Source organism: Miscanthus floridulus, chromosome 19 (assembly GCF_019320115.1).
Source record: "Miscanthus floridulus cultivar M001 chromosome 19, ASM1932011v1, whole genome shotgun sequence".
NCBI lineage: Eukaryota > Viridiplantae > Streptophyta > Magnoliopsida > Poales > Poaceae > Miscanthus > Miscanthus floridulus.
Window position 1 is genome coordinate 71074460 of NC_089598.1, and position 72089 is coordinate 71146548.

Genomic DNA, 72089 nt, shown 5'->3' on the forward strand with positions numbered 1-72089 from the left:
TCCGAGATCGATGCGGGGAACATTATCGCGGTATCAGAAGAAGATCTTAAGGAAGAGCAGAGGCAGGCTATGGAAAAGGCCGTAGAAGAATACAGGCAGCTTTGTCTGAAATCGTTTAGCCTGAACAAGAGTGGACAAGTCATCCAGAAGCAAGATTTGCCGTTGCCTCGGCAGGTTACCTTTGACTCCAATCCTGGTAAACTTCAAGAGATGGTTAATTCTGCAGTAAATCATGCTTTGATTAATCATTCCAATGTGTTGTCCAATACTGTTCATAATGCTGTGGTTCGAACTCTCAAAGAAGGACAAGCGTCACCGCATTATGTTGGGCCTGCCTATCACCAACCAGAGCCGGCATCTGTCAATACTCCATCGGCTCCCTCGGCCGTTGTGGGTACAGAAGTTACTTCTTCTCCAGTATCGGCAGGCTTACCTAATATTCAATCTACACCGATACGATCAGATCCGGTACTACCAGGAGGACGAATTCAGCTTAGTACAGATCTATCGGCATCAGCTATGTCAGGCCCTGTGTCTCAGAATAGCCAGATTCCTACTAATTGGTGGGGATATGGTATGCCTCCGGAGTCATCTGCTTTCAATCCTGGATTACCTCAAGTGTTTGACGCAGTAGGAAAAGCTCCTATACCATCGGCTGTTTCGCCGATGGCCCAAGTGCCTCAATATGCCACAGCAACTACTGTGCAACCAACTCCAGGGGGTTTCCAGATGCCTTTGGTTCAAACGCCCAGTTCAAATCCATCGGCAAGCTTACTGCCGATGCAGCAGAAAGCCCCTGTTATGAGTCAAACTGGGGTTCAGTTTATGCCTCAAGCTGGTTATAATTATCCAACAATGTCAGCAAATTACCAGCCATCGGTAAGTTTTGTACCGATGGGTTCTAATAATGGTTGGTCAGGACAGTTACCTGTTCAACATACAGTTCAGCAAAATCAACAGATTGCAGGGATTCAACAGGGTTATATGCAAGCTGGTGTCCAGAATCAAGCATCGGTAGCACAGCCGATGAATCCTTTCCAACAGGTTAATGGACCACAAGTAACGGCGAATATGCCGATTGCTGGAGATCGTGGGCCACAAAGATATGTGGAGGGATATCAGCAGGCACTTCCTGTAGAAATTCAGCCAGTTCGTCATCAGGAGGCTGATGCTTTTTGGACCGATAGGATAGCAGAAATTATGAAGGATCAGTTTGGGATAAAGCCCAAGGTCAATACTTATTCTTATCGGACTCCATATCCTCCTGCATATGATTTAATTCCTCTCCCAAATCGGTACAAGGTACCAGATTTCACTAAATTCTCCGGGCAAGATGACACATCAACAATGGAACACGTCAATCGCTTCATTATTCAATGTGGAGAGGCAGCTAGCAGAGATGAATTAAGAGTTCGATTATTTTCATCATCTTTGTCTGGATCGGCATTTACGTGGTTCATTTCATTACCACCAAATTCTATTATTACCTGGGCTGATCTAGAAAAACAATTTCATAAGTATTTCTTTGCTGGAATCCATGAAAAGAAGCTTACCGATTTAGTAAAATTGAGACAGCGCAATGATGAATCGGTAGAGAGCTTTGTGCAAAGACTACGAGATGTAAAAAATAAGTGCTACAGTCTGGTGCTGGATGATCGGCAGCTTGCCGATCTGGCTTTCCAAGGGTTATTGCCACATCTTAAAGACAGATATGCTTCTCAGGAGTTTGAAAGCCTCAGTCATCTTGTGCAAAGGATCTCTGATCAAGATACTAGGGTTTTTGAACCTAAAAAGAATTGGAGTAAAAAGGTATCATTTGTTGAAGAAGTAGGAGATTCTGATTCTGATGAAGAACCAGTTATCGGCTTAGCTGAGTGGGTTAAGAATAAAAAGCCGATATCTTGTCCCTTTGGTCAAAAAGAGCCAGAAAAGTTTACCTTTGATATCACCAAGGCCGACAAAATATTTGATCTTCTGCTTCAAGAGGGCCAAATTAAGCTGTCACCTAATCATGTGATCCCATCAGCAGAAGAGTTGAAGAAGATCTTGTACTGCAAATGGCACAATGCAACTTCACACAGTACAAATGAGTGCAAGGTGTTCAGGCAACAGTTACAATCGGCTATTGAATCTGGGAGAATTAAGTTTGGTACTTCCAATGCCCAAAGGCCGATGAAAATTGATCAACACCCTTTTCCAGCAAATACGTTGGAGGCCAAAGGGAAGACCAAGGTATTGACGTCCGAGGCTGCTGAGAAAAACGCATCAGTGGATCCCCAACATCGGATAACTACCGATGATGCAAAAAGTAAGGGTTTGCTGGGAGAAAGCAGTAGTTCCAAAAAACCTCCTCGACCTGGCATTGTGATTACTCATCGAAGGCAGCAGGAGGGTTGGCGTCAGCGTAATGATCGATATCAACAACAGCAAGAAGAAAGACGTCGGGAAGAATGGCATCGGCATAAAGATCATTGGAGGTGCCCGTTTTTTATCCATTGCTGGGAAGAAGGTATTAAATTGCCAACTGTTGAAAATTGCCCTGAGTGCAATGGTTATTATGGGGTCAATCGGTCAGAAAGAAGATTTCAACCTGGCAATCAGGGTTTATTTATCAATGAGCCGATCAGAAGCAGAGCATCAGTGCATGATCGGCTGGGGGGCAGACTTAGTGTACATGAAAGGCTTGGTAAACGCGCTGGATATTTTCCAAGGAATCAAGAGGAGCTTGAGGAAATGGCAAATGCAAGAGTTCCCGATGAGGAAATATTCTACAGGGACCCTAATATACGCCGTGTAGAATCGACTAGGACCTGTTATCAGCCGGTTTGGAAAACCAAGTTTCCTCGATGGTGCCCGGAGGGTCTAACAAAGACACAGAGAAGGAGGATGCAACGTGAGCGTCAGGAGGATTTATACCAAGAGGAAAATTCCTCCAATGAGAGGTCCGGTCATCAGCAGTGGCAGGTAAAACACAAAAATAAGGGTCCATCGGCAGATGTTAATATGGTATTCATGTTGCCGATGGAATTTTTGGCACTATCTGATAATGAGGAAGAAGTTGTTCTCTCTGATCAAGTAGCTCAGTTGACACTAGATCCAATGATGGCTGTTTTTGAGAAACCTACCGATGACGAGAGACAGCATCTTAAGGCTTTGTTTGTGAAGGGCAGAGTTGATGGGCAGCCTGTGTCTAAGGTACTTATTGATGGAGGGGCTGCGATTAATATTATGCCTTATGTGATGTATCGGAAACTTGGTAAGGGAGATCAAGACTTGACCAAAACCGATATGATGCTGAAAGATTTTGAAGGCAATGTGTCACCGGCTAAAGGGGCAGTATGCGTTGAATTGACCATCGGCAGCAAAACCTTGCCGACGACGTTCTTTGTTATTAACGGCAAGGGTGCATATAATCTGCTTCTAGGGAGGGATTGGATTCATGCTAATTGTTGTGTTCCTTCTACAATGCATCAATGCCTCGTACAGTGGATTGGGGATAAGATTGAGGTTGTCCCTGGTGATTCTTCTTATATCATCGCATCGGCAGAGTCAGATACTTATGAGCGAACTAAATGCATATCAGGAGAAGCTTGGGAAAAAGAGTTCCTTAGAGTTGCTGATTATGAAATTCCACCGATCCAAGCAGTCGGTTCTGAAGAAGAGTTTTAATGGATAGGTTTGCCGATGATGGAAAATTAGGTCAAGGGTTCACATCGGCAGATGATTTAGTAGAAGTAGATATCGGTGATGGCGATAGGCCAAGACCTACTTTTATTAGTGCTAAGTTAGATTCCAAGTGTAAGCAGCAAATAATTGATGTGTTAAAAGAGTATAAAGATTGTTTTGCTTGGGATTATACTGAGATGCCTGGGTTAGACCGATCGGTAGTTGAACATCGGTTACCTATCAAATCTGGATTTCGGCCACATCAGCAGCCAGCGCGCCGATGCAACCCTAATATACTTCCTGATATTAAGGCCGAAATAACTAAATTAATTGAGGCAAAGTTTATTCGGCAGTGTCGATATGCAGAGTGGATCTCTAATGTGGTTCCTGTTTATAAGAAGAATGGAAAGCTTCGTGTTTGTATTGATTTCAGGAATCTCAATAAAGCCACACCGATGGATGGCTATCCAATGCCGATTGCTGATTTGTTGATTGATGCTGCAGCCGGACATCAAATTATCAGCTTCATGGATGGTAATGCAGGCTACAATCAAATATTCATGGCTGAAGAAGATATTCCCAAGACTGCTTTCAGATGTCCAGGTCATGTGGGGTTGTTTGAGTGGATAGTTATGACGTTTGGTTTGAAAAATGCCGGCGCTACTTATCAGAGAGCTATGAACTTTATTTTTCATGAATACATCGGCACATTAGTAGAGATCTACATTGATGATGTGGTGATTAAGTCTGGAGATATCACAAAACATCTAGCCGATCTACGAAAGATACTGGAGTGTACAAGGAAGCATGGATTGAAGATGAATCCTAATAAATGTGCATTTGGTGTATCGGCAGGTCAATTCTTGGGTTTTATGGTGCATCAGCGGGGCATCGAAATCAGTAGGAAGTCTATTGATGCAATTAACAAGGTGGTTGCTCCTGCCAATAAGACTGAATTGCAATCTTTGATCGGTAAGATTAATTTCATTAGAAGATTCATATCTAATCTGTCGGGTAAGATCAAGGCTTTCAGTCCATTACTTAAATTGAAGGCCGATCAGGAATTTGTATGGGGAGCTGAGCAGCAGTTAGCCCTCGATGAAATTAAGAAATATTTAACAAATCCTCCAGTGCTAGTTCCACCTCAACACGGGAAGCCTTTCAGGTTGTATTTGTCAGCTGATGATACTGTTATTGGTTCAGCTCTTATTCAAGAATTTGAAGGGAAAGAACGTGTTATTTATTATCTGAGCAGAAGATTAGTGGATGCTGAGACAAGGTATTCGGCCGTCGAAAAATTATGTCTATGTTTATACTTTTCTTGTGTCAAATTGAGACATTATTTGTTATCTGCCGAATGTACGGTCATATGCAAAGACGACGTAGTCAAGTACATGCTGTCAATGCCGATATTAAGTGGTAGAATCGGCAAGTGGATTTTAGCATTATCAGAATTTGAACTACGTTACGAATCGACCAAGGCAGTTAAGGGGCAAGTTATGGCTGATTTCGTTACTCAGCATTGTAATACAGTGGACTCTCTGGAGATTGCCCCTTGGACACTTTTCTTCGATGGTTCCACATGCGGTGAAGGAGCAGGTATCGGCATTGTGTTGATTTCACCTCAAGGAAGGAAGTATGAGTTTTCATTGCCGATTGTTGCTACATCGACAAACAATCAGGCTGAATACCAAGCCTTGATAAAAGGGTTAGAATTACTGAAGGAGATACGTGCCGATGCTGTTGAAATCTTTGGTGATTCTATGCTAGTTATAAATCAATTGACTGGAATTTATGAATGCCGAAGTGAAGCTTTGATTTCGTATTATGAAAGATGTTTGCAATTGTTGAAAGGATTTAGAGATTTTCGTCTTGAACATATCTCTCGGTTGCATAATGAGGAAGCTAATCGACTAGCTCAGCATGCTTCAGGGTATCAGCCTATTCAGGAAGTGCTAACATCGGCAGTTGATACCGATGACTGGAGGAAGGAGGTTGTCGATTATTTAAAGGATCCATATAGAAAGGTTGAGAGACGTATAAGGTTCCAAGCTACTAAGTATGTGCTCCTCGATGATGAATTATATTATCGAACTATAGATGGAGTTTTACTTAGATGTGTTAGCAGTGATGAATCGAAAAGCTTGATGGGTGAAATTCATGAAGGAGTGTGTGGGGCGCATCAATCGGCTTTCAAGATGAAGTGGATGATCAGAAGGAATGGGTACTATTGGCCGACTATTCTTGAAGATTGTTTTAAATATTTTAAAGGATGTCAGGGGTGTCAAAAGTTTGGTAATATTCAAAGAGCGCCTGCATCGGCTATGAACCCTATAATCAAACCGTGGCCGTTCCGGGGATGGGCTATTGATCTCATTGGTCAGATTTATCCGCCATCGAGTAAAGGACATAAATTTATTCTGGTTGCTACCGATTATTTCACAAAATGGGTTGAGGCAATTCCTTTAAAAAAGGTGACATCGGTTAATATGATTGATTTTGTGAAAGAGCATATTGTCTACCGATTTGGTATTCCTCAGACTATCACTACCGATCAGGGCACTATGTTTATATCAGGAGAATTTGATGAGTTTGCTGTAGGTATGGGAATTAAAGTTTTAAATTCTTCTCCATATTATGCTCAAGCTAATGGTCAAGCTGAGGCTTCTAACAAAGGGATCATCAAACTCATTAAGCGCAAAATTGAAGAAAATCCTAGGAGGTGGCATACAGTATTAAATGAAGCCTTGTGGTCATATCGGATGTCATGTCATGGTGCAACCAAAGTAACGCCTTATCAGTTAGTATATGGACACGATGCAGTATTGCCTTGGGAAATTAAAATTGGCTCTAGGCGAATACGTTCTCAAAATCAGCTGACAGCCGATGATTATAATACCCTTATGAAGGATGAGTTGGAAGATGTGGCGGGTCATCGGTTAAGGGCTTTAGTTAGCATCGAAGAAAATAAGAAAAGAGTAGCCAGATGGTATGACAAGAAGGTGAAGATAAAGGAGTTTGCCGATGGAGATCTGGTCTGGAAATTGGTTTTACCGATTGGGACTAAAAGTTCAAAGTTTGGAAAGTGGTCTCCTAATTGGGAAGGTCCATATCGGATAAATCAGTCTGTTCCTGGTAACGCATATATTCTAGAAACCCTCGAAGGGGTTGTGTTTCCTAGAGCATTAAATGGAAAATATTTAAAGAAATATTACCCTAGTATCTGGATGGATGCATAAAAGTATAAGTGCCGATAACAGTCCTATCGGCTAGAATTATGCAAGGATGTCAATGTCTCATAAAGTGCCGATACAATAAACAAGATTACAAGTTCAACAAGGATTGGATAGCTAATATCGCACGCAGGCGAATCTGCTCGGCTTCCTCCATTTCTTTGATATCGTCATCGGCAGTACCCTCCACAGGCTTGAGTTTTTTCTTCATGGCCAAAGCTTTGCGAGCCTGGATATCTCTTTCTTGCTGAAGGGCTTTGATGGCATTGGGTAGCTGGCTTTCTTTTTGTTGAGCATGAGTTAAGGCTGCATCGACTTCCTTCAATTCAGCCAATAGAGCCATCTTCCTTGCTGATAAATCCAAGATTTTCTGCTTAAGTTCAGCACCCGAAGTCTGCAAGTTGCCGATGCCCTTGTGCTTCTCATCGGCAATTTGTTTCAGTTGTAGCATCTCTTCTTTGAGTTGAGCCTGAGCTGCTCTATCGGCAATACGTTGAGCAGCCCGTTGATATTGTAGTTGGCGACTCTCTAAATGGGCTGCTGGGAAGAGTACTTCTTCAACATCGGCAGGGACCTGGCCACGGATTGTTTTGAAAATTGCCTTTGCGGGGTCCGAGTCATCTACCAGTTGGGCGGTATCCTGCTGTAGCAAGTTCAGGAGAGCTTCCAACCTGGACTTAGTTTCTGCCGATATTGTTCCCAGTGCAAGGGAAGAACTTGTTTCCTCTCCATCATCGTCAGAGACGTCAATAGCGAAGGAGAATAGGCTGTTTGGGGAGTCTTGTTCCTGAGGAAAAGGAAAGGAGGTCAGTTAAGGATAAGTATGAGTATTGTAAATCAGCTAGGTTAATCGGTTTACCTGTTTCAAGGCGATTTCCTGTGCTTGACTAGAGGAAGCAACCTGGAGTATGTCGTGTGGGGGATCGGTTGAGCTTGCCGATGGGATATACTCTGTGACTTCATCGGTGGTTGGCTCTTGAGGTATGATGACCGATGACATTGGGGCAGATGTAGGGATCGGCATGGACCTTTGTCGTTTTGGCTGTGCTTCAGCATCTGTTAAAGCTTTGCGCTTTGCTTGGGCATCGGCAACGATTGGCTGGAGGGCATCGGCACTTGTTGATTGTGAAGCTTGGACATCTGGTACGCTTGCCGATGTACCCAATTGTTGCTGCAAAACAAGTGTAAGGTATGATATTTAACAGATAAAATGTAAAGTTAAGAAGATACCTCTGAAGGTTCGTCAAAAGAAGTGGTGCTTGATATCGGAGGAATTGCCGATGACGATCCAGCAGCAGCTCTTACCCCCTGGTGATTAATGTTAATATAGTTTGTGATCGGCATGAGTAGAAATAAACAAGGTTGTTACCTTGAATGCCTTGACCAAGGTTGTAGCAGCAGCCGATGGAGTGGCCCTGGCTGTAGCCAATTTGGACTTGGAGGTGATGGTCTTGGTACGGATCTTCTGGTGAGTCAAAGCGGCTAAGGTGGGAGCGTTGTAGCCGATCGGTGATATCGGGGAAACAGGCCGAAGATCGAAGGGTTTCCCACTTTTGCTCATAGTTGGTGCTGGGTTGTTAACCTGTCACGAGAGAGTTAGTTACCGATATATGAAAGGAAAAAGCGGAAGGGAGCTAAAAGGAACTTACTGCGTCATCGGGAATGGCGTATTCAGGGTCGATCATGTGCCGATATGTGTGAACAGATGTTGCAAACAGTTGTTCCTTCCACTCTCGCCACCATTGCTTATATGACTCGGTGATGAAAGATACTGGCGTCCAGGTGGATATATCAACATCTGTAGTATCGGCATCGGGGGAGAGTTGTACTACCTTGTTCCAATCTGTTCCGCAGGTAATTGTTTCCCTGGGTTTGATCACATCGGCAAAGCAAAGTTTGATTGGCAGTTGCCCAAAAGCCAATTGACGGGATACTGCCGATGGGTTGTAAAATTCATACGTAATGCTGGTGTTTTTCCCGCTACCAAATGTATTTACTGGGATTACCCTGGGAGTAATGATGGCCATCATGAGTTCCTTATCCTGATTCAGAGTGTCATCGGCAAAGTTGAAAAGAAGGGGGAATCTGTTTTCTTCGTCAATATAAGGTACCCAGGCCCTATGATCACGAGAAAGACCATTGTAGAGGCTCTGGAAGAATCTGCCGATCTGGTCTTCATTGGCCTCTGTTCCAGGAAGGACAATTATGGCTTCACCAAAATTGAGGGGTGAGCGTGTTGCTGATTCATCATCCCCAAGCACATGGTCTTCAGCAATTTCTCATGGGAATTGTTGGGCAAAAAAGTCCCATTGCAGACGTTTGTGCATATGGGCATTCAGCCACATGTTGATAAACCACCACGGGCCTCCTAGGTTGCCGATGGGTTCGCCAAGCAAAAGTTTCTGAGACACTTGATGAAGAAGATGATAAGTGGAGCTCAGAAGGTATCGGCCAAGAGGAAACCTTACACCATTAGCCAAAAGTTCAGCTGCGGGGAGGAAGGCGTTGGTTGGTCCTACTGATCGACCACAGAAGATAAATTTTTCTAACCACATATTCAAGAATGTGGCATGTTCCCTCTGGTTAAGTGTCCCAGTCTTCTGGTATTCTTGAATGTATCCCGTCCAACCGCCGATGTTGCGGGTATTCACCCTATATTCAGATTTTCTACCATAAATGGAGCCTTCATCGGCAGTTGAAATATCCAAGCCAGTGAGCATGTGGACATCGGCAAGTGTAGGAGTAGCTGGGCCATGTCCAAACATAAAAGTGTTTGTTGTGTCTGACCAGAAGTAAGCAGCTGCAATCATCATCGATTCATTCTTCTGCATATCGGCAATAGATAACCTAATGCATTGGTCTAACTTCCGTTCTGCCCAGTATACTTGCATCGATCTATTAACCCTCAAGTACCAATCTTTCCACCCTTTGGTGGTTTTGGGCCAAGATCGAAATGTGTCTTTCCATAAATTCAGAGAGAAATTTTGGGCTCTAAAGGGGATTCTGTTAACCTCTGCATTAATCAGATCGGTTGGATCTGGGTTGCCCATTGGTCCTAGGCATTGGACATGCGGCTGATCGGTTGGAATAACTAATTTGTTGCGCAGTTCCTAAGTTTGAAGGATCCGGAGAACAAAAGAAAGAAATCACCAACTGTATGGATTTGCAAAAACTAGGGGAATCAAAGTAAAGGTAATGGAAGTGGAGCGAACCGCGGGGACGTCGAAGTTGATTGCCATTATCTTGAGGAAGATGAGGGCACGAGCCGGAGACTTGAGGTAACGCTGGAGAAGGGTTCTTGTTGGTTGAGGTCGTGCAGTGGTTCGTCGGAGTCGCCGCCGGAAAGAGAAAATGTCAAAGATTGGAGTCTGAGGGTAGAAGACGAGTGTTCCGGAGGAATCTATTTATAAGCCGCTTGGAGTAGGGGTATTTTGGACTTATCTCTATGCCGCGCGCATGTAGGTCGAAGTGGTTCAGATGGATATGGTAACTGTTCGCACGATAATCAGGGGATTGTACAGATGGGTTGATGGCAAGTAATCATGACTTGGAAGAGATATCGGTACAGGATATTTTAATTCTGAAAATGACAGCATTATCATGTTAAGATCTTGCCGATGGGTTATTGTTTCGGTATCTTAACCATAATCAAGGCAAGAGTGGTTGGCGATTGTGCGATATTTACTGAAGTGCGTGAATCAGGATTAGATTTGATTGGATTTGATAACTAGATCAGGTTTTGGCTTGGAGAATGAGTTACGGTAATCTGGAGTAAATTTCGGAGCATTAATGGTTTTATACTCCGAAATTGGGGGGCATGTGTTGACACCGTTTTTTGCACGTGTCAAAATGATCGGAGTGGACTAATCGGCAAGGGGAAAGTTACTGTATACTTGATAGCCGATGAAAGCCAGCTTGTAAAGATGGTTGCCGATAGCTGGTGATGGTCGATGGAGAGGTTGATTTAGACTCGGGCGTTGCCGATGAGGTTGAAGGTGTCATTGTCGATGCCGATGAAGGGAGGCTTGAAGACTACTGCCGATGAAACAGGGAGTATGCCGATGAAGGAAGACTTGAGGACTACTACCGATGAAACAAGGAGTATGCTGATGAAGGAAGACTTGAGGACTACTGCCGATGAAACAGGGGGTATGCCGATGGGAAGGAGGACGGTGAGATTTCCATCGTAATTGAGGCGGACAGGGAAATAGATAGGAGTTGATTTCCTTTTCTATATTTGTTAGAGTATGATTCATGTAAGAGTCACAGTGTTTCCTTAGATATGGGCTTGGTGTCCTAGTTGTGTTTGGTTGTGTCTCTTTAGATCAGGGTATAAATATGGAGTGAGAGGCAATGTAATTAGATATATCAATCAATATCAAAACCAATTTTTACTCCCATTTGCATCTACTTACTTTTCGGCGACTTCGTCAATTTGCATTATTTTCTCTTTACGAGTTCTCATTGATTCGGCGAGCTGCATCGCTTCAGTGCGACCTTCGGCGATCCTCGAGTTCCTGCGTGAGTACCTCTTGGCCGTGACTTCCGGGCGTATCGCTGTTGTCAGGACCAAAGTGCTCGTATCTTCATCCTTGTCGATTAACAGGTCAAATCGACTGGCACGCCTTGGATATCGATTCGGGTATTAGCCCTTTGTGTTTGCAGATCCACTTTTGCATCAACACTTATATATGTTTTATAATTAAAATAAATGGAGTTTATAGTTTTTCTTATTCTTGAATAAAAGCAAATCTATCGGTAGTTGTACCTTGTTCACCGTAGCTCCGATTAGCGTGCTTCTCGTGACTCTGTGTTCGTAGCAATGCGTAGATTAGCTTTCAAACCTTTTTACTTGCTATTTCCTATGTTTGGTGTACTGTTCTAATTTAGATCTATTGTTTGCTTCGTGTATGATTGCATGGATGCTTGTGTGGTGCTTTATGATCATGTCCAGTCGGTGAGAAGTACGTTGATAAAATAGAAAAAGTTGGCAATCCAGAAGAAGTCTTTTGGAGGTTACAATTTAGTAGAAGAAAGATCTGAGTTTTAAGGCAAGTATAGCATGTGATCTTCCTTGTTGTCCTATACATCTTTAATCATGTAATTCATGCTGCATGTGTCTACCTTGACTACCACTAAGGATTTCCTAGTACTTTGTAACTTGTGCCTTGTTACCTATGGGTTGTTGCATTGGGTAGATGATGCTAGTGCTCAACTACAACCATGATCTTGTAACTTGACTAATGTAATATGCAATAAATATTAAAAGATGCTTTTTAGCAATATAGAATCAGGGGGCTAGAGCATTGGGCTAACTTTATGGTGCTTTAGATTCCTCTTCCTAAGGACTTACCTGTAAGTGATCATTCAGGACTTATAGTACAGCTGTAAGGGCTACATGGCTCTGGCTTTAGCTCAGTATGAGGGTCTGTTCTAGCTTGTTAGAGGTTACCTTTATGGCGTAAGAATGGCTTGATGAATCGGGTATAGGACATCCTCTACTCTTATGTGTATAGCTTGCGTGTCATTGTGCCATTCGACAGGGGGTTCCTATATCTGTTTGCCGAGTGAATCTAATTGCCCTAACTTGTTAGACGAATCTTTGAAAGGCTTTATAGTGAACCCTGCCGATCTTCCTTGGAAGTGGGTCAAGAGATTAGCTACCTCGGGCGAAAGGGTAAATCACGACTCATAGTGAAAGTGTACAACCTCTGCAGAGTGTAAAACTGGTATATCAGCCGTGGTCACGGTCACGAGCGGCCTTGGAACATTTACGGAATAGATGATGAACACTGGTGATAAAGATGCTCAGTAATGAATATTGTTTATGCTATTCATTATTCATGTTTACGTGATCATGTGTTTATATGGGCTTGTGAATAAACTTGTTGCCACCCAATTGCTAAAAGATGACTCATTAAAAGGTAATCGCAGTTAAACCAGTGTCAGCCTTTTGAGCCTCATGAACCCTATGATATATTTGTTGAGTGCGACATGTACTTACGCTTGCTTTACTTTTTAAATCTTTGGAAAAATCCCGGATGGGTACCAGATTGCTAGAGTTTGGAGGAATTAGACTTTTGATCAACCAGTTAGTTGTCCCTATGGAATGTAGAGTCTTCACCTGAAGATCGGAGTTGTCTTTCCGCTGTCTATACTCTGAGGTTGTATTCTTTATACTAATATGCTATGTAATAAGCATTGTCTTATGATATTACTCTTATTTGTAGCTATATGTGAGATTTGACTCCCTGAACTCATATATGGTGTGTATCTGGTTTTGCTCTTCAAACCGGGTGCTAAAACACCTAGGGTTTGTCTTTGGTGAGCATCTTGGACTTGATATCCCCTACCTCACACCCCGACTCCATATAAGGCAGCCATACATCATTTTCCCTTGTACCATCACCTTCCTCTTGTTTTTCTTGCCCGTCTCCATACTCATCAGTTGCTTTTGAGGAGCTGAGCTACAGTCAGGCAAAGGATATTTCCAAGGTTTGGTCTTTTCCTTTTGGTCTGTTAGCTTTATGCTGGAGCAGTAAAGTATATAAGAATGTTGCAATTTGAAGCATCTAATTTTGTTTCCCATTTGCTCCATGCATGGCGTTCTTCTTAGATCTTAGCTAGGTTTTGCAAGGAAGAATATGCATCCAGGAGGTGGACCACTGTCGGTGCCACCAGGCTTCCGCTTCCATCCGACCGACGAGGAGCTCCTCTACTACTACCTGAGGAAGAAGGTTGCTTATGAGCCCATAGATCTTGATGTCATAAGGGAGATTGATCTCAATAAGCTCGAGCCCTGGGATCTCAAAGGTAAATAAATACATGTATATATAGATGCCAGTTTAATTTGTGTGCAAACTGCAAACATATTTACCTGTAGCATGCTAGATCTGATATGGCTAGACCTAAATTTTGCAAATATATAGCCAACCCACACAAATCTACATTTGTGGAACATGGCAGAAAGGTGCAGAATAGGCACTAGGCCTCAGAACGAGTGGTACTTCTTCAGCCACAAGGACAAGAAGTACCCAACGGGGATGAGGATGAACCGCGCCACGACGGCGGGGTTCTGGAAGGCGACTGGGAGAGACAAGGCCATCTTCCTTGGCAACGCCAGGAGGATCGGCTTGAGGAAGACCCTAGTGTTCTACATCGGCAGGGCGCCACACGGCAAGAAGACTGACTGGATCATGCACGAGTACCGCCTTGATGAAGAGAACGTTGAGATTCAGGTAATAAGGTGCCTTGTTTTGTACTGTTCAGATAATTTGTTTCGTGCTAGCGAGTTGCAAAGTGACTCAAATACACTGATATGATCTTCAGGAAGATGGATGGGTGGTGTGTAGAGTTTTCAAGAAGAAGAGCTATCACCAGAGAGGCCTCAATCCGGCTGAAATGGTCGCACTGGACGACGATGAGCTCCAGCCTTTCCCTGTTCCTATCCCCGGCAGCTCCCATCCAACAGAGCACAAGAACAACCCTCACCTCATGCAATATGACTTCCCTTCCTTCGACCCTTCCATGCAGCTCCCACAGCTGATGAGCGCGGACCAGCCCGTGCCAACCCTCCTCCCCAGCCATCCCGGTGTCGCCATGGCCATGAGCTCACTCGATGACGTCGAATGCTCGCAGAACCTGACGAAGCTCACGTCCAACAACGGCAGCGACGGGATGCTCCACGTCCACGGTGCTGGTGCTGGAGGTGGTGTCGACCGCTTCGCTGGCACGACAGACTGGTCGATCCTAGACAAGCTCCTCGCCTCGCACCAGAACCTCGACCAGCTCTTCCACGGCAAGGTCACCGCGGCATCTGCTGCCTCCCCAATGGCGGCATACCATCAGCAGCTCATGGAACTCAGTGGCTCGTCGTCATCGTCGTCTTTGCAGAGGCTTCCACTGCAGTACCTCGGCGGCGAGACGGCCCATCTCCTCAGGTTCCCCAAGTAGTTGGATCGACCTCAAGTTTAGCTACCTTGTTAAGCAGTGACCAGAGCAGGTTTTTGGTTGACTACTAGACTGCTTAATTCGGTCTATACGTATGGAGTTTAATTAGTGCTTCTAAATGTATATATGGTATGCTACTGTTTGCATTGGGGGCATGCATGCATGGAATGCCATCTACTGTGGTTGCTTGGTTGGTCAAGAGGATCTTTTATTTGATGTTTCCATTTTGGCTTAGGGTTGCACGTTAGATGCTTTTGGAGAAAAAATGTGAAGAGATGGCCCGGTCAATCAAGAACTTCTATTTGTTTTCGTGAAGATATTACTTCTGTTTCAAACTCTAATTCCCATATATTGATTGGTCTTTTTTTGTTCATGAACTAATAATATATAGGATCGCAGCGTATATATCTGTTCATGCCTTCATGATCACCAATTAAAGCACTACACATGGTCATTTTTTTTCCTAATTTTCTTCTCATGTGTGATTTGATGTCTATATATCTTCCATCATTCATTTGGGTCTACCATCAAACGGTTTAATTATAATTACCTTACAAATTGAGAAACAATAACATAGGAGCCTCTGGTGCTTATTTTGCAATATTAGTTCTACCTTATGTCAGCCTTGAATAGTCTAGGATGAGCTATTGAGCAACAAGAAACCAAGGCCAACCACTATTGAGTTTTGATCTCATGGTGCTTTGAGGTAGGCAGCTTGTAAAAAGAGCGCAACCCGTTCCACTCAATTATTTATTAGGTATTCCAAGAAAGCTCAAATTCAATTTATATTCATGTAAACATTGCATAAACCCAAATTCAACACTTTGATATATATTCTTCCAACCTGAAATATATGGAATTTTCAGTTGTCCTAAGTCAGCCCGTACTATTTTTGACTATGTTTATAGAAAAGAGAATTAACATCTACCATATCAAAGAGATAATTAATTAAAATAGTTTCAGGATGTATCTAATAAGTTCATTTAATATTGTCAATATTATTCCTCTTTTCTCTAAATTTGGTAAAATTTTGATAACTGACGACAACTAAAATGTCTTATACTCCCTTGTTCCAATTTATAAGGCATTTTTGGTTTTTTAGATATATTACTTTTATTATATATCTAAATATAATGTATATGTTAGTGCTTAGCAAAAATTATGTATCTAGAAAAAAATCAAAGCATCTTATAATTTAGAATGGTGGGAGCATAGTAGAAGACCACACATCGACACGTAGTGATCAACCACTCCACCTGTAGGCTGTGTATATGGAAGAACACAAAAGGTTTCCTCTTGAGTATTAATTCAAGAACATGAAATTTCCTTTATACGACTGAAATAAACAGTTCCATCTTCCTCCTTGGGAGGCTTTCATCCAGGCCCTTTGTTTACTGGCACCAATGAACTATTTATTCCACGGAAAGAAGGCAACGCCGGAAGCGTTACGGTTCTTCCAGCATGCCATCACATCTCAATCCCGAGCTTGCAGCAGCAGTGCAAAGCCATGGCTAGTTAACTTGCTTCAGGCACGCGAATCAAAGTTCGTGCGTGCACGGAGAAGATAAAACTAGTCCTATATGCCAACCTGTGTGTACCACCAGCCACCAGCCAGATTTTGTATACAGTTTCTTGGACAGGAAATGCGTGAAATAAGCAGGACTAGGCGACTAGCTGTTCCCTGCTGCAATGTTCGACGTAAACATCAGTGTCACAAAACAAGGGGCACAAAGGTCATCATCTCATGACAGATCATTCAGTCCTATTGAAAAACAAAAAAGAACTCCGATATTCGGTTACAGAATAATGTGAAACGAGCATAGGCATCTCTGATTGAATGGTGGGAATAATCAATCGCTTGTGTTATTTTTGTGTAAAAGTGTAAACGTGTAACTAATGAAGAACGTACTATATTTAAAAATTTGTGTTACAGTACCGCGTATACCGCTAAGCTTACAGCAAAACCTAACAAGGCGCCGACTGTGACCTCAAGCTCTGTGTGGCCAACAGATTCACTCAACCGGTAATCCTCCTCTATGTAAGCCTGCTTCAGCTCTGTCAACTCGGTTACCTCAGGTTCTGAACTATGGAGCCTCTTCACCCTTGGTGATTCGGTACTAGAACTGCACTTCGAGGGGCTTGCATTTGAAATTGCCTCCTCGGTAACTGAAACAAACTCAGAAGCCATGTCCACTTCAGAATACTCCAGAGGTACCTTCTCTTTGAGGATCCAAAACTTGTTCAAAACCTTTGCGTGGTTGCCCACTTCTCTTCTAACTCCCTATTGGAAAAACAAATGAATATTATGAGCATTGATCCTTGAAGAAAGACATGCCAAGTACCCTAGTTTATAACCCAAAATACAGTATCACATATTCTAATTTATCTTGTTAGCTTTACTTTCATAATACACAACTGAACAGCTACTAGCAATATTTGGCTATTCTTTCCACACACAAAAAAATTTGGATTTCCCCTCATCATGAAAGAGATGAAATCACTGATCAGGATACAGACAAAATTTTAGTACCCACCTAGTGATCTCATAAACTAATGTATCCAGGGCTCACTCACAAGTCACACCAGATTAATAGAAATATATTTACCAAGTATAAGGCAAAGGTACTAACAAGCACTGGTCTTAGATGTCAACATACAGACAAAGAATGCAACAAGTGAACAAGGAAAAGACCAAACCCCAGACATGTATCCCTGAAATTCATACTTCTCGTAAAGGCACGACATTGTGCTCCACAGTGCAGACTACAGTACAAACTGACTCACTTTTTGGTAAGAATACATTATTTGCTAATGCTCAGGGCATTAATGTATTCGCTAATGCTCAGGTCATTATGCTTCTTCCTGCACATGTGCATCATCTATTACTCTATTCCACTCCAACAGAGTTTTATACTCCCACTCACAAATAAGAATTAACTTTGATTTTACTATTCAAACTTTGAATATTTTTTTCACAAGTGTATGTACAAATACTACAAGCTATGTTTCTATTATACTTCTGATGGTAATCCATTTTTTCCATTTTCTTATTTAACTAAACATTTTAAGATTTGTTGTCAGACACAGCTCAAATAGCAAATGTCAAAATTGAGAGTTATCCGTAAACTTAAGGCATGTAAAATCCAGCTAATCTTTTTTCCTAAGTACTGAGATTGCACAGATGAAGGGCGGGCCTGGTGCAAGCGGTAGAGTCTTACCGCCTGTGACCGAAAGGTCCCGGGTTCGAGTCGCGGTCACCTCGCATTGCACAAGCGAGGGTAAGACATGCCACTGACACCCTTCCCCAGACCCCGCACAGAGCGGGAGCTCTCTGCACTGGGTACGCCCCTTTTTTTTGAGATTGCACAGATCCTACAATACCAGAGGGTAGAGGGCAGAAGCTAAGCAAAAAAATCCTGCACCGAAATCATTATCCTCTAAAAATTTCTTGTAATTTCTTGTTCAAGATGTTTTTATTTCTTTATATATGACATGCGCATGAAGTTTTTTTTTTGTTGCATAGATAGTTACTGTGATTTTCATGATTACTATATATATGTGTGTACATATTGCTAGTAAATTCAAAAGGCATCTTCTGTTTATATTATGTAGCAAATAATCATATGACTAGTAATGCATTCTTCGTTTTGACTTTAAGCATTACATATATTTGTTTTTTTTCTCGAACACGCATGAGAGCTGCGTATCATTGTATTAAATGAAGGAGAAAAGAGCCATACATAGACCCAAACACACACACACTAGCTATCGAGCTAAGACTGAATCATCTTTTACAGATTAGTTACATATATTTGTTATTTACTACCATAGGTTGAAAACGATAGATTACTTCCTGATGTTCTTTTGAAGGTCTGGTAGGTATCTATTCCTATAGTTAAGTTTAAGATCAGTTGCCACGCAAAGTTAGTAATTTTAGATTCGCCTATAGCTAGGTTATTGGAGCCAAAGGTCCCTAATTGTGACTAGTATAGTAATGTATCAGCAGTACCGGTACGTCAAACAGTAAAAGATTGTTTAATCTGAAGGGTGTACCCAGTGCAGAGAGCTCCCGCTCTGTGCGGGGTCTGAGGAAGGGTGTTAGTGGCAAGCCTTACCCTCACCTGTGCAATGCGAGGAGACCGCGACTCGAACCCGGAACCTTCCGGTCATAGGCGGTAAGACTCTACCGCTTGCACTAGGCCCGCCCTTCATTGTTTCATCTGAAGGATCATGAAATAATGTATAGATTTGCAGGGAATAGAAGAGCAATAGAGACGTTGGGATTTGGAAAGATGGAATAGGAGGTTTAATTCCCTTGTTCCCCTTGACTCCCTCATGCAAGCCTATATTACAGGTTAACTAAGTCACTGCAAATTTTCAGATGCACCCTTGCTATATCCTATAATACATATCACCAAGCCACCAAGGAAGTAGGCCAAAGGGGGCAACACCAGCTCCATGCAGATGAAATGATAAACTTGCCATGTTTCGCAAGAGCAAATTTGCAAAATCACACAATAATGGCAATGCTGTAGATAGAGACACCTGATTGCTTGTTCTGAGGCCAGTTTTGGGACAGGTCCCCTTTCAAGGACAGCAGACCCTTTTTTTTTCATTTCGTCCTTCCGGATCCAACCAAGAGCCCAAGACACACATACATGCATATAGCCATATACATGCATGGTCGCATGGACACCCCTTGCTGTGAGAGTGAGCCTATCAGTATATATAGTCAGTGCTTCCATCAATCAATCCAAAACTAGTATACAGCTCAAACCCATCTACCACAGGCTATATTGGATTTGTCTTTGGTGAGCATCTTGGACTTGATATCCCTACCTCGCTCCATAAGGCAGCCATCTTTGGTGAGCATCTGTTTGATTTTTTTTGCTCCCAATTGATCTACTTCTGTCATATAAGACGAGAACCAAAAATATATTTTTTTTTTGCGAGACCAATATTGATGAGACACAACCCTCTCGCATGTCAACTTTTTTTTTTCTTTCATCGACGAAAAAATTTCTTACCTTCTCTCTCTGCCTTTCCTTTGTTTCCAAGTTCAACCAATGGAATAATGTCACTCAAATCATGTAAATATATGTGCGTTGTACTGTTCTTTGTTTCTATTTAGTGAGTTGTAAAGTGACTCAAACACTGATATGATCTGCAGGAAAATGGATGGGTGGTGTGTAGGGTTTTCAAGATTCAAGAGCTATCATCAGAGAGGCCTCAATCCGGCTGAGATTGCGGCACTGGATGATGATGAGCTCCAGTCTTTCCCATTCCAGTCCATGGCTCCCGGCCAACACACCACAAGAACAACCCACACCTCATGCAAAATAACTTCCCTTCCTTCAACCCAACCATGCAGCTCCCACAGCTGATGAGCAGCAACCAGCCTGTGCCAACCCTCCTACCCACCCAGCCAGCCTGTAACAACCAGCTGATGACCATGAGCACACTCGAAGTTCAGTGCTCGAAGAACGTGATGAAGCTGAAATCGAACAGCTGTGATGGGATGCTCCATGGTGGTGGTGCTGGAGGTGGTGTTGACCGCTTTGCTGGCACGACTGATTGGTCAATCCTAGACAAGCTCCTCGCCTCCCACTAGAACCTCGACCAGCTCTTCCACGGCGAGATCACCGCAGCATCTGTCTCCTCAATGGTGACATACCAACAGCAGCTCATGGAACTCAATGGATAGTCATCCTTGCAGAGGCTTCCACTGCAGTACCTCAGTGGCGAGCCGGCTGACCTCCTCAGGTTCCCCAAGTAGTTGGATCAACATCAAGTTTAGCTGCCTTGTTGAGCAGTGAACAGATAAGGTTTTTGGTTGGCTAGTTAGACTGCTTAATTCGGTATACTTCGTATGGAGTTTACTCTTCTAAATGTATATATGATGCAACTGTTTAGCCATGCAGGCATGGAATGCCATATAAACTGTGGTTGATTTGTCAAGAGGATATTTTGATGTTTCCATTTTGGCTTAGGGTTGCTCGTTAGGTGCTTTTGGAGAATAAAGGTGAAGAGATGGCCCGGTGAATCAAGAACTTTTATTTGCTTTTTTTTAATATACTATTTTTGTTTGAAACTTCCCCACTAATTGGTATTTTGGTTGTTGAACTAATAATAGGATCGGAGCATATATATCTGTTCATGGTCACCAATTAAAGAGCTACACATCCCATTTTTTTCTGATTTTCTCATGTGTGATTTGATGTCTATAATATATATCCTCCATCACTTGGATCTACCATTAAACAGTTTAGAATAGCCTTACAAATTGAAATAAAACAACATAGGAACTTCTGGTTCTACTTTGCCATATTAGTTCTAACTTACATCAGTTCTTCAATAGTCTAGAATGAGATTCCTTATTGGATATTGGTAACTATTAGAGTACAAACTACATTCTAATATCAAATGCAAAAAAACAAGCAGATGAAAGATGGAGCGTTAGGATATTAGCTATGCATCTGCTAAAAAAAAAAGGGCGTACCCAGTGCAGAGAGCTCCCGCTATGTGCGGGGTCTGGGGAAGGGTGTCAGTGGCAAGCCTTACTCTCGTCTGTGCAATGCGACGAGACGGCGACTCGAACCCGGGACCTTCCGGTCACAGGCGGTAAGACTCTAACGCTTGCACCAGGCCCGCCCTTCATAGGACTAAGCTATGCATCTGCTAGATAAACTTTTTTTTATCAAACACACAAGAAAATTGTGAATGCAAGATAATCTGAGGTTAGTTTTTATTACCAATTTCGCTACAGTTTTATTTTTGCCACATCATTCTGTTTTGCAAGCTACACAGACAACCATGTAAAATCATCCATTAACAATATAATGAATTTTGATATGAAACTAGTTGTAGAGTGTGTAGTCAAGCTTAGTCTGTCAATACTAAGATATTGATTTATAAGGTATGGATCTCCCACCCTTACTCAAAGCTCAAGATATATATAACACATGCCCCTGGCTTCCATTAAGGAAAGACATCAACCAATCCATTTATTGAACATTTGCAGATTCATTACATAAGGTGGTCCTTTTATGACATAAGAAATTTTGCGCCTAGACCAACAAAGCCACTACATTATTTTCTTCCTTGCTTAAGTAGGAGTATCAACCAAATCTATATATCAATCCAAAGGGGAAGAAAACTACATTAAATACAAGAAGGCCTTACTGCGACCAAGATTAAGGTAAGAAACAAGCAGAAGTGGTGGCAGCAAAGAAGGCAGATGACATGAGCAAATACGGCAACTAAGGAGAGCAGCAACTAACTTGCAATCAATATTTGTTTCTCGCACAGTGAATTCTAACTAGTCTGATCCAGTGGATTGAAAAGATTGGAGTATTCAGTATTGGATTGAAATGAGCTCTGGAACAAATAAACAAACAGTGTACCTGAGCATCATACATTACAATGGCTGCAAACACCACTGACATTCCAAATATGGAGTCTGCAAACCCCCTGCACACTAAATCAATAGTCAAGAAAAACAAAAGCATCGAGCTTAGGGTGAAAACACGCAGAAACAACTAAGTTCTGCAGCACAAATGTTCAAGAACTAACCTTTCTAGCCCAAGCGAAGTAGCAACTGCAACAACACTCTACAAAATAGGAAAGTTTTGTTAGAACTCGGAACTGTTAGAAGGGTCGGTGCCAAAGGGAGTTGAAAGCTTTACATGAAAAGGTAAGGCTAAAACATAATTACTTTACACTACAATAAAAAAAACAGCAGTTTCAGATAGGACCTTGCAGCACTTCTTGTTTGACAAACCACCACATTTGTTTCAATTCAATTTTATAGCCATTTGGGGTACGTTGTATTTCAGAACTCCTCAATGGTCAAATTCATTCTAGATACATAGCCATCCTCAATCATTCATTGTGCAAACTAATGATAACAGTTCACCACACAAGACAAACATTTTCCCTGTGACTAGGTTATCCACATCACAACTTAGCACAACAGCCCAAACATGTGGAAGAGGTATCCTCAGAGTTGGCGAGTAACGCAGAAACTGAAAAAGAGATGGTTTTGGTAAGGGACTGGGGTGGGTTATCAGATGTTTTCACCGCGGAGTGGGTAGAGGGCATCCCTCCGGAGCGGAAGACGGTCCTCAGGTCAAGGCCGGCGCCGGCGCCCTCATTCTTGCCCGACGTGAAAGGCTTGGACAGCTGCCCGATCGCGCTCGCCACCGTCGCCGCAATCAAAACCTTGAGAGAAAACCAGACAAACATTCAGAAAAGAAATAGAAAAGGAAAAGGAAAAGGAAAAGAGGTACCCTATTGGCCGGGTACCAATCAGCAGGAGAGCAACTAACCTTGTTGCGCGCGACCTCGGCGATCTCCCCGGGACCGAGGTGGAGGGAGGCCGCCGGCGCGACGGCCCTGCGGCGCGGTGTGCATCCCGTAATAGGAGAGGCGCTCGTTCTCGTGGTGGAGGCGGACGGCGAGGACGGCGAGGGAGGAGGGCGGCGAGTCACCCAGGACGAGGACGGGATGTGAGGGGAAGAGAAGGCTTGGGCCATGGCCGTCGGGACGGCGTGGCGGGCTGGCCTGTCTGACCCAGTTGACTGCCTGCTCTGCTCTGGAATGGCTCTCCATTTTCTTGTCTTCTTTGCAGCTGTTTGTCACGGTCTACACAGACTAGGTGCAGAAGGGACTTGGAATCGGAATCGGAATCGGAATCAGACTCCGTAAACTATTACTGTGTTTGTTAAAAAATGTAACTAGTTTGAAGACCGCTTTGGATTGCAGCTATTTTCATCTTTTTTATGTGTCTCCGTAAAAATAAACTGATTTCTATTAAATTCAAGTATGATTATTATAAGATTCGTGCGTTCTAAAAACATCCTTAATTTTGTTCTTTTAACTCTAATTAAGTTTAGAAAATTATGGACCTTATGTACACTATTGTTGTATACCAACCACTTCTAATTTGCTTATGTGGCAGAACCTCCTAAATTATAGGGCCAACATGCACCGGTCACTGTCCAACGACATTTGACATATGTGCATATGTTTCCGATAACTTAAGAAGATTGTCGGGTGTCCTCGGGAACCCCGAATCATCCATGATTTCCGAGCAGGATCACGTTACAGAATTATTGCAGTATTACAACATTTATTCAAATATCTACACCAGGGTAAAAACAGCGGAAGTCTTACAATAACATAATTTACAAAACAGTAGCTTCAAACCTCACACCTAAGTTCGATGATTATTACAAAACGAAATAGTGGAGTGGCATTATAATATAGTACAAAACACACAATGAAACTGTCCTGCCCAAGGGCCACACATTTACTTCTCATCGTCAGATCGAATAATAGTCATGCAGCACGATCCAAAACAGATCTGCTCACGAGGCTCACCTGCAACAAGGGTCAACAAACCCTGAGTACAAAAGTATTCAACAAGACTTAACCGAAATAAAACTGAGAAGACTCAGGAATGCAGGCTCAGGAATTCAAGGTACGGTTTTAGCAATAATCAAAGTTATTTTGCGTAAAAGCTCTTTTAACAAAATTCTTTAATTCGACAGTTAAAACTTCGTAAAATCATATACGAAACTGACACGATCTGTATGGAGATCATAAAACTTCATATCCAACACCTTCACAAACCATTCTCAAGTTCCAGTTATTAATTTACGACGATGAACTGTGAGTTGAGTCTCCATAACCGAGGAGCAACGACGATTCGAACCGATTAAGCCTAGCTGGGAATTCCAGACCACACGACATATGCAGGTCCCCGACCTACATATACCAACCTACCCTCGGATCCTCTAAACAAGAACGGGTCCACGTCACCCGAGAACACAGTGCTCCACCAATCCAGCCCATGGCCACGTGAGTACACGCTATTCTCGCCATCTCTCCACTCCCAGTGCGCGAGTAGCCATTCTCGTACTAGAATTGCCAAGTTAAGGCTTACCGGAGTATGTGGTTAGTACTACAAATTCTCACCTCATGTAATTCAACAACGGACGTGTCTCAATCGACATAGGTGGAAAGAACCCACTCATAAGACCTCTATGTCTTATGGCTCCCATACACCGAGTCCACCCGGTCTCGATTCATTACTTTACATTCTCATATTTCATGATAACATAAGTAACCAAATATCCATTTAAAATTCTCAGGTGACTAGTAATCACCCGGTTAAGCATGACTAAGCATAACTAGTCATTTAAGAAATAAATCTGGTAACAAGGTAAATATGGAAAATAATGTTGTTAATGCACCAATTAGGCTTTTACTTAACTCCTAATCACTTAATGCAGTAAAGAAAAGCAAAAGCGAAATTAATTTGTAAAACACAATGTAGGGTGGTATGCATCTGGGGCTTGCCTTTGTTGACGGAAAAGTCCGGTTCTTGCGACGTTTCACAAGTATTCGATCCGACCTCAACAGATGGACTAATCTCCTCAGCAACTTGATTAACTACCACGTGTTCACCTTCGTTCACTACACGTAGTAACAATGCTATGTTTAACATGATGCGGGATACAAAACATGATGCTTGATGATGGATACAAAATTAACAATTCTAATACAACTTTCCTTCGCGGTACAGTTGCAAGTCAACGAACTAAATCTTTTTCGTAACACATACATCAATTGCCAAGGATCATTATCAACTAATGACCCAAGGTCATCACTCAATCCAAAATTTCAAACAAAACCTAAATCATTAAAGGTTCCTATTTGCTTTTATGAATTAATTATTTAATTCAAAATTATAAAATAAATCAACTTGTTCCAATTAACCTAATTTTTTTTGTAAATGTTCATTACATGATAAGTAAGCGACAAAACAAATTTCATAATTTTTGGACAATTAAATAAGCCTAGAAAAATCCTGGAAACTCATTTATTAATTAATTAAACAATTTTTATCACATTCAAAAAGTACTAAAAAACATTTCATATTTTTCCTAAATAATATACATCATAGAGAGTTCACACAAAAATTTTCATAATTTTTGGAGCTCTAAATAATTCTATACAAAAATAACAAATTGCATCACTATTCATTCATTTCTGAAAATAGAAAAATCCATTTTGAACTACACAGTCGCTGACACCCGGGTCCCACCTGTCATCCCAACCTCCGGCTTTGACCACGACGGCGACGACGCTGACCGGCACTAACTCGCCGACGGTGAGTCCAACGGCGATGGCCAAAGTACCAAAACACTCACAACAACATGGCGCATCGATTGGAGACACTAGCTAACTCAATCACGGCACGATTCAAGGCTGACGCCGGCCATGGCGGACGTAGTGGCACCGCAGCGCTACACTGGCGATGTGAAACCAGTAGAGCTTAAGCAAAGGATCCAGGAAGCACCAGTAGCTCACCCCGAACGCGTTGAAGCAAGGAGTGAGGTCGGAGAAGCAACAGAGAGGCGTGACGACAACCACGGCGATCACGGTGGAGCAAAGATCGTCGGTGAGGGAGAACCGGCGACTGCAGTGATCAAAATGAGCAAGCAACAAAGGATTAAGCACCACAACATCGAGACGAAGCCGTAGGCACATAGATCACGGGCAACGGCTCATCGGAGGATGCTGGCCGCGGAGAAACGTAATCTTAGGTGAGGTGGCCGGCCGTGAGGAAGAAAGCAACGAATGGTGAACTCACGGCGAAATCAATCGACCAGAGCTAGCTGGCTGGGTGCGCAAGGAGTAGGCGAAGCTATCTAGTGCTATGCCATGACGGTGAAGACGCTACCCGTACCGCGACGGTGCGAGCTCACCGAAGATGAGCCAGGCGACGGGAAAACAGAGGAGAAGGAAACGGCAATGACGACGGCGGCTCAAATTATAAAGGATGGCCAGGAAGCGCAAGGAAGCCACGGCGAAGCCTTTTCCCTCGCCAGCGCGACGCCCAGACGGCCATGCGTGCAACTGGAAGCAAGCCGAAGGATCGCTGGCAATGTAGCAAGAGCGGTGAACATTGTTCATCAAAATTACAGAATTGCCATCTAGTTTAAAATCCAAATTACTCCCAAATTTATATAACAACTAAAAAATCTCCAAAAATAAAAGTTGTTCAAAAATAAAAGTTCTACAACTTTGCTTTTATAACCAACCCTAAATTCGGTCTAGATTTTGAAATGAACTTTTGAATTTGAATAGGGGAAATTTAACGAATTACGCCTTTTCGAATTACTCCAAATTTTTCATAACAACTTTGAAAACTCCAAAAACAAACTTTGTCTAACTTGTCAAGCTCTACACTTTTTTCTTTTGGGCTCAACCCTAAAATATACTTAGATTTTGAAATGAGTTTTCAGGGTAGGATTTAAATACTGAAAATCAAGGTTTTCTAGAAAATTCAAATCCAAACTAAATTTTGACTTGATTCAAACAATTCAATTCAACACTTATAACACAAATGTAATCTTATTTTAGTGAATGCATCTCAAAGTTTTCACCAAATGCCAAATGCTTTGCAATGCGTATGATGACATGTCAAGTTTTAGTATTTAAACACCTGAGGTGTTACAATCCTTCCCCCTAAAAGAAATCTCGCCCCGAGATTCAAAGCCATAGAGTAAGTAATGGAAAAGGAAATGTGTCGCAAGAACACATACAAAATCTATCCATAAAACAGTTGAGGTCCCTTTACAAAACACCACATGTACAACTGAGCTCAACTAACATTACTCTATTCTATATTGACACTAGAAACTCTAGAAACTTTTCTAACAAGTAATCTTCTGATTCCCAAGTAGCTTCCTCTTCTGAATGTTGATTCTATTGTATCTTATAGAACTTTATTGTCCTTCTTCGAGTAACATGATCTTTCTGATCCAATACTCGGATAGGATATTCAAAATAAGTCAGATCTGGTTCAAGTTCCACCCCTTTAACCTCAACATTCTACTCAAGCACTCAGAGACACTTTTCAATTGAGAAACATGGAACACATCATGCACAACTGTGAGATGTTTTGGTAATTTCAAGCGATAGGCCACTTTTCCATACCTCTCCAAAATTTGAAATGGTTCAATATATCGAGGTGCTAACTTTCCTTTAACACCAAAACGGGTAACTCCCTTCATTGGTGATACTTTTAGATATACAAAATCTCCTTTGTTAAATACCAATGGTCTACGTCGTCTATCCGCATAACTCTTTTGTCGAGATTGAGCTATCTTCAAATTACTTTATATTTGCTTAACCTTGTCTTCTGTTTCTTTCACAAGATCAACCTCAAAGAATCTTCTTTCTCTAGGCTCAGACCAACTCAGTGATGTTCTACATCTATGACCATAGAGTGCTTCAAATGGAGCCATCCTAATGCTTTCCTGATAACCATTATTGTATGAAAACTCAGCCAAAGGCAGACATTCATCCCACTTTTTGGAATAGTTAAGAACACAATATCTTAACATATTTTCAAGTACTTGATTGACTCTTTCAGTTTGACCATCAGTCTGGGGATGATAAACTATATTGTACACAAGTTTGGTACCTAATGAAGTATGTAAGTGTTTCCAAAAGCTAGAGACAAACTGTGTACCCCTATCTGACACTATGGTTTTGGTACTCCATGTAAACTCATGATTCTTGCTAAATACATCTTGGCATACTAGATCATAGGATATATAGTCTTGACAGGAAGAAAATATGCTGACTTAGTGAGTCGATCTATAATAACTCATATTGAGTCGAATCCTTTTGATGTCTTTGGTAGACCAACAATAAAGTCCATACTTATGTCCTCCTACTTCCAAGATGGAATAGGTAAAGGTTGTAATTCACCAGCAGACCTCAAATGTATAGCTTTCACCTTTTGACAAGTATCACACTTTGCTATATATCTAGCAATCTCTATTTTTATTTTTGTCCACTAGAATCTTTGCTTCAAGTCATGGTACATCTTGTTGCTTCCCAGATGGATAGATAACCTAGTAGCATGTGCCTCTTCTAGAATTGACTACCGCAACTCAGGAACTTTTGGTACTACTAGGTGATCCTTGAACCATAACACACCTTCATCATCTATGCTAAAGCATTCTGCTTTTCCATTCCTGACCCTTTCTTTGATATGTGCTATACCCTTATTTTCCTTCTGAGCAGCGATAATTTGGTCTCGAATAGTGGCTTCAACAATTATGTTGGTCAAGCTACCTTGTTGAATCACCCCTATACTCAACTTTTCCATCTCTTGGCATAAAGTCAAACCCATTGTTCTCACTACCAGACAATTGCAATAACTTTTGCGACTAAGGGCATCTGCAACCACATTTGCTTTACCGGGGTGATAATGTACTTCCAAGTCATAATCTTTAATCAGTTCTAACCACCTTCTTTGTCGCATATTCAATTCTGACTGAGTAAAGATATACTTTAAGCTCTTGTGGTCTGTATACATATGGCACGTATTACCAAGCAGGTAATGCCGCCAAATCTTTAGAGCATGAACCATAGCTGCTAACTCCAGATCATGAGTCGGATAGTGTTCTTCGTGTTGCTTAAGTTGCCTAGATGCATAAGCAATGACTCGGCCTTCTTGCATCAACACACATCCAATACCAATACCCGAAGCATCACAATAAACATCAAACGACTTCTCGATATCAGGTTGGGCTAATACTGGTGCAGTAGTCAACAATCTCTTCAAAGTCTGGAAAGCCTCTTCACAATTAGATGACCAGACAAACTTGACTTGGTTCTTCAACAATTCAGTTATGGACTTTGATACTTTAGAGAAATCTGGAATAAACCGATGGTAATACCCCGCCAATCACAGAAAACTCCAAACTTGATGAACTGTGGTTAGTGGTTTCCAATCAAGCACATCCTTCACTTTGCTGGGATGAACTACAACGCCTTCAGCTGATAAGACATGTCCAAGAAATTGTACTTCCTTAAGCCAGAAATCACATTTGCTGAACTTGGCATATAGTTGATGTTCTCTCAAGCGGGTCAGAACAATTCTGAGATGTTCCGTATGTTCTTTCTTATTCTTGGAATATATTAGAATGTCATCAATAAACACTACTACAAACTTATCTAGCTTAGGCATGAATACTGAATTCATTAGATACATGAAATGAGCTGGAGCATTTGTCAAACCAAAAGACATTACCAAGTATTCATATAATCCATATCTTGTGGTAAATGCTATTTTGGGAATATCTTTAGGCTTTATCTTGATTTGGTGATATCCTGACCTCAAATCTATCTTAGAGAAAACTTTGGCTCCGACTAATTGATCAAAAAGCAAATCTATCCGAGGTAAGGGATACTTATTCTTGATGGTCACTTCATTCAATGGATGATAGTCGACACATAACCTCAGGGTCTCATCTTTCTTTTTCACAAAAATTGCCAGACATCCCCAAGGTGATGAACTAGGTTGGATAAACCCCTTCTCAATCAATTCTTGTAATTGAGTCTTCAACTCGACCAATTCCTTAGGTGGCATCCTATAAGCTCTCTGAGAAATTAGAGCTGTTCCAGGTTGCAACTCTATGTTAAACTGTACATCTCTATCAGGTGGTAGACCGGGTAAATCTTCAGGAAACACATCCAGAAATTCACACACTACCGAGATATCTCTAATTTCTTTGACAGCAGTTGCACAAATCTTGCCTACTGATCTTCTTAAGGTTGGAAGTTGGATGAGAAGTTGAGAATTACTATCAGGCAAACTCGCCCTTAATGTCCTATTCAAAGCATCTATAATAGCCTTATGCTGATACATCCAATTCATTCCTAAGATTACATCTATATCCTGATCCTTAAGGATAATCATGGTAGTGGGAAAAATATGCCCACCCAGGTTTACAGGTACCTGGTATACCATTTCCTTAGTACACAGACGTCCCCCGGGTGACTGTATAAAGAAACTTTCCTTTGTTGCCCCAATTGAAATTTCATACTTCACGACAAATGTTCTATTGATGAATGAATGCGATGCGCCAGAATCAAAAAGTATAACTACAGGGTGATTGGCAATTGGAAACATACCCATCATCACTGGCTCCCCTTCTAGAATTTCTCCAGCTTGAATATAGAACACCCATCCTATCTTCCTCTCATCTTTGCCCTTCTGAGCATTCGGATTGGGGTTCTTGTTTGGTGCCTGACCCTGTTGTTGATTGGCAGGGGCCTTTTGATAATTTTGATTAGCCTACCTAGGATATGGACATTCCCTGGAGAAATGACCAGTCCTTCCATAATTGTAACACAGATAGTTGTGACCCTAGGACGTTGGAGCATTGCCACCAGGAGCATTGGTCGACTGTGAATTTGGGTAGGTTATAATAGGACAGACATTTGACTGTTGCCCGGCTTGGGACTACGGCGGACGATAAGAAGGGCGATTATGATGTACTAGATGATAAATCACCCTCTGCCTCTTCTGATTTCCCCCAAAAGATCCAGACGGCATACTCTTTTTCTTCTTGAGCTCCTTATGCTGCCGATACTTTGCCTCTGAAGCAATTGCAATATTTACTGCCTCATGATAAGTGACATTGGTGCAAGTTGTCATCATTGTCTGCAGCTTGGTATTCAGACCTCTCATAAACCACCTCTTCTTCTTGGCATCAGTATTAACATGTTCGGATACACATTGTGACAGGTGATTGAATCTTCCCACATACTGCATCACTGTTTGATCTTCTTGCTTCAAAGCAAGGAATTCATCTAGCTTCATAGCCATAACTCCTTCAAGGATATAATGGGCTCTGAAGGCAGTACGGAACTCAGCCCAAGTTATTGGAATGCTAGCTGGTTGCATAGCCACTAAGTTTGCCCACCAAGCACTTGCTGCTCCTCTAAGTTGCTGGGTAGCAAACGCAGGTTTCTGATACTCTGTGCATGGAATAAGATCAAATTTCTGCTCCATGGTTCGAAGCCAGTCATCAGCCTCCAATGGTTCATCTGCCTTGGTGAACACCGGTGGTCTTGTGTCTATAAAATCAACATATGTAGCCTCCTGTCTGTTATGGTTGCGACCACAGTTTCCATGCATCTAATTCTGATTACTCTGAGCTATCTCATGAAGCAAATGAGAATTTTCGGCCATCACATTGACAAGTGCGGTTATAGCATCAGCCAGGTTTGTTGGAACTGGTGGCGGATCTAGAATACCGTCCTCATCTTATGAAGTTCCTGAAATATATGAACCCCGCGTATGACGCATCTGCTCATAACAAACCAAACTTTATTCACAAGTCTTTATTGAATTGCACAAAAGCTTACTCCAAACACAACACATAGGATTTACTAATATAAACACCAGAACCTATAAGTACCAAAACAAGACTACATAACTTAACTAGAACTAACTATTATACCACTCTACTCTTTTCCTTGATCACTTCAAACTTTTAGCTCGGTATCTGTTCCGGAAATATTACCGCCTTCATTATCACTTTCATCGATCATTACTAATTCTTTAGGATCTTCTTCTTCTTCTGATTCATCATCATCGGTAAGGATGACACCGGGGTCCATGGCATCAGCTTAGGGCTCATGATTTGGATTTAGTAGATTGCTAAGCCTATGAACTTCCTCATGCAGATAAGTATTATGTTCTTCTAAATCTTCTACATAGAATTCTAGCTCATGAGTTCTAGCTCTAGCTACATCTTCCCTGTGCCAAGCTTCATTCCTTTCCTCCACCGTATGAACTAACATGCTTTCGCAGTTCCTGTGCGTGGTGGTGAGATGCCTCAATTGATCCTATAATTCTCCTACCTGTATAGCATCCAAAGCCCTATCTCTAGTAGCTTGTGCTAATTCTATAGAAATCCTCTATATCTCTGCCTGGGGATCGGGCCTAGAGCTGCTACTGCTAGCACCATCATTCCTAGGGGCAAGTTGGTGATGAGGAACTCCTTTGGGTCTAGTGGACTTACGGGGCGTCATCTTGGTACAAGCCATACTGTAGGAAGCCAATTTTATCCAAGTAAGATCATTTGATCAAAGTCTAAAGAGCAGCTATGATGGATTACATTACTCAAACCAGACTCACTACTCAACTTCTGACTTAGAGGTGAAGGAAGTAACTAGTGAATTAATCATGATGCATGAATCGTTCTTACGAACAAAAACATTAAAGCTTATAATGCACATAAACAACATTTGTTTTTTTATATAGGGCATAGTAAGATTACTACTCCACCACATAAAACCTTTTTAATCAAATAAGGAATGGTGAGAAAGAAATAAGATAAGTCAGAAGCAATTTGGACTAAATTATCAAGTTAAATTTAGTCATCCAAATTATTTTTAAAGTTTTTGTAAAACAATACAACAAAAACCTTGCAATGATCGCTCTGATACCATTCTGTGATAGAACCTCCTAAATTATAGGGCCCACATGCACCTATCACTGTCCGACGACCTTTGACATCTATGCATATATTTTTGGTAACTTAAGAAGACTATCGGGTATCCTTGGGAACCCCGAATCATCCATGATTTCCGAGCAAGATCACGTTATAGAGTCATTGCAGTATTACAACATTTATTCAAATATCTACACTAGAGTAAAAACAGCGGAAGTCTTACAATAACATAATTTACAAAACAGTAGCTTCAAACCTCACACCTAAGTTCGATGATTATTACAAAATGAAATAGTGGAGTGGCATTATAATATAGTACAAAACACACAATGAAACTGCCCTGCCCAAGGGCCACACATTTACTTCTCATCATCAGATCGAACAATAGTCATGCAGCACAATCCGAAATAGATTTGCTCATGAGGCTCACCTGCAACAAGGGTCAACGAAACCTGAGTACAAAAGTACTCAACAAGACTTAACCAAAATAAAACTGAGAAGACTCAGGAATGCAAGCTCTGGGATTCAAGGTATGGTTTTAGCAATAATCAAAGTTATTTTGCACAAAAGCTCTTTTAACAAAATTCTTTAATTCGATAGTTAAAACTTCATAAAATCATATATGAAACTGACACGATCTGTATGGAGATCATGAAACTTCATATCCAACACCTTCACAAACTATTCTCAAGTTCTAGTTATTAATCTACGATGATGAACAGTGAGTTGAGTCTCCATAACCGAGGAGCAACGACAATTCGAACCGATTAAGCCCAGCTGGGAATTCTAGACCACACAACATATGCAGGTCCCCGACCTACATATACCAACCTATCCTCGGATCCTCTAAACAAGAACGGGTCGACACCACCCGAGAACACAGTACTCCACCAATCCGGCCCATGGCCACATTGGTACACGCTATTCCCACCATCTCTCCACTCCCAGTGCGCGAGTAGCCATTCTCATACTAGAATTGCCAAGTTAAGGCTTACCGGAGTATGTGGTTAGTACTATAAATTCTCACCTCATGCAATTTAACAACGGACGTGTCTTAATCGACACAAGCGGAAAGAACCCGCTCACAAGACCTCCTTGTCTTGTTGCTCCCATACACCGAGTCCGCTCGGTCTCGATTCATTACTTCATATTCTCATATTTCATGATAACATAAGTAACCAAATATCCATTTAAAATTCTCAGGTGACCGGTAATCACCCAGCTAAGCATGACTAAGCATAACTAGTCATTTAAGAAATAAATCTAGTAACAAGGTAGATATGGAAAAACAATGTTGGTAATGCACCAATTAGGCTTTGTAAAACACAAGATAGGGTGGTATGCATCCGGGGCTTGCCTTCATTGACGGAAAAGTCTGGTTCCTATGACGTTTCACAAGTATTCGATCCGACCTCAATAGACGGACTAACCTCCTCAGCAACTTGATTAACCACCACATGTTCACCTTCATTCACTACATGTAGTAACAATGCTATGTTTAACATGATGCGGGATACGAAACATGATGCTTGATGATGGATACAAAATTAACAATTCGAATACAACTTTCCTTCGTGATACAGTTGCAAGTCAACGAACTAAATCTTTTTCGTAACACATACATCAATTGCCAAGGATCATTATCAACTAATGACCCAAGGTCATCACTCAATCCAAAATTTCAAACAAAACCTAAATCATTAAAGGTTACTATTTGCTTTTATGAATTAATTATTTAATTCAAAATTATGAAATAAATCAACTTGTTCCAATTGGCCTAAATTTTTTTGTAAATGTTCATTACATGATAAGTAAGTGACAAAATAAATTTCATAATTTTTGGACAATTAAATAAGCCTAGAAAAATCCTGGAAACTCATTTATTAATTAATTGAACAATTTTTATCACATTCAAAAAGTACTAAAAAACAACAGTTCATATTTTTCCTAAATAATATACATCATAGAGAGTTCATACAAAAATTTTCATAATTTTTGGAGCTCTAAATAATTCTATACAAAAATAAAAAATTGCATCACTATTCATTCATTTCTGAAAATAGAAAAATCCATTTTGAACTACACAGTCGCTGACACCCGGGTCCCACCTGTCATCCCCAACCTCCGGCTTTGACCGCAACGGCGACGGCGCTGACCGGCGCTAACTCGCCGACGGTGAGTCCAACGGCGACGGCCAAAGTACCAAAACACTCACAACAACATGGTGCATCGATTGGAGACACTAGCTAACTCAATCACGGCACGATTCAAGGCTGACGCCAGCCATGGCGGATGTAGTGGCACCGCAGCGCTACGCTGGCAATGTGAAACCAGTAGAGCTTAAGCAAAGGATCCAGGAAGCACCAGTAGCTCACCCCGAACATGTTGAAGCAAAGAGCGAGGTCGGAGAAGCAATGGAGAGACGTGACGAGGACCACGGCGATCACGGCGGAGCAAAGATCGTCGGTGAGGGAGAACCGGTGACTACAGTGATCAAAACAAGCAAGCAACAAAGGATTAAGCACCACCGCATCAAGACAAAGCCGTAGGCACATAGATCACGGGCAACAGCTGACCGGAGGATGCTGGCCGCGGAGAAACGTAATCTCAGGTGAGGTGGCCAGCCGCGAGGAAGAAAGCGACGAACAGTGAACTCACGGTGAAATCAATCGACCAGAGCTAGCTGGCGGGGTGCGCAAGGAGTAGGCGAAGCTATCTAGTGCTATGCCGCGACGGTGAAGATGCTACCATGACGGTGCGGCTCGCCGGAGATGAGCCAGGCGACGGGAAAACAGAGGAGAAGGAAACGACAATGACGATGGTGGCTCATGTTATAAAGGATGGCCAGAAAGCGCAAGGAAGCCACGGCGAAGCCATTTCCCTTACCAGTGTGACGCCTAGACGGCCACGCGCGCGACTGGAAGCAAGCCGAAGGATCGCCGGCAATGTAGCAAGAGCGGTGAACACTGTTCATCAAAATTACAGAATTGCCATCCAGTTTAAAATCCAAATTACTCCCAAATTTGTTTAACAACTAAAAAATCTCCAAAAATAAAAGTTGTTCAAAAACAAAAGTTCTACAACTTTTCTTTTATAACCAACCCCAAATTCAGTCTAGATTTTGAAATGAACTTTTGAATTCGAATAGGGGAAATTTAATGAATTACGCCTTTTTGAATTACTCCAAATTTTTCATAACAACTTTGAAAACTCCAAAAACAAACTTTGTCTAACTTGTCAAGCTCTACACTTTTTCTTTTGGGCTCAACCCCAAAATTTGCTTAGATTTTGAAATGAGTTTTCAGGGTAGGATTTAAATACTAAAAATCAAGGTTTTCTGGAAAATTCAAATCCAAACCAAATTTTGACTTGATTCAAACAATTCAATTCAACACTCATAACACAAATGTAAACTTGTTTTAGTGAATTAATCTCAAAGTTTTCACCAAATGCCAAATGCTTTGCAATGCGTATGATGACATGTCAGGTTTTAGTATTTAAACACCCGAAGTGTTACAGCTTATAACTCTAAAAATTCAGTTGCCTGCCGCCCACAACAAGCCCTTCCACATCATCAATAATGGGGCCAATAACGGTAATGCTTCTATCCTCGCCATGTGTCTTAGCATCTGCACCTCGCATCTTGCACTTCTAAACAAAACTCATGCCTCGCACGGTCGTAGCGAACCCGCCTCGCGCCGCATGCGCCGCGCGCCTCGTGCCATGCACATCGTCCACGCCTCGTGCCACATGCCACCTGTAGGATCTCTGGTACATGGTGAAACGCACACAATGTAACCTAGCTCTGATACCACTTGTAGGATCTCTGGTACATCTAGAGGGGGTGAATAGGCTTATAAAATTCAACTTAAATCGAAATCAAATTCTCCTGTGGCACTACCGCTCTGTGAGCGTGACACTACCGCACCTACAGGAGAGATTAGTTCACAGTTCAAAATCTACCCAACGAATTTTAGATAGGGTAAATTTTTTAACTTCCTATAGGGTGGTTGTCGGTGCAGGACCCACGAGATACCTCCAGCTCCTTGTGCCAAACAACAAGAGGCTCAGGGGCTACACCCAAATGGGAGTACTTTTTTCTTCAAAAAGGTACACACCACGCGAAGATCTCACGAAGCGCTACATGGTTTTGCTCAAGAAAGCACTCGGACGACGCTTGTTTCTACTCGACAAGACTTGAAGGAACAAGACGAGGCTTCCAGAACTCAACCATAAAGTGCTCGAGGGCTTGTTAGTGCAGGACCCATGGGATACCCCGCAAGGAAGGGAGAAGATCTAGTCTAACTAGGATTCTTCCCTTGTAATCTTAGTAGTAGTATTATTCTATAATCCTACTAGGAACTCTCGTTGGAAACCGACTAGGATTCTGACCTCCTGACTATATGAAGGAGGGCATGGTTCCTAGGGATGACGACTCTTAAACTTTTAACAACACAACAATTGACAATCAATCCAACGCAAAGGCTAACGCCGACTGGACGTAGGGCTATTACTCAATCAAATATTGAGGGTCCAAACCAAGATAAATCGACTGTCTCTTGTATTAACCGTTGAGTTCCGCATACGCTGAAGCCCGAACATACTACCCCAGGTACCCTCGTGGTAGGCTATTGGTGGTCAAACATCGACAGCTGGCACGCTAGGTAGGGGCTTTTGGTGAATTTGCACCTGAGAGCTCGACAGACCTCATCAACATGATCTTCTCGATGGGATCAACCTTCATCTTCGGTTCATGGATCTGCAAGGCAGGCAATGATGGCAAGCTCCAATGTCGTCTCCTCAAAGATTCGGATCATCATCAAGACCTTTCTATTTCGGCGACAATGATAGATCAACTTGCAGGAAGATTCGCACAGCTCGCAATGTCTGATTCAACTCAGATTTTGCGGCTTCACGCATCCGATTCAAACTCAGGCTCCGCTTCCAAGACGGAGTCCTATCCGAGTTCTTTTGGAAAACCGAGTTCTTTTCCAATAAGGCTTTGGAACGCGACATCAACCTATCAAGAATACAACTCGGAGCAGACTCAGAGCACTCTAAAGAAGACGGGTCCTTTTCCGTTCGGTCTCAGCAACATAGCAACGTCTTATCGGGCACAACTCAAAAGATCTCTTAATCCATTGCTTGGAATACCACTGATAGGAGCTCAGAAAGGTCTCGTACTAACCGTAACATCTCAAAACTACATCATCCACTGGCCAGGTTTTGTCCCTGAGGATAGTAGTACCTAGCTAGTTAACACAACAACGACAACAACTCTACCCTACCAAGAAGGAGACTCGATCTGCGACCCTAAAGCCTCTACTGAAGTTATCAACAACTCTGACAGTATAGAAACCAACGCTAATTACAGAACAACTCACGCTCGAGAAGTATTCATGATTCACCGTCCTCGATCACCATTGGTTCCCCCTAAAGCGCCCGATGTCAGGTCTTTAGATGAATCCAAATCCAACATATCACCATTTACCCAGGGGCACGATGGTGAGACTAAGAGTCAAAGGCAAGCCAGAGAGAGAAAGAACAAATTAAAACAAGGACGTCAACGCTATGCTAAGCAGCGCAAGGAAGCTTGGATCAAATATGAGTCAGACCTAGCTAAGTACAATAGAAGAAAATCAGAGCAAGAGGTCGAAGAAGGACGAGCAGTGAATACACCCTACGATAAGATCCGAGAAGCACTAGAAGAACTCAGGGCGACTTCACATCCCAATGAAAAACAAGAATAGCTCCGGGACTTCCTCCGATCAACAGTCCTAAGGACGCACAATGGAAGGGCCCACTCAAGACTACCTGATAGGTCAACATCTCATGAGCAGGAAGATCAAAATCTAAGGAAGTCTGCTTTTGAGAGACTTGGACCAAGTGGAAGTCACAACAGAGAAAGCAGAAGAAATCATAGTCAAAACGATCGAGTCAAACAACCAAGAAAGGCCAGAAGCAAAGCACCTACTCAGACAGCCACACAGAACTACTCTCACCAAGACAACAGTTGACAAGAAGGGGGCGTGGAATTAGAATACACAGAAGCCAGAATGCATGATAGATTCTCCTATTTTGCAAATAGACTTGCTTCAATATGACTGCCTCACAAGTTCAAGCCGTCCAACCACTCCAAGTATGATGGCAAGACCGAACCAAGGTAGTGGCTCAGGATTTACTTGCAATCGATTGAATTGGCTAGAGGAGACGATGACATCAAGACCTTGTTCTTTCCCATGGCCCTAGAAACCATGCCCCTTCAATGGTTTGACAAATTAAATCCAGGATCAATCAGAAATTGGGAGGACATGCAAAGAGCTTTTTATGAAAATTTCATGAGTATCATTACACACCCAATCACCCATGTAGAGTTAAAAGGACTCAAGCAGAAAGGAGGTGAAAGCCTCAGAAATTACTATCGACGGTTTGGCGAACTACGAGCTCAAGTACATGACATCACCCAACAAGAAGTAATCGAAGCTTTCTCTCACGGAATCATGGCTAGGTGGCAATTTCAAGACTTCTGCAAAGAAAACCCAAGAAACAATGAAGAATTCAGATGAACAGTGGAAAAGATGATTACCATAGAGGAAAAGACACAAGAAAGATTCCCGGATAGAAACAACCGAGACAACCTGGACAGGCAAAATCCTCGAAACAATAGACATCAGGAAAGAAAACGTGGACCAGACAACACTATAGCAGTGACTAACAAATCAAGGAAGTTTTCCAAGCCTAGGAGGTATGACGACATTGAAAACATGCGTTGCATCTTGCACCCCAAAGGAAATCACACCATCGGAGATTGCTACACCTTCAAAGATCGATACACAAGGAAAGATAGTAAAGAGAATACCAAAGAAGGCAATCAGAAAGAAGAAGACAACCATGAAGACAAGGGATTCCAAAAATCTAGGGGGACAATAGCAGTAATCTTTGTCGGGGTTCTAGATTCTAGAAGCAAACATCAAGAAAAGCTAGCGTTACGAACCATCATGGCAGCAAAACCTGCTACACCAAGATATCTCAATTGGTCACAATATCTAATCCAATTTTCAAGAGAAGACCAATGGACTAGCATAGGAAACACAGGCCATTACCCGCTGGTTCTAGATCCGACTATTGTTGGGATGACTATTATGAAAGTACTAATCGACGGGGGAGCCGGACTCAACATCATTTTTCACAAACTCTAAGGAAGATGGGACTACGACTGGCCGGGATGATTACACCAACAAGCATGCCTTTTTATGGCATAGTACCTGGCAAGGCAGCAATGCCACTTGAACAAATCACTCTACCAATTACTTTTGGGACTCCCTAGAACTATCGTACAGAGTTCATCAAGTTTGAAGTTGCAGACTTCGATTCATCATATCACGCAATCCCTGGGCACCCAGCACTAGCAAAATTCATGGCAATACCACATTATCCGTACCTGTTGCTTAACATGCCAGGGCCTAACGGTGTCCTTTCTCTTCAACATGATTTAAAGCGTGCTTTTGATTGTGATGTTCATGCAATCCAAATTGCAGCAAAAGCATAGGCCGCTGATGGAAGAAAAGAAATAGCCACTGTTGCAGCAGAAATGAGCCTAGAAGAGCTAGTGATACCGGCTAAAAAACCCAGCATCCTAGCACCACCAAAAGATGACCTGGGCACCGATGATCCCTCCAAGATGGCAACCATCAGTGCCCACCACTTGGCAAAATAGGAACTCGTGCTCACCAATTTTCTTCGGGACAACAAAGATATCTTTGCTTGGAAGTTGGCCGACATGCCAGGGGTCCCAAGAGAGTTGGCTGAGCATAGAATTGATATCAATGAAGGCTCCAAGTCAGTGAAGCAACGAATACGACAATTCTCACCCAATAAGAATGCAGTAATTAAAAAAGAAATTATAAAACTAATGGTAGCCAGATTCATCAGAGAAATTGTCCATCCAGATTGGCTAGCAAACCTAATTCTAGTACAGAAAAAGAATACAGATGAGTGGTGCATGTGTGTCGACTACACAGATCTCAACAAACACTACCCGAAAGATCTGTTCGGGCTACCACACATTGATCAAATAGTTGATTCAACAGTAGGATCTGCCCTATTATCCTTCCTTGATTGCTATTCAGGATATCACTAGATTGCATTAAAGGAACAAGACCAGAGCAAGACATCTTTCATCACCCCATTCGGTGCTTACTGCTACAAAACCATGTCATTTGGACTCAAGAATGCTGGTGCCACTTACCAAAGAGCTATCCAAATGTGCCTCGATGATCAGATCGACGAAAACGTAGAAGCATATGTGGATGATGTAGTAGTAAAGACAAAGAACCCGGATACACTAATCAAAGACTTAAAACAAACCTTCGAAAACCTGAAAAGATAGAGGTGGAAATTGAACCCAAACAAGTGTGTATTCGGAGTTTCTTTAGGACAACTACTCGGATTCTTGGTCAGTCATCGCGGAATTGAAGCAAGCGCCAAGCAGATCTGAGCCATAATAGAGATGGGCCCTCCTTGAAGTGTCAAAGATGTGCAGAAACTAACAGGCTACATGGCAGCCCTCAATCGTTTTATATCAAGACTGGGCAAAAAAGGGTTACCTTTCTTTAAATTGCTAAAGAAGACAGACAAGTTCGAGTGGACAGAAGAAGCCAACGAAGCTTTCAAGAAGCTCAAGGCATACCTCACCTCCTCACCCGTTCTCACACCTCTGAAGAAATATGAAGATATGATGCTGTACATCACAGCAACTTCTACTATGGTTAGCACAACAATTATCGTAGAAAGAGAAGAAGAAGGGCGTGTATATAAAGTACAACGCCCCGTATACTACATCAGCGAAGTACTGTTAGAATCAAAAATCTGGTACCCACATGTGCAAAAATTACTCTACGCCCTCCTGATCACTTCACGCAAGCTTCGCCACTATTTTGAAGGCCACAAGATTACCGTGGTGACAGATTTCCCACTCGGAGACATCCTGCACAACAGAGATGCAACAGAGTGCATATCTAAGTGGGCAGTTGAACTTGGTGCTCTAAATATCGATTTCACCCCATGGAAGGCAATTAAGTCTCAGGCCCTGGCCGATTTTGTTGCCAAGTGGATAGAAATTCAACAACCTATGTCAAGTACAATCCTTGATCATTGGAAGATGTACTTTGATGGATCACTCAAGCTAGGCAGAGCCGATGTAGGCATCCTCCTCATTTCTCCAGATGAAAAACAACTCAAGTACGTCCTTCAGATATTATGGCAAGCTACAAACAATGAAGCAGAATATGAAGCCCTCATTCACGGGCTACGAGTGGCAATTACCCTCGGAATCAAGCGTTTACTCATATATAGCGATTCAGCAGTAGTCATTAATCAAGTCAACAAAGATTGGGACTGCACCAAAGAAAACATGGGTGCCTACTGTGCTGAAATACGAAAGCTCGAAAAACATTTTCAAGGATTAGAAATTCTACACGTCCTGCGTGATTCTAATATTGCGGTAGACGTCCTCACCAAGCTTGGATCAGACAGGGCGAAGGTCCCACCCGGTGTATTCATAGAGGAGTTATCAGCTCCCTCTATCAAACAACCCAGTGAGATAACCCCTGAAATCTCAGCTAATGGCACCCAGATTTTGGTAATCACCACTTCATGGACCCAGGTTTTTATTGATTACATCAAAGAGAATAAGTTGCCAGCGGAAAAAGAGGAAGCTACCCGAGTTGTTCGCAGAAGCAAGAATTATGTCCTAGTAGGAGACAAGCTCTTTAGAAGAGCTGCATCATCAGGAGTACTCCTAAAATGCGTCTCATTTAAAGAGGGCAAATAGATCCTAGACAAAATACACTCAGGTTGCTGTGTTAATCACGCCGCTTCAAGAACACTAGTCGGCAAAGCATTCTACACCGGTTTCTACTGGCCAACCGCTTTGAAAGATGCAGAAGAACTCATTAGAAGATGCAAAGGTTGTCAAATGTTCATAAGATAAGCTCATGTGCCAGCTCACAACCTCATCTGCATCCCACCCGCTTGGTGTTTCTCCTGCTAGGGGCTGGATCAAGTAGGACCTCTCAAGAAAGCAAAAGGTGGTTTCGAGTACATCTTCATAGCAATTGACAAGTTCACCAAGTGGATTGAATACAAACCACTCACAAAATACAGCACAGCCAAAGCAGTAGAGTTCATCCAAGACATTTTGCACCGCTTCGGCATGCCCAATTGAATTGTCATAGATTTGGGTTCTCCCTTCATAGCCACATAATTCCAAAGTTGGGCACAGGACTATGGCTTCAGAATAGATTACGCATCAGTTGCACATCTAGAGGCCAACGGACAGGTGGAAAGGGCTGATGGACTCATATAAGCCGGATTAAAACCAAGATTGTATGAAGAACTAGTGGAGTATGAATCAAAATGGATTGAAGAATTACCCAAGGTCGTATGGGGGCTACGGACTCAAATAAGCAGAGCCATCGGATACTCACCTTTCTTCCTGGTTTATGGATTAGAAGCCATACTACCTACCGACTTGATCTGGACGTCACCAAGGATAGAACAATATGACGAAGGAGAAGCAGAACACACCCGAATATTAGAACTCAACAGTACAGAAGAAGTCAGAGTAAACACTACCCTTCAATTAGCAAGATACCTCCAAGGATTGAGACGCCACTACAACAAGAATACCCAGTCTTGATTACTACAAGTTGGAGATCTAGTACTAAGAAGAATACAAAAAACTGACGGACGTCATAAACTACTCAGTCCATGGGAAGGTCCTCTTATCATCACAAAAGTCACCGGACCAGGTACATACAAGTTAATAACCAAAGACGGAAAAGAAGTCAACAATACATGGCACATCAGCCAGCTAAGTAGATTCTACACATGAAAACAACTCAAGGGAAAATATATATATGAGCCACAAGAGATCAATGTTCATGATCAATAAAGATGAGGCTTATCGACAACATATGTACTATTATGACCTATCAATATCAATATAGATCTTTCTTTCTCGGCAACATGTCTTATTATGGCTTTCCCTGAGTTATTTCCAATGAGCATACCGGCTGAGAGCAAAAGAGCTGAAAAGATGCTTGAGCCCGCCGATGAGGGTAGCTAATAAGCTAACACCCGAACAAAAAAGCAAAATGGCTGAAAAGACGCCTGAGCATACCGACCGAGAGCAAAAGAGCTAAAAAGATGCTTAAGCCTGCAGATAAGGGTAGCTAATAAGCTAACACCCGAACAAAAAAGCAAAATGGCTGAAAAGACGCCTGAGCATACCGACCGAGAGCAAAAGAGCTGAAAAGATGCTTGAGCCCGCCGATGAGGGTAGCTAATAAGCTAACACCCGAACAAAAAAGCAAAATGGCTAAAAAGACGCCTGAGCATACCGACCGAGAGCAAAAGAGCTGAAAACATGCTTGAGCCCACCGATGAGGGTAGCTAATAAGCTAACACCCGAACAAAAAAGCAAAATGGCTGAAAAGACGCCTGAGCATACCATCCGAGAGCAAAAGAGCTGAAAAGATGCTTAAGCCCGCCGATGAGGGTAGCTAATAAGCTAACACCCGAACAAAAAAGCAAAATGGCTGAAAAGACGCCTGAGCATACTGGCCGAGAGCAAAAGAGCTGAAAAGATGCTTGAGCCCACCAATGAGGGTAGCTAATAAGCTAACACCCGAACAGAAAAGCAAAATGGCTGAAAAGACGCCTGAGCATACTGGCCAAGAGCAAAAGAGCTGAAAAGATGCTTGAGCCCGCCGATGAGGGTAGCTAATAAGCTAACACCCGAACAAAAAAGCAAAATGGCTAAAAAGATGCCTGAGCATACCGGTAGAGAGCAAAAGAGCTGAAAACATGCTTGAGCCCACCGATGAGGGTAGCTAATAAGCTAACACCCGAACCAAAAAGCAAAATGGCTGAAAAGATGCCTGAGCATACCGGTCGAGAGCAAAAGAGCTAAAAAGATGCTTGAGCCTGCCGATGAGGGTAGCTAACAATCTAACACCCAAACCAAAAAGCAAAATGGCTAAAAATACGCCTGAGCATACCAGCCGAGAGCAAAAGAGCCGAAAAGATGCTTGAGCCCGCCGATGAGGGTAGCTAATAAGCTAACACCCAGACCAAAAAGCAAAATGACTAAAACTAAGCCTGAACATAAATCAGAGCAATTCCAAGACAAGGCCCTCTAGCTCCTTGTTCCTAATAGCAAGAGGATCAGGGGCTACACTCAGAAGATCCCAAGAAGCGCTACATAGTTTCACTCAAGAAAGCACTTAGATGACGCTTGTTCCTGCTCAACAAGACTTGAAGGAACAAGATGAGGCTTCCAGAACTCAACCATGAAGTGCTCAGGGGCTTGTCGATCCTAGGATGTTTTTGCAACCACAGGTAGGACCAGATGCTAACCACACTCCGAGTTAAGCCAAAAAGAAGAAGCTAGAGATGTCCTAAGTCTTTTCAGTACTAACAAGAACAAAAAGTTTGTCGAGACAACGATCTATATCGAGTTGTTTACAAGTCACAGATGAAAGCCAGACAAGCACTCGACAAATCAAGGAAGTCTACCAAAACATCAATCTACGTATACCGAGTTGTTTACAAGGCACAATCTAAAGCCAGAAAAGCACTCGACAGATCAAGAAAGTTTGTCAAGACAATGATTTACCTAAGACGAGTTGTTTATGAGACAAAGAAATACAGACAAAGAAGACATCAACAAAAAAGAAAGAATCTCCATTCAGTCTTCAAGTATAGTGTTTTATTACAGAAGCTAGAATACAAAGGTCGACTACATCAATGTCAATGGAATATCGTCGATAGTCCACCGAGGGGTATCCTGCGATGGTAGATTGATCGACAGAGGAGCGTGTAATCAAGAACAAGAAGGCAACAGAGACACACGAGTTATACAGGTTCAGGCTGTTAGCACGACGTAATACCTTACTCCTGTGGTCTGTTGGTTTGTATTAGCTATCGTATGATTTGCCATGATTTTGTAGGGCGTCCCTGCCCGCCTTATATAGTCCGGGGGCAAGGTTACAAGTCGGTTAGATCTAAGAGATAACCGGAAAGTAATAACAGATTACAAGAAACACGGGATCATACATATCCTATCAGATCACATAACATCTTCCAGATATCCTCCCCATGCCTTGCGGGAGGTGCCGAGCAGAATCGTGCCCCACAAGGCTCCTTCTCATGGGCTGGACCGCCCCTAGAGGCATAGCCCATGTGGCCTGCCATGGGTATCTAGGGTCTTCCCCCCCACAGCTAGTCCCCGAGCGCCTTGTACCCATTGAGCAATGCCATCTTGAACTTTTCTAAGCAGGTGCGAACAAAAACCAAGCTATCCAAATCATGGTCTGACCACTATAATGAATCACCGAGCAGTTGTGAGCAGCTACCGAGCAGCGTGCACCATCGCCAACCAGTGTGTTCCGTGCACGGCTTGACATAAGGGTGTAAGGAGCTCAATTTCAGAATTGAAAATTCCTGCGTGGTAAAATGAAGTGTGCCCACTTAGAGTCCGACCATGAGGTTAAAGATACCTTGGTTTAACTTTTAGAGGCTCGGAGTCTTTCAGAAGAAACAAACACATTCGCCGCAAGGTGAAGTGTGCCCACTTAGTCCCCGAGCCTGACAGTAGGTGACGTATTCACGTGGTGCCACGCTTAGAAAATATTGAACTAGTCGAGTAGGTAACCAGTCCTCGAGCGTAGCCTTGAGATGAAAAACAAACACATTCACTGCAAGGTGAAGTGTGCCCACTTAGTCCCCGAGCTTGACAATAGGTGATGTAGTCACATGGTGCCAGGCTTAGAAAAAAGTAATCCACCCAAGCAAGTAGCTAGTCCCCGTGTGTCTGGCGTAGATATCAGAGAAATCAAACCATGGAGAAAAAATTGGAGTAATGGTTGTGCAGCACCGGGTACTGAACCTCATTAAATTGCAGAGAAATCGGTGAATATTTGGCGGCGATAAATGAGCGATGTGGGCTACTGTTATGTGATAGCCCAATTTGCGGCCCATTAATCCACGTTGGTGGAGTCGAAGTAGCGCTAATAGCGGGAACTGTTTCCCAAAAACCCTCAGACGTAATGAAAACTAGAGGAAGTGCTTTATAACCATGCCGCCACATACATTGCCTCCTACCTCACTCAATCTGCCTTTCTTCCTTCCTTCGCAATCCCTATGCTCCACATTCCGCACCATCACGAGCACTCGCCTCCAACCCAGTTCCAATCCAGAGAGAATGGCACCGAAAAAGGAGCCGCAAAGCCAAGGAAGGTGGCCACCGGAGCCAGCCGCGACGAGGAGTGGGTGCCGTCGAAGACGGCGGTGGCGAATCTCAACAGGATGGTGGCGGTGGGCATTCTCCTAGACCACCTCACTGCTGGATGGTGGCCGGCTAGTGGTGAGCCCTTCCCAACACCACATACTGATGAGGCTATAGTTTTTGTAGATTATTTCTGGCGAGGATTAGGGTTTCCAGTCCACCCCTTTTTGAGGGATCTTATGGAGTTTTGGGCGATTAGCCTCTGTAATCTACATCCCAACACCATTCTGCACGTGTCTATCTTTATCCATTTCTACGAGGCATTTCTTGGTGTTCTTTCGCACTTCAACCTCTTCAGGCACCTGTTCTGTCTGAAGAAGAAGGGGGGCAGCGGTTCCATGGTGGTCAGCGGCGTGTACCTACAACTCAGGGATGGGATGGCCAGCGAATATATCAGCGTACCGCTAAATTCCTCCCTCAAAGGTTGGAACGCCAGATGGTTCTATATCAAACAAAGTCACCCAATGATTCGATGCGACGTCCACCACATCTCGGTTAATCATAGTAACTGGTCGGAGAGACCCAACAATGCTGACATGGAGCAGGTAATGGAACTTCTAGATTGATTAAGGGTGTGGAGCTTAGGGGTGAGCTGGTGGCAGCTAGCTTCATAGTGCGGCGCGTCTAGCCCTGCAAAGAGAGGGCCCACTCGGCGTTCGACTATAAAGGCGACAACGACGGTACCCGGGAAAACACAGACCGTCTAACGAAGAAAGAAGTAATAGACCGTGCCATGGACCTATTTACTTCCAATGTCTCATTCAGTTGGCCAAAAGGAACAAAGGCTTTCAACTGTACCAATCCACCTCCTCAGGTAACCCTATCACCTTGCATTATTTAGGCATCAATTTCTAAGCAAAGGACTGACTTACTTATGTAAAGATCCATTCGCAGGACAGGGCAATATACTTTTCAAACGTGCCAAGAGCCAATTGGCCGAAAGGAGTGGACATTCAGTGGCCGCTACAGTCCGAAGAGGAGGAGCAGAGCACCTCGTCGGATAGTCCATCCTCAGCATCGAAGAAGATCCACGAGAAAAGACCGACAGTAGATGAGCTGGTCCAAAAAAGGAGAAAAACCGCAAGCTCTACTGCACCAAAAACGGGCGGCATCACGCTTGGTGAAGACCGAACCGCTCGACCATGAAGAAATGCTGTGCTGGAGTGGTCGGATGATGATGAGGACCAGGCAGCGCATCCGCCGAGCATGAAAGAGCCATCGACGGATGCCGAAGCTCCTGAGCAGCAAGCGAGGAGAAGCTTTGTGCGGGCAATGACAGAAGTCCCAGCGGCATAGACGACCAAAGTCCCCGAGCAGCAAGAGGGGATAACCACAGAGCAGCACACAGAGGCGGCCCCGGGGCACCAAGCAGAGTGACACTCTGTTGTAGAGGAGCAGGAGTCCTCCCATCAGGCGGACCAAGCAGCAGCACCTGGGGGATCAGGCAGGCATCGCCGGTTTAAGAAATTTAATCAGAAAACCAAACCGTAAGTATATTTGCCTTAGATTAATAATATTGTTCTTTGAATTTTCTTGATTATTGAAAAACCAATATTACATAGGGCAACGCTGAGGCCCGTACCCTCAGTAGAAAAAATGCCAACTGCCCTTATCTGAGAGTCCCCGAGTGCTTGGCCAACAAAGGATGGGCCAGCTGCCGCTGCCAGCATTCCAGGCGATGGTGAATCATTGGCGCACACGACAGGTGCATCGGCGACCGCGTCCGAGGCTACGACTGAAAATGTCGGTACTTTGGAAACGAAAACTGCAGCTGTTGTTGATGCACCAGAGGCTAAGGATGTAGCTCCGTCGACGGTCGAGGAGCAACCTTCAGCATCCGCAGCGATGCCAGGAGTGGTTGGAGCAGCTGTCCGACCATGGAGTCCCCTAGTGGTCCCTCAATCGATGGTAGAGGAGGACGAGGTTATGGAGATCAAGCGTGCTGCACCCAAGCCCCAGTCTATCCGGATTCTCTGAAAACGCGGGAAGAGGTGGTAGTTGTCGAGGAAGAAGACACCACTAGGGAAATAAAGAGGTTAAAATCCACCATTGCTGGTGTTATGACTCAAATCGAGGTGAGCGCCGCAGCTAAAACACTGATATACATTGTTGGAAACCATGGCTTATCTCTAGCATTGTTCATCCATAGGGGATAGCTCGAACAGCCGAGCAGCGGCATCAACTGATGAAGAGGATGGAGCCCCTCGCCGAGGAAAACAAGAAACTCCAGGAGGCTTTAAATCTTTTGGAGAAGGATATTAGGAGGGCCCAGCATGAGCGGGACCTTGCAGAGTCTAACTCATGGGACCTTGAACATCAGAAGGGGGTTTTGTCCGAACAATTAATGGCTGCATCCGAGCAGCTAAAGAAGAAGTCCGAGCGACTGACAATTGTATTGGAGGAGCTAAAAAATATGTCCGAGCAATTGGGCAAGAAAACCGGAGAACTCAAAAAGAAATCCGAGCAACTCGATCGGAAGTGCCAGCAGTTCGAGGATGTATCCAAGCAGAAATCCGGTATGCCTTACTACATAATGTACTTTGCAATAATTTTCCAATCCGCTGTTATGATAACTGTTGTGCTTGCAGAGCAAGACGTAGAACTCGGCCAGCTTCGCCAGACCGTCGAGCAAATTCGACAAGAGAAAGCGAAAGAGTCGGAGCGAACAACCAAACTGGCTAAAGAACTGAAAGGTAGATACCCCCTGATCGGAAGTATTGTTGTAGTACTTTTCTGGTCTGACGAACCATTCTAATTTTTGTAGATTACCGCCATAAAACCAAGGCACAGTTCGATGTGCTGGTACAGGAAGCCAAAGTCTAGAAAGACAACTTCACCACTATATCCGCCGCAATAGCACCGGTACTCGACTACGTCGACATTGAACCAACACCCCATCCTAACAGCAGGCAGCAAGGGCCAGACACCATCATTCAGAGATGCAAGGCAGCGTGGGAGAATTTCAAAAATTTCAACCGTGACGCCGTTTTGACTACCGCGACTCATGCCCTTGCAGTGGTACGGTCCCACTATCCGTCTATCGACATCCAGTCGATAGGTGGTGGGTTCACAGATGGGCTGAGTGATGCGCAAACCCAGCAACTAGAGGATGCTGTTGAAGATGCAGCTAAAATGCTTGTCGGTGATATAGACCTGTTTGGCGAAACAGATTTGGTGGCGAATCTTAATGAACTGCTCGGATATTGTCGCCTGTACTACTTAAGTTATTTAGCGATGAAGAGTTGTTTGTATTAACAACCCGACACCATTATGCATAATATAAGCAGTGTTCGATCAGTTAGTTTGCACTAAACCTGATGCTTTAGCTAACCCGTAATTCGTAACGCGGGGCATGTAGCCCGTGTGCATGTTGGGAAAACAAGCGTTACAATAGGACCGTAGCCTACCGCCTGATTCGCAGAGCACGGAGCCCATAGCACGTGTGGTGGGATATTAGAGCCTTGGTTTCCTCCATAATTATCAAAGCAAAACACATGCTGCCCAGCGGCCGATTTGATTAACTTGCCGAGAAAAATAGTTAAAAGTGGCATCCGAGCAGTTAGTCTATGTCTGAAATCTAGGCCTTGATTAGCCCATAGTCCATAGCGTCGAGCATAGAGACCCTGACACATGTAGGATTAACAGGCATGACCAAGGAACCGCAGCCGACCAACCAAAACACAAAGCGCGGAGCCCCTTAGCGTGTGTAGGAAGTAATTGGAGACTAGGTCTTCCCCGTAGAAAACAGAAAAGAAAAACATGTGTTGCTCGACGATCGGCAAGCTATGTTACAAAATTTGGGGTGCAAAAATCGTCGTCGTTTTTGGGAGGAAAAACTTATGTGATTCGGAGAGAACATAATAGGCGATTTTTTTTTGGAGAAATCGTGTTTGTCGATTTTTGGATTTATCATGTTCGGCGATTTTTGGAGTTAACGTGTTCGGCGATTTGGAGTTAACGTGTTCGGCGTTTCGGAGGTATCGTTTTTGGTGATTTGGAGAAATTGTGATCGGCGATTTGGAGAAATCATGTTTGGCGATTTGGAGAAATCGTGCTCGGCGATTTGGAGAAATCATTTTTGGTGATTTGGAGAAATCGTGCTCGGCGATTTGGAGAAATCATTTTTGGCGATTTGGAGAAATCATGCTCGGCGATTTGGAGAAATCGTTTTTGGTGATTTGGGCGTACTTGGCGAGCGTATTGGAGGTCGTCACGGAGTGGTGTATAGCTCGGTAACGGTACGTGAAACTTATAATGGAGGAAAAAATGGAGGAAAATTATGGAGACCAGAACTTTATTAATATGAAAGTAAAGAATACATATTTGTGTTATTTCAGGGGTAGAAACGTATAAGGTACTCTATGTGCCATGAGTTGGGAACATCGAGTTCATCTAAGTCACATAAGCGATAAGACCCTGGTCGAGTAACACCTTTTATGACATAAGGGCCCTCCCAAGGTGAAGACAGCTTGTGAAGCCCTACGGTTTTTTGTTTTCGACATAAGACGAGGTCGCCGATCACGAACGAATGACCTTTGACGTTATGGTTGTAATACCTCTGTAGACCTTCGAGGTACTTGGCTGTGCGAACGCAAGTATTCAGACGTTCTTCCTCAGCCCGATCAATGTCTTCTGTCCGAACAGCTGTGGCTTACTCTTCATCATAATTTTCTACTCGAGGTGCTCGGAATGCAATATCCGCTGGGAGCATGGCCTCTAAGCTGTAGACCATAAAATATGGAGATACACCGGTACTGTGACTAGCTTGAGTGCGCCCCAGACCACAGCTGGTAGTTCTTTGAGCCATCTGCTCGGATGCTTTTCTTCTTTCTGATAGAGCCTTTTTTTGTGGGCGTCGAGGATCATACCATTAGCCCGTTCGACCTGGCCGTTATCTCTAGGATGAGCAACAGAAACGTATTTAACAGAGATGCACCGGTCTTTGTAGAAGTCCCAAAAATGATGGCTGGTAAAAGTTGTCCCGAGGTCGGTGATGATGCTGTTCGGGAGACCGAATCTGTGTATAATGTCTTCAAAGAGCTTGACTGCTTTCTTAGCAGTAGCTACGGCGAGTGGTTTGTACTTAATCCACTTGGAGAACTTATCAATTATGATGTACACATACCGGAAACCTCCTGGCGTAGGTTTGAAAGTCCCGATCATATCTAGTCCCCAGCATGAGAATGGCCAGGAAGCTAGAATGGTCTATAGTTCCTGTGCCGGTACATGTATTTGCTTGGAAAAAAAACTGACAACCCTCACATCATCGAATGAGATCTTCCGCATCGAAGATGGCCGTGGGCCAGTAAAAACCTATCTGGAAAGCTTTGCCGACCAGTGTTCTTGAAGCCGCATGATTGCCATAGGAACCAGAGTGAATTTTGGAAAGTAGCTTCACATCGTCGTCTTGGCTGATGCACTTCTGCAGTATCCCTTCCTTGGTGCTTTTCCTCATCAGGCTACCGTCTACCAACACGTAATGCTTGCTTCGGCGAATTAGTCATTCAGTTTTGATTTTGTCGGCGGGTACTTCGTCGTTGGAGAGGTATTTGATGAACTATTCCCTCCAATCGGCGACCGGTGAAGGTACCACGAGTACCAACTGCTCGGTAGGGGGTACTTCTACAACTTCCTTATCTTCTTTAATGGATGGTGTTAGGAGGTCTTGGACAAAAACCCCTGGTGGAGCCACGGTGCGAGAAGATCCTATCTTTGACAGCTGGTTGGCTGGTTGGTTTTGATCCCGTACCACATGGTGGTACTTGATACCGTAGAATTTCCCTTCAAGCTTCCTGATTTCGGCGCAGTATGCGTCCATTTTCTCACTGGAATAGGACCAATCCTTATTGAGTTGGTTGATAACTAGCGCGAAATCCCCATATACCATGAGGTGTTTGACGCCGAGCTCGACGGCTATACGAAGACCATGGAGACATGCTTCGTACTCCGTGGCGTTGTTGGAGGCCGGAAAATGTATGCAAAGAACATATCGGAGTTTATCCTTTGTCGGCGTGATGAAAAGGATACCCGCACTAGCACCGTTGATGTTAAGGGCGCCATCGAAATACATCACCTAGTGCTTGGGGCAGGTAGCGGCGATGGGTTCTTGGATCTTGGTCCACTCGGCAATGAAATCAGCGAGCACCTATGACTTAACGGTCGGTTTGCTTTTGAAGTCAATGGAGTAAGATCCGAGCTCAATAGCCCACTTGATTATATGACCATTGGCCTCTTTATTATAGAGAATATCCCCCAGAGGGAACTCTATGACCACGGCGATCTTGTAGTATTCGAAGTAATGTCAGAGCTTGTGTGAGGTAATCAAAATTGCATATAACAGCTTTTGGACCTGAGGATAATGAGTTTTGGGCTCATTAAGTACCTCGCTGATGAAATATACCGGACATTGTACCTTGTAGGTGTGTCCAGTTTCCTCACGTTCGACGACAATAGCCGTACTGACAACTCGAGAAGTGGCGGCGATGTAAACCAGCAGAGTTTCATCTGGTCGTGGCGCTATCATGATTGGAGGTTTTGTTAGAAACAACTTGAGCTGCTCAAAAGCTGTGTCTGCCTCCTCTGACCAAGAAAAATGCTCGGAGGCCTTGAGGAGCTTGAAGAAAGGTAGCTCTTTTTCACCGAGGCGCGAGATAAATCGGCTTAATGCAGCCATGCATCCTGTAAGCTTCTGTATGTCCTTGTCACACGTCGGTTGTTTCATGTTGGTGATGGTGGAGACCTTATCAGGGTTTAGTTCAATGCCCCGAGCGCTCACGATGTAGCCTAGCAGGATACCAGATGGAACTCCAAAGATGCACTTTGAAGGGTTCAGCTTCCATTGGTATTTGCTTAGGTTGGAGAAAGTTTCTTCAAGGTCGGCGATAAGATTGTCAGTGGTTCTAGTTTTGATGACCACGTCGTTGATGTAGGCTTCGATGTTGCGGCTGATCTGTTGGTCGAGGCATGCCTAGATAGCCCTTTGGTAGGTCGCACCGGTGTTCTTTAGTCCGAAGGACATAGTGGTGTAGCAGTATGCACCGAAGGGCATGATGAATGACGTTTTGACCTAGTGTTCTTTCTTGAGGGAGATCTGATGGTATCCGGAGTAACAGTCAAGAAAGGAGAGCAATTCGTAGCCAGTGGTGGAGTCTACAACCTCGTCTATCTGAGGCAGGCCGAAGGGGTCTTTAAGGCAGTGTTTGTTAAGATCAGTATAATCAACACACATTCTCCATTCTTTATTCTTTTTCTTAACAAGAATAGGATTAGCTAACCAATCTAGATGATACACTTCTTTTATAAATTCGGCAACTAAAAGCCATTTTATTTCTACCCTAATAGCCTCCTTTTTGTCCGGCGCGAATCAGCGAAGTTTTTGCTTTATCGGTTTAGCGGTCGGCAAGACGTTCAAGGAGTGCTCGATCTTCTCCTGTGGTACCCCCGGCATGTCTGTAGGTTTCCAAGCAAACACATCGGCGTTGGCACGTAGGAAGGAGATGAGCACGCTTTCCTATTTGGGGTCAAGGTGAGCCCCAATTTTCACCGTCTTGGAAGGGTCATCGAGGCCGAGGCTGATCTCCTTGACTTCCTTGGACTTGGTGGAGGCACAAGGAGGTTCTGGGATCTCCATGTCGTCAGCAGATGGCATCTTGGCTTCGGTGACCACGCTAGCCATCTGGATAGAGAGGTCGGTGGCTTCAGTGAGGGCGAGACTTTCTGTCTCGCAGGCGTAGGCGACGGAGAGGTTGGCCTGCAAAGACAGGACCCATGCGGGCGAAGGCATCTTTAACACCAAATACGCGTAGTGCGGAACGGCCATGAACTTGGCCAGAGCCGGTCGCCCCAGTATGGCATGATAGACGGTGTTGAAGTTGGCAACGTAGAAGTTGATATGCTCCACTCGGTAGTTGGTTACCGTGCCAAACTGTACTGGTAGGGTAATTTCCCCAAGTGGTCTGGATGCCCTACCAGGTACCACGCCCTAGAAGGAGGAGTCTGAAGGCGTGAGATCTGTTGGCCCGAGGCCGAGCTCCCTTAGGGCCCCAGCAAAGAGTAGATTCAAAGCGCTCCCACCGTCGACGAGGACTTTTCTAAAGAGCACCTTCTGGACAGTTGCGTCAAGGACGAGGTGAAAACGCCCTATGTAGGGTATGTCCACCCACTGGTCGGCTCTACTGAAGGTGATGGAGACTTCAGACCATGGGCGATAGCTGGGGTTGGCGGTAGTTTCTTCTGAAATGACGGCGAGCACGCGTCGGGCGGTGAGCTTCCGTTCCCTTCTGCTCTCGTTGGAGGCAAAACCCCCGATGATGGTGGCGACCACCTTGTCGTGGTCCTGGAAGGCAATATTATTATCCCAGGAGGTCGGCATCCTCCGTTCCCGCCATTGTCGTCATTGTACTTTTTCTCCTAGAACTCCTTAGCGAAACCAAGGCAGTCCTTCATCTTGTGTTTGGCATTCTTGTGCAGGGGGCACGGTCCGTCAAGGATCTTCGTGTACTACTCATCATAGTTACACTCTGCGCGTGGCTCATTGACGTTGGTAACAAAATGATCTGGTCAGCGGCGGTGATTCTAACTAGGTTTGAATACATCTGGCCGATCTTGTCCGCTGTCCCGATGGAAACTGCGGTCGTCGTAGCAGCGACCGTTGTGCTATCGGTCGTCGTTGCGGTCGTCGTGGCGGTGATCGTTGTGCTGTCGGTCGTTGTTGCGGTCGTCATGGCAGCGAGGCGGGCGGTTAGTGCCCGTATCTTCATTAAAATGCACCTCCGCTTCCTCAGCGTCGGCGTACTGGTTGGGAGTTGTGATCATCTCGCCGATGCCGGTAGGTGGCCTCCTATTGAACTTAGAATGAAGTTCTCAGTGATGAAGTCCTCGAACGAAGGCGGTGATGACTTCAGCTTCCGTGATGTTGGGAATAGAATTCCTCATCTCGGAGAAGCATCTGATGTAGCTGTGGAGTAGTTCGGACGACTTTTGGGTGATGCGGTTGAGATCGTGCTTGGTGCTCGGCCGCCTACATGTGTCCATGTAGTTGTCGGTGAAGACTCTCTTCAGATCTTCCCAAGATCCGATGGAGTTTGGGGCAAGGCTTTTGAACCAGCTCATGGCGGCTGGCATGAGCATGACGGGGAGGTAATTTGCCATGACGTTGGTGTCTCCTCCGGCGGCATGGACGGCGGTGGCGTAAGCCTACAGCCACTGAGTTGGGTTCATCCTCCCTTCATAAGGCTTGACTCCAGTGATTTTGAAACCATGGGGCCACTGGAGCATTCGGAGCGCCCTAGTGAACGCTGGGGGCCCTTCTGGGCTGTCAGGGTCGATATCGGCAGTATTGCCGGTGACGATCGGCTCCAGAGCTGAGTCTGGGTTACCGTACTCTTGCTCATACTCTTGGTGGCATCGTACTTCATCTTCATGGCGCCCGAAGTGATGCTGATCGATACGCCGTCGTGCATCCCGAAGGTTACTGAGGTGCACTCGGGCGTCTTGTTCGACCTCTTGGTCGTGCTAGCAATGGTGCTCAATGTGGTGGCCTCCAACACCCCCCTGGGGAGGTAATGATTGGTCGGCGAAATGGCTTTGACTGGGGCGGCGATTAGATCTAGGATCAGCTAATCGGCGAATCGCGCTTGTGGAGCATGAAGGTCTCTGAACCTCTCAGATCTCATTAACTTGACAGTGTGTCACTTTTAGCATAGCGGTGACCTTGGCAAGTTTAGGCATTTGTGGGAGGTGTGCAAGTTCATTGGTGGCCACCGCCAGATTGGCGCTCGGAGTTTTGAAGACTTCGTGACCGTCAACGCGAAGGAATTCTTCATTCAGGTTGCGATGGAGGGGCCTTCCCTATGATTTGAACTGGTTATCACGAGCGGCCTTGGCCATTGCAATGGCGCGTTCATTATCATGGCGTTGCGTGCGGTTGGCATTCTTGTTTTCACGGGCGACGTGTTCCTCATCTATTTTGCCGTTCCGAGGGGGGCTGTCGATGCTGACATTGAAGATTGTGCCACCTCAGATAGGCGGGAGAGGGGGTTCCTCGATGAAGACATCGGCGAGGGGCTCCTTGGAGCCTTGAGACTCGGAGTCTAGATTTTCCTCAAGGATAGTTTGGAGGGATGTTCTGGGACCCCGGCTGGCGTGCAGCATGTTGACGGTTGGTGGAAGCTGGTCGGCGAGCGGGTCAGTGAATTTGCCCCTTAGGGCGTCCTAATATGTAGCAGCGGTGTTGGTGAGCCCGAAGGGCAGGGCGGTGAGCCCTGAGGTTTGCCGAGCACTAAACACCAACAAATCAGGATCGGAAGGTGGTCAGTGCTGGACAAGGGTGTCTAGAGCCGACTCAGCATTGGAGAGGCAATCGGTGAGTTTTAGGCCGACCCAATCGATAGACTCGACCAGATCGTCATTGTTGATGTGCCTCCTCCGATAGCAAGGAAGCGAGCGGCGAGTGGCTGATGAAGTCGACCCTGGAAGTGGTTCCAAGATTGGATCTGCAGTTGCAGGTGCGAGGGTGGTCGGTGCAGAATGGATCTGCACCGGCTCGAGAAGCTCTCCAACTCCATCGGTGTTGATGACCCACATGATGGATCCGACCGTGAAGATCTGGCCGGGCTACGGGAGGGACGAAGAGCCTGCAGAAAAAGCCATCTTGTTCGACAAGGAAACAGCATGCACACCCCTACCTGGCGCGCTAACTATCGACGGAATATCGTCGGCAGTCCACCGAGGGGTATCCCACGATGGTAGATTGATCGGCAGAGGAGCGTGTAATCAAGAACAAGAAGGCAACAGAGACACACGAGTTATACAGGTTTAGGCCATCAGCACGACGTAATACCTTACTCCTGTGGTCTGTTGGTTTGTATTAGCTATCGTATGATTTGCCATGATTTTGTAGGGGGTCCCTGCCTGCCTTATATAGTCCAGGGGGCAAGGTTACAAGTCGGTTAGATCTAAGAGATAACTAGAAAGTAATAACAGATTACAAGAAACACGGGATCGTACATATCCTATCAGATCACGTAACATCTTCCGAATATCCTCCCCATGCCTTATGGGAGGCGCCGAGCAGAATCGTGCCCCACAAGGCTCCTTCTTGTGGGCTAGACCGCCCCTAGAGGCGTAGCCCATGTGGCCTGCCGTGGGTATCTGGGGTCTTCCCCCCCCCCCAATCAAGCATTATCATCAGGAGAAGAAACATCAATGTTAAGATTATCTACAATCTTCCTAGCTAAATCATCGACCTCGGGCTCCAACTTCTCAATAGCATCCAGATACTCTTGGCTCTTGGCTTCATCAGCAACCTTGGACAAAGGAAAGTCCAAAGAAAGAACCTAGACCTGGGCAAGGACATTCCTGGTACAAAGATGGGCACACCTCTTCATGAACTCCTAGAAACAGGTCGGCACTTGGGGAATGAACTGAGCCCAAGAATGACCATCATCTGCTAGAGTTCAGAGAAGGTCGACTACTGACTGAAAAGACTTCTAGAAAGCTTTCCAGTTCATAGTAGTTATTGCCAACTTGCCAATCAAGTCCTCAATGGTCTTTTGGGCCTACACAAGATCTTTGTCAGCTCCATGCCTAATCAATTTAGCAAGCATGAGTTCTTCTTCAGCTTGAGTAATTACCTCCTTAGCCTTATTGTGGCTAGTACAAACGAGTGTCTTCATCTCCTCGATACCCTTCGAGAGCTTCTGCTTTTCAACTCGGAGAGCTAGACCAAGCAAGAAAAGACAAGTCAATAGAAAGGCAAATTTGAATACAAAGGGAAGTGAAAAAGAACTCACGATACCATGGCACTCTTTCTTCATAGCCTCCACATTTTTTAGGGCTTCCTTGGCAGCTGCATCCCTCTGCTTTTCTACCTCAACTACCCGGGCATGGAGAGCCTTCTCCTCCTTCTGATGTGTTTGACGCTCAGTCTCCAACTCGGCCCGACAGAGGTCAAGCTCTGCCTTCAGGGTATTCACCTCAGAGGACAACTTTTTCTCGGTTTTAGATGAGAAAAAGAAGCCGGTATGATCATGAGAAAAAGACTAAGCAAAAAGAAAGAGAGAAAAACAAGAAATATGGACAAGAGAAAAACGAACATCCAAAGAAAGAAGTTCAAAAAACTTACCTAGAGCTTTTCCCCGAAAGAAGTCACGAAGGTCACCAAGTTTCCCCAGGCGGCAGTCAGCTTCGACAATCGATGAGTGGCATCAAATTGCTGCACCCTGTCATTTGCCAAAGGTGGACCACCGGAAGCAAGAAGAGGAGAGGGAGAAGTCGGCCGAGGCAAAGAAGGCATGGCTAGGGTAATCTCCTAGGAAGTCATGACCAATCCGTCAGATGAACCCACCGCCATGGCCACGGTCACCTCAGGAGTTAGCAAATCAGCAGCTGCGCACTCCGTCCCCCTCACAGCCACCTCGACGACCGCGTGCTCCGAGCTTTGAGACTCAGTGCACAAGGGCGCACCAGAGGTCTGACAAGAAGTCGACTAGAGGCTTGGGTAGGATGATGGCCTGAAAGTTGACAAGGAAACTCACCAATAAGAATAAGAAAAAAGGAGAACAGAAGCAAAGAAATAAAACCAGAATTCACTCACTCAGCTATCTTCTTCTTCATAAAGCCAAAAGAAGACCTCATAGGGGGAACCACAGCAACAAAAACATCACCGCCACCCTACAACAGGAGCGGTGCGGTCAGTACTAGAGCACCAGAAGAGCTCGACCCTGATGTCCGCTTACTACAAGAGAACAAGACCAAAGTTAAAACAAAAAGAGGGGTTCAACAACAAGAAAACAAGAAAAGAACTCACTGACGAGTAACGAGGGCAGCATCATCATCCTCTTCTTCTTCACTCTCGACCAAGGCCACCATAGCGCCAGCTAAAAAAAGGACAAAAGTACTCGGTCAAAGATAAAAACAAATAGCAAAGGGACACAACATATTAATATGCTCACCTAAGAGCATGCTAGCTACAACTAAAGTACCTGGACGAGTACTCGACATGCGAGACTTCTTAGCAGTAGATGGAGCAGAAGAACTATCTGCTTGCCCCCTCTTTCCGAAAGTACGAGGAGCTCAAGGAACTAGACGAGGAACATACTCTTCATATACGTCAGAAAATGTGGAAGAAACACCAAGAAGCATCATGGTAGTTTGAAACTTACTGGTCAAGGACGCCCCAGCAAGACTTCCCCCAGCCTCCACATTTGTAGGGAGATCATCAAGGGGAATTGGATCAGCAAAATTATGCCCAAATGCCTATAAAAGAGTAAAACAACAAGACAAGGAAGATTAAGCAACAAGTGGATACAACAAAAGACACTCAAAAGTACCCACATAAGAAAAGAACAACTCACAGCAGGGGGCGGGTTGTTAGCACTGTACTCAAGGACAGCAAGCAGGATGACGCTTACTCCTTTTAGCATCTTCTGAAGATGCTCGAGCACCTCCTCATCAGTCAGCTCAAGGGCAAGGACCATACGAGAAGGGTCCTCCACCCAGAGTACTCAAAACCGTAATTTTCACGCTCCTTCAAAGGTTGAACTTGGCGGTAGAGAAAACTAGAAATAATCCTAAAGCCGGTCAAGCCTTGCTATTTCAGAGTGCAAATCCTATCGAGAAAAGGCTTGATCGTCTAGAGCTCAGCAGTCGTCATAGGGTTCTTCTTCCATCGGTCATTAACCAAGGGACTAGATCCGGAGTGAACGGAAAGAGGAGGAATCAAGTTGGCGGTATAAAACCAGTCAGCATGCCAATCCCTCATAGAATCAACCAGGTCATAGTCAAAGAATTTGCTCTTAAGACCCTGGCGAAATTGGATCTCGTAGCCACCAAGAACATTGGTGTCATCGTGGTGGGATTATGGCTTCAGGTGAAAGAAGTAACGAAAGAGAGAAAGAGAAGGAGGAATTCCAAGGAAGGTTTCACAAAGATGAACAAAAACGGAAAGATGAAGGATAGTGTTGGGAGCAAGGTGGTTCAGACTAATCCCAAAATAGTTAAGAAATCAGTGAAGAAAGGAAGAAGCAGGAAGGTAGAGATAGGCATGGATAAAGGAGACGAAAAGAATAATCTCACTAGGACTTAGAGCAGGGACCCGATGCTCACCTGGAGCTCTCCAATCAGCAATATCCTTGCTCTGAATCAGACCATTGCTAATGAGCTCACAAAGCTGATCTGCAGTTGTTGTTGGAGCCGGCTAGATCTTCTAAGCAGCCCTCATCGCCATGAATTCTTGATTTTCAATGACAGAGAGCGATGCTTCCTTGTCGACAAAGGTCGCCTATGACTTACTTGCCGACTTCTTCCTACCCATATACTAGCAAAGGCAATGGGGCTCTAAGAATCAAGAAGGCTAAGATGGAAGCGCTCAGACGAAAGGCTAGGGTTTCAAACTCTTGGGTTAAATACGGTATATGATAGGTTAGTTACTATTTATTGAACCCCATTGTCATTCACAACCGTAGCTTTCTTCTTCCTCTCGCCAACCCTAATACATCTAAAATCACCACCAATCAATCTGCCACCATTTCCCCGTTCACCAGCAAGGCCAGAGTCATGGTGAAAAGTGATGCGCAGAAGAAAGCAGGGGTCGTGGTGAAGGAGTGGTGGAAATTGAAAAGCAACGAGCAGACCATTGAAGACCTCGTCACCATGGGGTACTCCACAACAAGGAGCTCACAGGATGGCATGCACTAGAGGGCGAGGGGTACCCTGATCCACAACCAGGTGAGATCGTGGTGTTTGAGGATTTCTTTAAACGGGGATTTGGGGTTCCGGTACATCCGTTTCTTCAGGGGCTATGTCTTTACTACGAGATTGGGATTTGCAATCTGCATCCCAACTCGATCCTCCTTGTCGCCACTTTTGTACATCTTTGTGAAGCATATGGCGGCTTCCAGTCCCATTTTGATTTTTTCTGCCATCTTTTCTGTCTACGGAAGAAAGGAAGCGGTGGTTCGATGATAGCTAGGGGTGTGTACCTCAACCTTCGTGACGGCATGAAAGCCTAGTACCTGCACTGCCCATGGAACACGTCGCTCGATGACTGGTACAAGAAATGGTTCTACATCCATGAAGAGCCGAACACGATCACACTGTGCGATGTGGGCTACATTTCGGAGAAGAGGACAAGCTGGTTGGAGAAGCCTGAGCATCTAGAACAGATTCTAGAAATATTTGGAATGATCCCGTGGAAAAAACTAGATGATCCAAGCATGGTCGGGAGCTTCATCAGTCAATGGATCTAGCCCTGCTAGAGGAGGGTACATCCTGGCTATGAGTATCAAGGGAGCGCAGACCCGACGAGGACGAGGCAGGGGGCGCTTGACAAAATCGAAGTCAAAGCCAGAATTTGTGAGCTATTTAACTTAGCTGATCCAAATTATGCCAGATTGAACGACATCGAGCATACTTTCAAGCTTGCCCGACCTCCCCCAAAGGTAACTCATCTTGCCTTGTACCCGTAGTCTTATATTGTGGTAGGATAAGTGGAAACTTACTGTGTTCACTCCCTTTTGTTACCTAGGTTAATGGTCGGGATAGAGCAACAGTGTTTGTGTCGCCACCCCCTAGAGTGGAATGGCCATAAGGAGCTGATCCCACCACCCAAACCAGCGTTGAGATCGAGGACGAGGACGTCGACTGGGCGGTGCTCGGAGCTAGAGAGGAGGCAGCGGCCAAAGTCACTAGTAAGCGGCTGGCTGCCCCCAAACAATCAAAGAAGAGATCAGTAACCACCCTGCTCACCGAGGGAGTGCTAAATATCAATGAGCCCGAGGGGGACCTGGAGGAGAACCCGGCCGGCAAGTGTCGATAGGCGATTTTTGCCTGGCTAGACAATGGCGCAGAGGAGGGAGAAGATGCAGACACCTTTTAACTTGTCCCTCGAAAAAGGAGGAAGCAACTAGAGTCGATGGAGCAAGGTAAGTCCTCCGTGCCTGTTGGACCCACATTGCCAACGGCGGTGAAGGATACAGCCAGGTCGACCTCGGGAGTATCTAGGCAAGGAACGTGACCGACGACGAGAGTGACAACTCAACCGAGCACGCCACCGACCACTGCAGCGCATAGGACAAGTAGTGAAGGAGTCGAGCACCAAGGCCCAGCGACAGTGCTGGATGTAGAGGGAGACCAGGAGTCATCCGCACAACACGTGGAGCAAGTATGGCTGAAGAGACGCGCCTTCTCCACATCATTCCGCGCTTTCCAACATGTAAGTATTTGTAATCTTGATATAAATTAGCATTTTGCATTTAATATGATTGCCTTCTGAACTTATCTCGGATGTACTAGCTCGGCATCCACCGAAAGTCTGGACCAGCTAGCTGGAAGTGGTGTGGTGCCACCAATAAGTGCAGAGAAGACTGCCCAACAGCCGACCACCGAGGAACCCATAGTAGAAGATCCGTCGGGGCCTCAGCAAGCAAGCAGTTAGACAACAGTCCCTAAGAAGATGGTCGAGGGACCAGCCGAGCCGACCAAGAGTGCTCCGAGTGCTAAACCTGCTGAGCGCAACACCTTAGTGTTGAGGGTAATAGAGAAGACCGAGGTGTAGTGGCCGGAGGTGAGAGCACAGACCACATCTACCAGCGCTGCAGCTCATGGGAAGGCTGTGGTGATCATAGATGCTGCTAACACCAGGCCAGCACCAAGACCCAAAGAAGAGCCCGAAGAGGATGAGGTGGAGGAGGTCCTGGGCCATCCGCAAGACAAGCGACAACATGTGTATGTGTCGCATTGGTAGAATGACCAATGGGTTGTCCATGAGGAAATCCTGAAGGTCGAAGAAACCAAGAAAGTTGAATGAGCGGTGAAACGGCTTGTGATGGAGGTGCAGGTAAGCTTTGCGTCGCCCCCTGGTCTTGCTGTCTAGTCATAGTTGTCTTACTTAGCTATTTGCACATAGGACTTAATGAAGACCGCAAGGTACCACAAGAAATGCTTCAACCAGATCGAGGGGATCGCTGTAAGCAACAAGGAGCTGACGGCGGAGGTGGAAAGCTTGCGCCAGCAACTTGAAGCCGCCAATCATGAAAAGATGGTGCAAGAGTCCCAAAACCAGAACCCGGTCATCCAGCTCAGTAATAAAGAGTGGGAAAGAACAAGTAGCCATTTTATCATATCGACTACTGACAAATGATGTTGCATTGTTGGTAGTAACAGCTGTAGTGCAGGCTTAGAAGCTGAAGTGATCTATCTTCGAGAGGAGAACAGTCATGCAGTCATGGAGTCTGATCGCCTGAACGAGGACAACAAAAAACTAGCGCAAGACCAGTCGCAGCTCCGGGACCACACGACCAAGATGATAGAGGAGCTGAAAGGTAAGTTGTCCAACCGCCTTTGCTCATTTTTGTTGCCTAGCGTAGTTTGGCTTGGTCTAACGTTTTAATAGCGTGTGCGGTTTGCAATTATAAAAATCAATGCAAAGAAGCATCTGGAAGCCATGATGAAAGACCATGATGGCTGGAAGGCATAATGCCAAAAGATCACCAAGGACCATGACACCTAGAAAAGCTGGTCCTAGGAGGTGGCAAAGGGCATTCTGCCAGTCCTTAACCTCATCGATCCGGCACTAGCAGAAGATGTGCCAAGGACGCCGTAGCTGGGGTTGATCAAGAGATGCCAAAAGGCATGGGGATGGTTCTAGGAGTTCATGAAGGAGGTGGGAGAGTACGTAGGCGCACATGTTGTCGCAGAACCAACCAATTTATAAGAGTACAAGTACAATGGCAGCCCGCAAGCGGTCGTACTGTCATACTTGGACCCATATAAACCCGGTAGTCCGTCGAGTACCACGACGGGTCTCGATAAACGATTTACAACAACCAAGATCGTATAGGATTCAACATTCATGCCACATATTACATAAAGTTACTCAGCTAGACTTACTCGTCATGAACCAGAAATAAAATGACTCCAAGGATTATGCAAGGCTATATAAGTGGACGTAACTTGACAACAGTTTGCGTAAAAGGCAACTGACCCATTGTACAATTATGATTCATTTATCAAGTTAATTAGAACTATCTATTTCTAGATTAGCAACTATCCTATGCCAAACATGTGGTATATCATTTAGAAGCATACAATAGTAACCATAGCAGGTATTGTAATTCCATATTCATTTGAACCATCATGTTTCATAACACAGTTACTACGATGTTGGAGCTAGTCAAGTTTCTCACTATCCGGGAGAGACGGCGATTCGAATCGATTTCAACCAGCTGGGAATTTATTCCTAACACAAACCCAGGTCTACCAGCCACGATAGCCTTAGGTCACCTTTGGTACAACTCAGGTACACATTTCGTGGGTCCATACCGTGCTGCACAATCTAGAACACCAGATGCCAGGATGCTCAGGCCAAGCCTGCCCTTGGGCTCAGTCTGATCGTTCCCCGAAAGGAGCGCACAACAGAACGGTTCCCGGCCTGAGTTGAATTACTCGGCTTCGTGGTCGGAACGAGTTATCCGGCCAGCTAAGTGAGAGGCATGCGTTTAATCTTGTCAAAAGTGCCAACAACGGTATGGTCCTTAATCGACATAGACGGGGATAGATCCACACCCAAGACCTCCATGTCTTGTTGCTTCTCTATCGACTTCCCATCCGGTCTCGATTTACTTTTACTCCATGGTTCTGTTCCACGATAGCAGATATAGCCAACCGTGCCCCGGTATCCGCCTACATCTCGTAGGTGATAGGACATCACCTGACTTCTACCGGTCTAAGCATAGCTAAGCATATATTCGATCCTGGACCTATACCGGTTAAAGGGTTAATATCTGGACAAGGAATTTACATGCATCAAGTGGTTCCATTCAACTCTTATAACCTAATGCATCAATCATAAGTACGTAAGTAAACATTTGTAAATTACTGGGAGACTTATAATGCTCCGGGGCTTGCCTCGTAGAAAGGAAGTAGGGCGGTGGTCAGGACACTCCGGAAGCTCTTTAGGGTTCTGCTCCACGCCTTCGGGAGCTGTGGCTTGCGGATCCTCCTACTGATTCCCTTCCTCTGCTTCTTCGAATTCCAGCAACGTGATCTCTTCCTCTGATCCTAGATGCATGAGTATGGCATAAGTATTATGAATGCATATATGTTAACAAGTGCATCATGTTTATTGAGTAGGTGCATATCTCTTCTCGATTATTTAATTAACTATTTCCATAATGCATCGATTATGCTACAAAATAGTAGCTACTTGTTTCTACTGTAAATGTTAAAAACATATTTTTCTTAAATACTACCCTTCCTAAGGAACACTAAGAAATTTATTTCATAATTTTTTAAGCTAACAAACTGAAGATACAAAAATTACAAAAAATATGAAATCTGCATTCAAAGTGAACTAGCTTTACAACATGGAGTCGCTGACACGTGGGACCCACTGGTCAGTTGACCCCACCGGTCAGTGAGACAAAAACAGAGCCAGCGGCGCTACTCTACGGGCGTGGCTAGAACTCGATGGCGGCGAGTTCACTGGCGGTGACATCTTCACCAGACGTTTTACTCGATGAGGCACATCGTTTGCACCACCTGACCCTAACATCGACTCTAGTGACGACGGCGGCGGCCATGGTGGATCGGTGACGCTGGATGACGGTGCTACGCCGGTGATGACCTCGGTGGCCCGACCTAAAGCTCGGACGAGCACCGGTGTCCTACGGCGAACCTAGCGCATCAGCTATCGTGTGGAATGGTAGACTACAACGGCGTGGCCACGACGATAGAACTCGATGGTGAAGCTCCGGCAAGAGCGTGTGCGCTGCTGTGGCTTACCAAGCGCTCTCAGCGAGCTAGTGCGGGCGCGGTGAGTCGCTGAGACAAGGGTGGGGAGGTTGCAGTGGTGGAGAAGGGATGAGGGTGGGCTGGTGCTAGCTACGGCAACAGCAGAGCTGCTCGGTGCTGCGGGAGCTTGCCGGCTGCGCTGTGGGCGAAGAAGGAGGCTGGGAAATGCAATATGAGGGCGCTGGGTGTTGCGGGTGAACGTGGGTGAGTTAAAGGCATGCCCTGGCCGGCCTAGCCATGGTGGGTAGGGCGCCGGCGACATGTGGCCACGCTCCACGCCACGCGGCGATCAGTGCCTGAAATGGTCGGCCACTAAAGATTTTGATTCAGTTCGTTCAGTTAAGAATTGCCGAGCCTGACAGCGTGTTTTGCAATCAAGTTAACTCCCTATGCAAAGCGATTCAGTGATTTCTTTCAGAACCAAAGTCATAGTCCCAAGTACCATCTCCAAATGTTGTTCAATGATCTCGTGCTAACTCGCAACATAAACTGAGTAAAATCATGATCAATGTCGGCTTGTCAGGCTATCAGTGATCCCAGACTTAGCAAAATTTTGTTAAGTGTGGAAATCTTGGTTTTGCTGATTTTTGTGGGACCCATTCAAGTATGCTAGGAGCTGAATCAGTCCATGACCTAAAAATAAAAGTTGTTCCTTAAGTCAAACACTACAACTTTGCTTTAGTGATCTCCTCCATGCAAGGTCCCTAACACCTAGTTCAAACTTGGTCAAACAAGCTACATTCAAATGATGATACATACTCAAACTATGACATAATGACCAAATTAGCCCTAGCCCTAAATACCAAAGTTGTTCATGATGATATTCTAAACATGTTTAAGCTATTCGCATGGTTATCCAATCATTTCATGTAGTAGTCACTCATTGAGCTATTTAGTGTAAACACCAGAAAGCTTAAGTGTTGGTTCATGAAATGTAACCCTGAACAAGGTTCTATTTGCTACCCTAGGTGTGGCTACATGTTTGTGTGACTCACATCCACCAAGTACATGTGTCCACTCATGATCATATGCATAGACACATGGAGACATGAAATAATGAGAAAAGTTGCATATGTTTAAGAAACATGCGATAATAAGCAAACGTTGCAGATGTTGCAATCCAATGTTTCAAGTGTCAGAGCTTATATATGAATGCTTTATGATCATGCTCATGCTATGCAAGTCAAGTTATGCAAGGCTAACACCTGAGGTGTTACACATGTGCTAAGCATGGTACGTGCTCGCTACCCCCTGATCGATCTCAAGCGCCTGGAGGCTAGATACCCAAAGGAGGTAGATCCAGACAAGGCCAAGGAGCTACGGATGACCCAGCTGGACTTGTTGGTGAAAATAATTTGCGATATTAACCTATGTGGAGGTGCGACACCACCCGTACAAGGAACGCCATCAACAAGTCAGCTAGGAGCGCCATCATTTTCAAGCCAACCGGCAAAGCCTGCGGTCTCGACCAGCTAGGCATCGGCGGGGCCATCTTCTTCAGCTCGATCAATGCCAGAGTCCTTGAGACCTGAGCACAATGTTAGGCCCAGCGAGTAGCAGGCGCCACATGCCCCGACCAGCCAATAGTGTAGGCTATAGCTATAGAAGAAGATGTAGTTGGGTTATTGTAAACTTGGACCTTTTTAGGCAAGCTTGTAATAACGTAACTGTATTTTGACATAAGCTTGTTTGTTTTGTAGAAAACATGTTTAAGCTCGGATATTGTGTTGATGTAACTAAGTTAGAATGTGTTGGTGTTCTGTTTAGTTGTATCAGTTTAGTCAACACGTCATCCTGAAAGGTTTGTATGGCCCTGGTTTGCCTTGCGGTCGGAGTGTGAGGTGCATAGCTTTTGCACACATAGAAACACACAGGTCAAACCAGAGAGCACCTACCGATCACCCATAACGTAGAGAGCAGATCCCGTGCACGCATTGGGAGGAACTAGAGATAGGGCATGCTCCAAGAACCCGAGAAGGAATGGTGGTCGGTTTTAACCGGTAGAGTTAGAATAACAATAGACTTCGAAGTGACACATTGAGTGGTTAGAGAAATCATAATAGCTTTATTTGAAATAAATCAAAAGTACAAGAGGGGTACATATCTTAGTAGCTAAGCATAGAAACGCCTAAGCTTGTCGATGTGCTAGGAATTGGGTACGTCTGTTCCGTCTAGGCGAGCTAACCTATAAGATGTAGGGCGTGTAACCTCCCTGATCATGAGGGGCCCTTCCCATGGGGTTGTGAGTTTGTGGACACCAGCCTGATTCATCTTCCACTTCAGGACCAGGTCCCCAACCACGAAGAAACACTCCTTGACGTTCTTGTTGTAATACCTGCGCAAAACAGCAAGGTATTTGGCTGTATGTACGCAAGAATCGAGCCGCTTCTCTTCTACACTATTCACTTCTAGCTCCCATGCTTCATTGGCCTTGTCTTCATCGAAGTTCTCTACCCATGCTGATCTGAAGGCTATATCTACTAGGAGCACTGCCTTAGCACCATAAACCATAAAGTATGGCGATACGCCGATATTGCGACTGGGCTGGGTTCTAAGACCCTAGACCACGGCTGGTAGCTCTTTGAGCCATCTTCCAAGAGCTTTGTCATTCTCTCTATACATCCTCTTCTTAAGTGCGTCCAAGATCATACCATTTGCTCGCTCGACCTATCCATTAGCTCTAGGGTGTGCCACCGAGACGTATTTTACTACTATGCTCCTTTCATCGCAGAAGTCCCAAAAAACATTCCCGATGAACTGAGTACCTAGATCAGTGATGATGTTGTTGCGTATGCCAAAATGGTGGATGACTTGGTCAAGGAATGCGATAGCCTTTTCTGAAGATGCCTTGACCAGGGGCATATACTCTATCCACTTGGAGAATTTGTCGATCAGCATAAAGACGCATGTAAATTTTCTAGGAGCCGGTTTGAAGGGCCCAATCATATCCAGTCCCCAGCATGTGAAGGGCCAAGATGCTGGTATAGTTTGAATCTCGTGTGCTGGTACGTGGATTCTCTTGGTGAAAAACTGACAACCTTCATAATGGCGGACTAGCTTCTCTACATCGGCTATGGCTGACGGCCAATAGAAACCTGCTCGGAAAGCCTTGCCAACCAGCATTCTCGAGGCCGCGTGGTTGCTGTAGGAGCCAGAGTGGATTTTGTCTAGGAGATGTTCACCATCCTCCTAGGTTATACACTTCATCAAGATTTCCTCCTTCGTGTTCTTGCGCCACAATTTGCCATCGACGAGCAGATACTGCTTACTACGACACATCAGGCATTCGTTTTCTATCCGATCGGTGTAACCACTGCCATCTATTAGGTATTTGATGAAAGGTACTCTCCAGTTGGGCTCCTTAGTGGTCGGAGGTGGTTTGGTGGTGTTTGACGCCGGAACCGTAGCCACCAATAGCTAGTCTAGAGGCTTGTCGACCATGGAATCTTCTTCTTTGATGGAGGGCATGAGTAGGTCTTGAATAAATACACCATGTGGGACTTTGGCTCGGGATGATCCTAACTTTGACAGCGCATCTGCTGCTTGGTTTTTGTCTAGGACCACATGTGTGTACTCGATGCCATAGAACTTGCCTTCTAGCTTTCTGATCGCTTTGCAGTATGTGTCCATCTTTTCGTTGGTCGTATCCCAGTCCTTGCTGAGTTGGTTGATGACCAGAGCCGAGTCTCTGTAGACATAGAGATGTTTGACACCGAGCTTGACCGCAATGCGTAGACCGTGTAGGCATCCGTTGAAGTAGTGTTTCAACTTTTGGGATGTGATTAGTATGGCGTAGATCAGTTTCTGAATCTATGGGTACCTAGTCTTGGATTCATTGAGTACCTCACTAATAAAATAAATTGGTCGCTATACCTTGTAGATGTGGCTGGGCTCGTCTTGCTCGACCACCATGGTAGTGGAGACCACTCAATTAGTTGCCGCGATGTAAAGTAGGAGGGTTTTGTCTTCTCTAGGAGCAGTGAGGACCGGAGGTGATGTAAGGAATTGTTTTAGCTGTGTAAAGGCAGCGTCTGCTTCCTTCGACCACTCAAACTTCTTGGATGCTTTGAGCAGCTAGAAAAATGGTAATCCTTTTTCGCCTAATCTGGATATAAAACGACTGAGAGTAGCCATGCATCCGGTAAGCTTCTGAACATCCTTCACCTTTTTGGGCAGCTTCATGTCCAAGATAGCTTTTACTTTCTTTGGGTTAGGGCGTATGCCGTCGTGACTGATGACGTTGCCAAGTAGTATACTAGATGGAACACCAAAGATGCACTTCTTTGGGTTTAATTTCCATTGGAATGTGTTAAGGGCTACAAAGGTACGTTCTAGGTTGTCGACAATGGTGTATGCTTCCTAGGTTTTAACAACCACATCGTCAACATAAGCCTCGACAATGTCGTCCTTTATCTCGTCTTTGAGGCAGGCCTCTATGGCGTGTTGGTAGGTAGCCCTAGCATTCTTGAGCCCAAACGACATGGTCGTGTAGCAGTAGGCGCCGAAGGGCGTGATGAAGGATGTCTTGATCTGGTCATCCTTTTTTAGAGCAATCTGGTGATAACTAGAGTAGCAATTGAGAAAGGAAAGCAGCTCGCAACCGGCAGTGGAATCTATGGCCTTGTCTATGCGAGGTAAGCCAAAGGGGTCTTTAGGGCAGTGTTTGTTGAGATCAGTGTAATCAACACATATTCTCCATTCGTTATTCTTTTTGCGTACAAGAACCGGGTTGGCTAACCACTCCAGATGATACACCTCTTTGATAAA

At 44.4% G+C, this 72089-nt stretch overlaps 3 protein-coding genes and 1 pseudogene across 3 annotated transcripts; 2 read left to right on the plus strand and 2 right to left on the minus strand.

Annotated features, from left to right (window-relative positions):
* Nucleotides 1-6859: 6859 nt before the first annotated feature.
* On the minus strand, nt 6860-9165 carry LOC136529893 (uncharacterized). Its single transcript, XM_066522944.1, has 5 exons — nt 8549-9165; nt 8269-8481; nt 8130-8207; nt 7759-8070; nt 6860-7686 (listed from the first exon to the last, which is right to left on the minus strand). The coding sequence occupies exons 1-5, from the start codon at nt 8927-8929 to the stop codon at nt 6991-6993; spliced, it is 1680 nt and encodes a 559-aa protein (XP_066379041.1). The 5' UTR covers nt 8930-9165; the 3' UTR covers nt 6860-6990.
* Nucleotides 9166-13370: 4205 nt separating this feature from the next.
* LOC136527467 (NAC domain-containing protein 76-like) lies at nt 13371-14909 on the plus strand. The gene is made up of 4 exons (XM_066520213.1): nt 13371-13394; nt 13516-13712; nt 13866-14137; nt 14229-14909. The coding sequence occupies exons 2-4, from the start codon at nt 13544-13546 to the stop codon at nt 14850-14852; spliced, it is 1065 nt and encodes a 354-aa protein (XP_066376310.1). The 5' UTR covers nt 13371-13394; nt 13516-13543; the 3' UTR covers nt 14853-14909.
* Nucleotides 14910-16573: 1664 nt separating this feature from the next.
* On the minus strand, nt 16574-23458 carry LOC136529283 (uncharacterized). The gene is made up of 5 exons (XM_066522366.1): nt 23177-23458; nt 22929-23069; nt 22422-22459; nt 22253-22319; nt 16574-17130 (listed from the first exon to the last, which is right to left on the minus strand). Exons 1-5 carry the CDS (start codon nt 23381-23383, stop codon nt 16777-16779), a joined length of 807 nt encoding a protein of 268 aa, XP_066378463.1. The 5' UTR covers nt 23384-23458; the 3' UTR covers nt 16574-16776.
* On the plus strand, nt 20008-21090 carry LOC136528603 (protein SOMBRERO-like; annotated as a pseudogene).
* Nucleotides 23459-72089: the final 48631 nt, after the last annotated feature.

What these genes read in the sequence shown, in the direction of transcription:
- LOC136529283 (XM_066522366.1), bottom strand. Translation starts at nt 23,383, where the DNA reads ATGGCCCAAGCCTTCTCTTCCCCTCACATCCCGTCCTCGTCCTGGGTG. An exon ending in ACTTCGCTTGGGCTAGAAAG is followed by an intron (nt 22,320 to 22,421) that starts GTTAGTTCTTGA and finishes TTTAGTGTGCAG; the next exon opens with GGGGTTTGCAGACTCCATAT. An exon ending in TTGTAATGTATGATGCTCAG is followed by an intron (nt 17,131 to 22,252) that starts GTACACTGTTTG and finishes TTTTTCCAATAG; the next exon opens with GGAGTTAGAAGAGAAGTGGG.
- LOC136527467 (XM_066520213.1), top strand. Translation starts at nt 13,544, where the DNA reads ATGCATCCAGGAGGTGGACCACTGTCGGTGCCACCAGGCTTCCGCTTC. An exon ending in CGAGCCCTGGGATCTCAAAG is followed by an intron (nt 13,713 to 13,865) that starts GTAAATAAATAC and finishes GGAACATGGCAG; the next exon opens with AAAGGTGCAGAATAGGCACT. An exon ending in AAGAGAACGTTGAGATTCAG is followed by an intron (nt 14,138 to 14,228) that starts GTAATAAGGTGC and finishes TATGATCTTCAG; the next exon opens with GAAGATGGATGGGTGGTGTG.
- LOC136529893 (XM_066522944.1), bottom strand. Translation starts at nt 8,929, where the DNA reads ATGATGGCCATCATTACTCCCAGGGTAATCCCAGTAAATACATTTGGT. An exon ending in CCTTGGTCAAGGCATTCAAG is followed by an intron (nt 8,208 to 8,268) that starts GTAACAACCTTG and finishes ATTAATCACCAG; the next exon opens with GGGGTAAGAGCTGCTGCTGG. An exon ending in CTTTTGACGAACCTTCAGAG is followed by an intron (nt 8,071 to 8,129) that starts GTATCTTCTTAA and finishes CTTGTTTTGCAG; the next exon opens with CAACAATTGGGTACATCGGC.